This window comes from Sylvia atricapilla, chromosome 3 (genome assembly GCF_009819655.1).
Source record: "Sylvia atricapilla isolate bSylAtr1 chromosome 3, bSylAtr1.pri, whole genome shotgun sequence".
Taxonomy (NCBI): domain Eukaryota; kingdom Metazoa; phylum Chordata; class Aves; order Passeriformes; family Sylviidae; genus Sylvia; species Sylvia atricapilla.
In genome coordinates, this window is record NC_089142.1 from 19,834,253 (window position 1) to 19,906,341 (window position 72,089).

The 72,089-nt window shown below is 38.4% G+C and overlaps 2 protein-coding genes and 1 long non-coding RNA gene across 15 annotated transcripts in view; 1 reads left to right on the forward strand and 2 right to left on the reverse strand.

Moving 5' to 3' along the window:
* Window positions 1-4,996: 4,996 nt before the first annotated feature.
* Window positions 4,997-17,936, reverse strand: LOC136358827 (uncharacterized). Of its 3 annotated transcripts, none has more exons than XR_010743168.1 (3): window positions 13,058-17,936; window positions 7,523-9,988; window positions 4,997-5,015 (listed from the first exon to the last, which is right to left on the reverse strand). It is a non-coding gene; the product is annotated as an uncharacterized lncRNA (long non-coding RNA). The 3 variants fall into 3 exon arrangements; XR_010743169.1 differs by lacking the exon at window positions 4,997-5,015 and having other exon boundaries at window positions 6,419-7,655; window positions 9,893-9,988; XR_010743167.1 differs by lacking the exon at window positions 4,997-5,015 and having other exon boundaries at window positions 6,419-9,988.
* Window positions 17,937-18,561: 625 nt separating this feature from the next.
* On the forward strand, window positions 18,562-48,152 carry FBXO25 (F-box protein 25). 10 transcript variants are annotated; one of them, XM_066314878.1, is made up of 11 exons: window positions 18,562-18,712; window positions 21,535-21,678; window positions 27,786-27,895; window positions 29,207-29,256; window positions 32,753-32,866; window positions 36,292-36,385; window positions 37,147-37,331; window positions 39,257-39,439; window positions 41,205-41,348; window positions 45,363-45,389; window positions 47,858-48,152. In XM_066314878.1, the coding sequence occupies exons 2-11, from the start codon at window positions 21,542-21,544 to the stop codon at window positions 47,945-47,947; spliced, it is 1,134 nt and encodes a 377-aa protein (XP_066170975.1). In that variant the 5' UTR covers window positions 18,562-18,712; window positions 21,535-21,541; the 3' UTR covers window positions 47,948-48,152. The 10 variants fall into 10 exon arrangements, with proteins under 10 accessions (XP_066170975.1, XP_066170980.1, XP_066170981.1 ...); XM_066314880.1 differs by lacking the exon at window positions 18,562-18,712 and adding an exon at window positions 18,739-18,763; XM_066314879.1 differs by lacking the exon at window positions 18,562-18,712 and adding an exon at window positions 18,744-18,767.
* Window positions 48,153-57,107: 8,955 nt separating this feature from the next.
* Window positions 57,108-72,089, reverse strand: part of TDRP (testis development related protein) — a 26,116-nt gene continuing 11,134 nt past the window's right edge. The window contains exons 2-4 of one of the 2 annotated variants that reach the window (XM_066314896.1): window positions 70,675-70,734; window positions 60,370-60,473; window positions 57,108-58,131 (exon numbers count right to left, since the gene is read on the reverse strand). In XM_066314896.1, coding sequence (XP_066170993.1) covers window positions 57,786-58,131; window positions 60,370-60,473; window positions 70,675-70,734 — 510 coding nt within the window. In that variant the 3' untranslated portion in view covers window positions 57,108-57,785. The remainder of the gene's footprint in view (window positions 58,132-60,369; window positions 60,474-70,674; window positions 70,735-72,089) is intronic. The other variant, XM_066314897.1, reaches the window with a different exon arrangement.

Sequence of the window (72,089 nt, forward strand, 5' to 3'; positions counted from 1 at the left end):
AGTTTAAGTAACTTAAGCAAGGACAATCAGTGAAATAACAGCTAAATGAAGAAGGAAATATGATGTTTTATATATAATAAATGCAAACAGTGATAGATTCGAAGTGGCTAGTTATGCAGGTGGCTAAATACTATTAACTGATTAAAGTAAAACAGTTTTACATCTCTCTGTTGTGAAAATAGACCTTGAATGCAGCATTTAATTTTACTTATAAATCTGGTACTGTATTTATGAACTAAAAAATCATTATTAATTAAAAGCTACTTTCTGAGGACGTCAAGTCAATGATACTTGAATGTAAAGATGCACAGATTTTTTTGCTAAGCATCTGCACGAGCTCATGTCTGCAAGTCAAGCAAAAACCCATTAAAGCTCGTTTTTGTTTCAAGATGAGAGAACATGGTGGGATGTTTGAGACATCAGACACCACAACAATTAACAGCATCATTGCAGAGCTCACTGATGATTTCTTTTAGATCCATTTTATGCTTAATGCTTGCTTGTGAGTGAGGCTGTGTGCAACTTCGTATTGTTTCTCTCCTCAATTTAAATGCATTTATACTCAAGTAAGAAATTCTCCCCCATCACCTATAAAGCTTCAGGCCTTGCACCTTTACAGCAATAATTCTCTTCATGACTCAGGGAATACGAAATCTCAGAGCCTTTTTGTGCTAGGCCAGAGACTTAGATTTCTCCATGCCCTCTGAGCTGTCTGCTTCGACAGCTATGGAGATACGGATTATTTGGGGTTTTCCATCATGTCCCATACCTATTGGAAAACTGCCTTCTAGACTAGAATTGCAAAAATATTATTATGCTCAGAGGGAGATAGACAACCAAGTAATTCAGTAATCAGGTAAGTAACTTTGACTGCATAGGGAACCTCCCTCATGATGTTTCTGTCCTGCTTCCACCTCATTCTCCATTGTGGCACCATTAAGTGGAGTTATCCCTGATTTTCTCCAGTAAGCAACCTAAAGAAATGTGGATTTTGGTTCCAAATTCACCTGGTTTAGGAATTGTCAACCAAGTGATTAGAAAGCAACTGAAGCAAAAGGAATTTCACAGGTTGAGAGAGGTGATCCTCAGCCTCTGCTTGATGCTAGTGAGGTCACATCTGGAGTACAGTGTTCAGTTCTGGTCTACACAGTTCAAGAAAGACAAGGGGCCACTGAAGAGGAGACCACAAAGATGATTAAGAGTCTGGAGTATCTCTGTCATGAGGAGAGACTGCAGAAGCTGCCCCTGTTTTTCAGTCTGGAGAAGACTGAGAGGGGATCTCAACAATACACACGAATATCTCAAAGGCAGGTGCCAGACTTTTCAGTGGTTCCCAGCAACAGGATGAGGAGCAATGGCCATGAAGTAAAACACAAAAAGTTTCACCTCAACATGAGGAAGAACTTCTTTACACTGAGGGTGTCAGAGCCCTGAAATGGCTGCTCGGGGAGGTTGTGGAATCTTCCTCTCTGGAGACATTCAAAATTCACCTGGACGTGTTCCTGTGTATCCTGGTCTAGGCAGCCCTGCCTTGGCAGGGGGGTTGGACTGGATGATCTCCAAAGGTCCCTTCTAACTCTAACTATTCTGTGAGTCTGTGATTCCAAATCCTTAGATCCCAAAATATATTCTTGGGAAGGCAGTTATATCCTGCAAGGTTTGGAAACTGGAATATTCTCTGCAAGCTGCAGCACAACAACTCTGTATTCAGACAATTTATTCACAAGCTAGGGACAATAAAATTGCTCATATCTGAAAGAGGACAGAAGATAATCAAGTACTATCATTCAGAATCAAATGAAGATATGTCCTGAAATACAGAGGCTCACATTTGGATTTTTTTTCTCTCTGTGCACTGCTGCCACCAAGGAGCTCCCAGTATCTTATAAATATCTCTTAAGGAAGAAAAATAAAGGTATTATCAGGAAGTGTATATGTTTGCAGAGTCATTTTTACAGGCTTTGGAAATGACATTTTGAAAAACAATAATAATAATAATAATAATAATAATAATAATAATAATAATAATATTTTTTAGTCCTGGGAAGGTAAGGTTGCTGGATTTAGACTGTGAAAGGTTTGAATATTTATAAATGCTTGTAAGAGTGAGGAATGATTATTGCTGCACATTGATAAAGAAGTCCCTTCTTCCTCAACAGGACTAATAGCATCTGCAGTGCTGAGAGTCATAAAGCATTACTGTTGGCTTTTAAGATGATTCATAGGCCAATTTTAACAGAAAGAGGTATCTTAGCATAGCATTGGGAGTCAGCAGTTCCTCCCTTCTGATCTGGGCTCTGATACAAGATTTTCTTTATAGCCTTGAGCTGTTCACTTAATCTTTCTGCCTCATACTCCACATCTGTGAAATATGTAGTTACCATATTCACCTAACAGTAAAGAAAGGTCATTGTTTCTCTTCTCCAAAAATATTTTCCTTAGGCCATACCTCACCTCAAAGTCACATGGGGACTGAAAGTTATCCTGTGGACCTTGAACCTTTGACACTGGGTTAAAGGTTTGTCTGTGCTTGATGACACACAATCACTGTCCACAGAATTTCTCTCCAAGAAAAAATACTGGAAAACTCAGAAGCTGAATCCTGGATACACAAGCTATCTGACCATAGCACAGGCCTGAATACAGATAATGCGGGTGCTCAGTGAGCTTCTGCTTGAAAATGGAAGGAAGAGTCCACTTAAAATACAGAATAGATGGAGCTCTTGCAGTTGTGAAGATAAATTTGTTGCCTGTGTTCCAAATATCCAAATATCTACCGCATGATTTTGTACAAAAAAAAAAAAAAAAAAAAAAAAAAGTAGGCAAATCTCACTTCGAGCCACAAAGGGATCTCTTTATATTCTTTTATTGAGGAATGAAATGTGAAGAGTGAAGCCATGAGTACTACTGTGGCTTCAGTCCTTCAGAAAACTCTGCAGGATGCTAACTCAGACAATATCCAGTTTGCTTTGCATCCATAACCTAGAAACATATTGTACAAAAGAAATAAGTTTTTCTTTTCTTTCAAAATAGTAGCAATATTTAAATGATAGCTCCACAGCCCAGAAGAGTATTCTACCAAAAACTGACATTTTCTTTCAAAATGGTAGCAGTATTAAAAGGATATATTCATGAATAGTCTAGGAACTTTTCTCTCTGTTTTTTAACCCTTTAATAGTCCATTCTATTCCTTGAAAGTCTAGAGTTCTCATTTACTGTAGATGTTGTATTATGCTATCACAGAATATTAGCTCTAGACTCCTCTTGTGGAATGTTAAACAAGACCACTGGGAAACTGTCAATGAAAAAGATATATTAGGAAAAATTGTCTAAACCAACAAACAGTGAGGAGTGGGGATGTTTCCCTGAGCAGCTGGAAAGTCCTATACAGGACTATCCATGCTATCTCCCAAACGTGGTATCTCAAGTACCTCACAAAAGGAAAAGGAATTTCCAGAAAGTCATATCTTTCTCTTCCTATGCACTAACTAATACCAACCAAACCAAAAGATTTAGACCACTATAAAAGCAGAAGTGCAGCTGGGATCTCTCCTCCCAGATTAACACCACAGTTTAATCTTGCTGCAGTGTTTCAGTATTAGGTTTTTTCCTAATTAAACGAGTCATGCAGCATGTCACCACTACTCAGTAGAAAAGCTGCAAACGAGAACTTGATTCTTATGTTCTATAAATGTGTTTCATGGTAAAAGAAAACTGCTCTCAAATTCTGTGCACACAACAATCTGTTGAGGAAGTTGAGGAGCAAAGGAGGGGGCCTGTGACTATCAGACTTTCTGTAACCATCCAGCCAGTAAAATCAACATAAAAATTTGTTTGGATTGATAAACTTTTAATAAATACTCTTTCAAGGAAGGGCAGATTCTAACTCAGAGTAAATACAAGCTTTTCTAGTAGATTTAAATTAGTTTCTCTAGGTTTTATATCTTGATAGAAGAAACATGTGGTACTTTAATATGCTTCATTTTTGTTCTAATTTAATTCAAATCTATTAAAAAATAATTTCTGGGATTCTCCTTCATTCAATTCCTTGAGTAAAGTTTACTTACACTGGTTGACAAGTCAGTATTTCTAATGTATACTGTTGCCATCTAGTGTCAAAACCCAACAGTGTATTTATTATTTCCCATTTTTTTTAGGAGAATAAGCACATATTTGTATGTCTCTACTAATCTTTAAATTAGTTTGATTTTCTTCATTTCTCCTTATCAACCACTTGTGATAAACGCCACCCAACTCAAACCATGTCTACTGCATATCTTTTCCAAGGTCAGCTAACAGGGATCTGTGCTTTAATTTCAATTCTGTTGGGCCACCTAGGCATGACACAGTACTTGGGAACTATGTTGGGAACTGAAATACTTCCCTCAAAGCTGCAAGGAATATGGGATGTCCTGCAGGAGGATGAAAGGTGATCCCAGACGGAATGAATCTCATCCAACTAGATATATTTACAATATAGACATTTACCTTTAGAGTTCCCTCTGCAATCATTGGAAAGACACTGGTACTAAAGCAGAAGACTAGAACAGATCAAATTACGGATGTGCTTTAAAATTCCCTACTTCTCTGTGCTCCCCAACTGTATAGCTAGCATCAGGTAGCAAACTCAGGCGAACACATCTAAAGTAGAGATGGCTACTTTATCTCACTCTCATAAAGTCTGGAAAGAATTTACTAACGGTCCAAAGTTGGACTTGAGCCTGTCTTTTAAATAGCCCTGTTTGAATATTCCTCACAAGTAGTAATGAGATTTTCAAGTTATGTGCTTGCTGTCACTGTTGGCAGCTAGTATCCTTTAAATCTTTTCAATCATTTCAAGAGAGGTCAACAGAACACTGGAGAAAGAAGGACAATTTGATTACATAATTGATTGAAGATACAGCAAAATTGCCAAGACAATCTCTTTAGATCTGGAAACCCAAAGCACAGTCCAACCCAGTAATTCATCATCATAGCAAGTAACTGAAGAATGGGGATCCAGTTGTGGTATTTTCCTGTAATATTTAAAAAGACAACAACATGTTTTTTTGTTTTAGTTTTGTTTTAAGGCAATAGTTTTAATAGAATTGAACCTACATTAAAAGAGAAATTTTGGCTTGTCCTGCTGGAGTCTTGCCACTGATTTCATTGACATCAGGACTGCATTTTCATCATTGCTGCTGCCTACTCTCTCAAGTAGCTAAGACCTATGGAGCACAGTAACTTGTGAAGGGGCATATGAGGTGAAAGCTTAAGTCAAAAAAGAGTCTTGGAAAGAGTAAGATTCAAGAAATGTGCAACTTTTTCCTCTCTTTTCTGTCAAGTGTTCCTGTCTGGCTATTAAATGTACACTCCCAGAACTCATAATTCCTGTGACTCTCCCCACATGTGTTTAAATTTCTGTTAATGCAGTTAGCTTTGCTTCCATATGGCACAGCAGTGGCACTTGGTTGCTGTGATTAACTCCAAGCATTGGCTGGGAAGGTAAATGAAAAGGCATGCTTTCTGCTGAAGCAATTTGCCAGTGAAGTACTGCAAGCCATATGTCTCTCTACCTTCTTCCAAATATTTGTGCTGATGTTGCTAGAAGGCGATGTCATCCAAGGAAAAGGAGATGCATGATAGATCATGCTGTGATAGATTAGAAAGCATACAGCACTTGCCTAATGCATTTTTAGCCTCTAAATTCAGTGCTTTACAACCGTTGATGCTGCTTCCACTAGAATTCATCAGATTATCCCTCCCACCAGCAGGACTGCTGCTCTGTGAGGTCAATTAATTTCTTGGTAGTGTTGGAAGCCATGAAGGATTTGCTCTCTATCTCCTGATGGACATTACGCTCAAGGCATGTACATGCTACATAACATCGTAAAAAATAATCATAAATAAATCAGGATGGTGAAATGCTGCGACCTTCTCAAAGCGTCTCCTTCCGAAGGCGCTCAGAGCAGGAACAGCCATTTCGGGGCATGCCCACACACACCACAGATAGCTCAGTGGAGGAAAGACAGGAAGGGCCTCTTGTATGATATGTTCCAGCAGAGGTTTATTCCAGCATGCTGAAGGGATCAGGGACAGAAGAGCAGGCCATGTGCTGTTCACAGGCTTAAGTAAGGGGTCAGTGGCCATTGACCTGAGGGCACAGGGGCAGTACAAAGGCAGGACAAGGGGCAGCAAACCCATAGGGGGGATGAGGGATGAACAATTGGAGTGGGCAGGGTCAAATAGGCAATGGGGAAGCAATCTAAGGTAAACTGGCAGTAGTTCTCAAAGGCACCATGAGGGAAGTCCTCTCTTTCAGTCTAGGCAGGGAAGACTCTATGGGTGATCTTTTCAGGGCAAAGGCTGGAAATTTCCCCGAGGGGATTTTAGGGTTCCCACAGTTAGCACTACATTAAATTAAATGCATGTCATCAAGTAAGGGTAAATAATTGCAAATTTGTTTTAATTCAGTATTTTTTCTGATATTAAAACAAAATTAATTCCCCAGACTGCCGCAGACTTATCTGAAAAACAACAGCATCTTAGGGCTAGTCTTCACTCTGACAAATTCCAGCCGAAGTTACTGAGCCCAGTCCACCTTACGTACATAACCTTTGCAGCACCACTTTATTACTGCCATGGCACTGATGCTCCCTAAACCAGGCAGCTTTCATAAAAAGCTTGGAAGTGGCTACCAAAGGAATAGGCATTCAGAGTGGTAGTTACATCCTGATGAAACTTCATCTGTCACTATAGTAACTCAACCTAGTCCAGCCTTTTTTCCGTGATCCTCTTACCTCTGCTATGCCAATAATATTTTGTACAGATCCCAATTCTGCAGCTGAAAGATCTAACATCAAAGTTATAAATCACTCTCATTTTTTATTTAATTAAATGAATAAAATGAACTATGCTATAAATTAGAGACACAAAAATAGTACATGCCATGAATTTACGTTTTAGAACTGGCAGCAAATTCAATCAGGAAATGATCTCCTCAATATAAATGAGCACAGGAAAGCGATTAACTGTTTTTAATTTAGCAATAACAAATTGTAGTATCTTTCAGACAGGTAAATCAGAATTATGTCCCAACTTTAATAATCTACAGGCAGCTGATCTGTCCTCCCAAAGTTGAAGAATTAATGTAAGGGTAGAGGTTAACAGCAGCAATTATAAGTACAGTCATAAATATGTTCTTTTAAGCATATTCATTCGAATGAAACAGACACCACAGAACAGAATTCTACAGGGTGCAATCTTGCTGCCATTACCTAGACAAAACTCCTTTCAGCATCAGCACTTCTCACAACTGGTGACATCACAGAACTGGATATTTATAAAAATCATAGAATACGAAGGAAGTGACTGGGCTGTCCTCAAACAAATTAGCTGCACCTTTAAACAGATTGGCTACACCTTCACTGTATTTTACAGAGTGATCTAAATTCCAGTTTATCTCACAGAACTACTGCTAGCGATGAGGAGTGACTGCTAATGTCCCCCATTTCACGGCAGTGTGGATGCAGTCATCAGGTACCAAGTTGTTTTCTCTGATCTAGAAGCCATAAAGTAGCTGAAGGAGATGGTCCCTAGCCTACAGCTCTCTCTGTGGGAGCACAAGTCCTCTGGTTTTTGCCAAGGAGCAGCGTGAGACTTCTGCTCTCTAAGACCTACAGAGTCAAAGTAGAGAGAAAGAAGCAAAAGAAATGGAAGGGAAAAAGGAGAGACACAATGAAATGTGGTTCCTGTTCTGTTCTCAGGGGTTTTAAGAGTCATACTGTGAGAAATAAAATACAAGTTTCTAAATTCAGTTTATACAAGTTTCTAAATTCAGTTAAGTATTGTTATTGTAAAGTGCCTTCTCTCTGTTGAATACTGGTTATCTCATTATCTCGTACCTATTGAAAGGTCTTCTTTGTTAAATACAGTTTACACCAAACTTACTGTTATTGTAATTGCAAACCCTGTCCTGACTGCTTTCCCTGTAAAATGCAACTTACCTCAGAAGCCCTTTCTTTATTACTGTATTATTCCCCGCAGAGCATCCCCCCTGCCCTGCTCTCCCCACATAGCAACCGAGGACACGCCCCAGCATGCAAATAAAGACTCCCAAGGACCTTAGCTCTCAGAACAAGTGAAATAGATATAAAACCCCTAAAAACGACGAGCCAGCACAAAACAAAGGATTAAAAATAACCACTCTGGGTCGGGAAAATCATAGAGAACCTCACACCCATCAGAACTGGGTTCCACTTCATCACCATAACCTAACAGCACTCGACCAGACAGAGACCACTAGCCTAAGAGCTCAACCCCACTGACTCACCCTGCAGCAAGATTGATTATTTCTTTTCCTTTTTATTTCAGCAGCGTTTTGTGAAACCCCACAAACACACCCCCTAGAGGTGATCTTAAAAAAGCATTGAAGAGGTGATCTTCTTGCTCATTGTTTTCAACCTTTATGATACGGACAGGCAATCTTAGCTGCAGTAAATGTTACACTCCTTTAACCAGGGTCCTTGCAGAAGAAAAACATCCAAGTGACTCTTGACTCTAGCTCATGGGATAACTGCACACCTAGTTATGTAATGTCAGCCTAGATAGCATTTCTAATGCTATCAGCAAGAGTATTCACATTGTTAGTTTTGGTTTTCGCTAGCATACATTTCCAACTTGAAAGGCACATTGATCACTTCCTGCTGTTTCTCTAGCCTAATATATGTGTTAATGAGGCAGTTTTATCTTACTAGGTTGCAAAAGTGATTTAATTCTTTGCATATTGCTTGTGTTCGAATAATATATTAATTAAATTTATGTGTCTTCAAGGCCTATGAGCTTCTGAAAATACCTGTTTAGTTTAATGGCAATCCTCCTTTTTCTGTAAAATGCACCATGAAAAAAAATTCCTATCTGTAAGGCCTGCAACTGTTTTGTAGAAGTTCCTATCTACATCCACAGATTTTATTTTTAAGATATTGATAAAATCATAATAAAAATTTCCAACCGGCATATGAAGAAATGTACACTCAGAAATAATAGTTCTAAACCCCTCTGAGAACTGGTTAGATGAACTGCCATGGAGTTCTCTGTGTAATAGAATGGTCTCAAAAACTATGCAGAAATCTGTGAGTGAATAAAATGCTGCTTTTATTTCTTCCTTCTCAGGGAATAAACAAAACACCATGAAAACAAACCTGAAATTTGATCAGCTTTTCTCATGACTGTTTTTTGCACTGAACTGGCATGAAATTTACCTATAAAGTTTAGAATTGTAGTTGTATAATATGCAGTTGCTTTTCTTCTGTATAAACAAGCCTGATTCATTTCCTGTGAAATAAAGGCCAAAATCCTCCTTGACTCCCTCGGGACTTGGGTGGCTCTCCAGGTTATCATACAAAATAATGCTCATATTAATAAACTAGCCAGAGATCAAATGCAGGCATTTCAACTCATAAAGCTTGCTGGACAAACTCACCAGCCCCCTCCCTACTCCCCACCCCCCTGCAATGGGAAATGTGAATTTAGGGATTATAATTACATGGTGAGCAAGGCTATGAATAATAATCATAAAAGGATATTATGCTTCTATTTTACAAAATATATTACTTCCTAAGGCTTCCTGTTTAGTGCTTCCAAAGGGAACTCTTTACTACGACAGATCTCAGTGGATTAAAAATCATGAGGACTACTAATGATGAGGTGTAAGATTATTGACCATGTACTAATCTCTGATAGATTTTGAGTAGTTAAATTAGTTGTAAATATACAATATATGAAGAATACATTATACAGTAACCTTTATAACAGTCAATCATCAGGTTTTTGTTTTGTTCATTAGCATCACCTATATTTACATTTTTCTAAGAAAAGATAAAATTATTCTGAGTCCATCACTCCAATACCTTACCAACTAAAGGTTTTGACAGCTTGCTTGCTATTTCATCTGTGGGTCAGGTTGATAGCCCATTGATGCTGCTCTCATTCAGCAGTACTGTAAATTCCTCTATTGAAAAGAAAGAGCATTATGTTATTTATAACCAAAATTTATTTCTCAAAAAAGCCTAATATGGAGGCTTACATGTACACTAAGACTAGATAAAAACGGAGGTGGTGCCTTTTAAATATGACAGTAACTCTCTTTGGCCAAAGCCATGGACAGCCTGAGCTCAAGCTCAATGTCCAAGGGCTTTGAAGAGAAAACCATCCTAATTCAGAACCTCCTGAGAAAGGGCAGTGAAAATAAGAGGTTTCAAAGTCCCTACAGAACACCTGCAAAGGATGAAAACATAGAGTGCATGCAGCCATCTGTCTGTTGCTATTGATGGCAGACATAACACACCTCAGAGAAAGTAACCATTAAAGCCCCGTCTAATCCGCAAATGTCTACAAAGGCTTGATGCCCCAAAGCTGCTAAAGCATCACTTCTTGCCACAAAGTTGCACCATGAGGTAATAAGCGTGGTACTAACTACATTTGTCATAAAAGATGAGCATGAGAGTAAAACCTGCATCCCACAGAAGTAAACACACATGCCAACAGAATTTACAATGCTCCGGAGTTCATCATGTGATTACCCCAAGCCCCTTATTCTACTACCTGCATCTACAGAAGTAATTGGGGTTTTATTTTAGAAATTTCTGTGGAGTCTGCTATGCCAGTGGAAAGACACTTTGACTTTAAGGGACTTTATTCACCATTTTTATTGTACAAGACTTTTGGTTTTCCTGTTTTTCCTATGCATTTGCAGTTCGCTTCAAAGGCAAACCTGAAACAGGAATTTTTTTGTAAGCCAGAACCTCAGTTCTTTGACACCACTGAGCTAAAGTGCAGTAGCTGAGTGTAACTCGAATTACTAAAGTTGAGATTCTGCATCCCATGTAATGATTTCAAGCCCATCTGGAGGTGAAACACCATGCAGCCGCTCACTCAAGCCTACTTCCCTTCACTCCCACCCTAGCTGAAACCAGGACAAGATTAAAATGTGCTTGTTACCTTCTATTAAAATTTTGATAAATCAGACAGCCAATTCTGTTCTCCCACTTCCATATACCACAATATAAATCGACTAACACAATTATTATTTATAGGTGTTTCATTCAGTATAAGCAAAATGTAATTAAACTTCAGGATTTTTTTTTTTAATTTCAACATGCTTTCTTTTTTATTTCCTCACTAGTCAGCTTTATCACAATAACATTGCTGTTCTATCAGATACAACTTCTGCTGCTGAGATAAAGACAGTTACTGATAGCACTGGTAATTTTGTTTGGGTTTATGCTATTCCATTAAACCATGTGTATCATAGGCATAACTAAATGGGAGCAAAGCATCCTATGGACAGATGTTTTAATTATGAGTAGATATACAAAAGAAGGTCTGTAGGGAATTTCATTCTGTTTCAGACCGCTTTTCCAATGTAGTTTTAAATTCTTAGCATATCTTTCCACATTCTTAGAGATCCAGCCAATTTCCTACCAACTACCAATTTAACATTAATACGCTTAATTCTGTATTCCAGCTCACTACAGAGGTCATATTAATATTGGATTTTTCCACCAGAAGTTAAATTTTAAAATTATAATTCATAGGGTTTATTTTTCTTTTTTTTTTTTAAGAATAGACACAGAATTTGCTCTTTTGCAGTTCTGTCACACTTCTCCAGTCCTCTACATATTTTCTAAATAAATGCTCATATCTTTAAGATTGCTTACTGGCTATCTAACTCAATTTATCAGGTCCAGCAAAACTAATCAACATCTAATGTCTCTAAACATTCTAGCTATCCATCTCTTTCAAGCCTTATTTTTCTCTGTCTTTGTCTTTGAAAACTCATCCTTTTCAGCTAGCAGTTTTGTTAGCCATCTCCTTCAGCTGAGCATTTTAGCAAACACCATTGCATATAATTTTGTAGAATAGCAGACTAATAGTTAGTTCTTCTCTTACCCTTCTAGGTACATCTACTAGCTTGCATTCAGTTCCCTGCTGTCAGATTCAACTATATCATAGTATACTGATTAAGCTTCCCTTCCTATACTAATCAAACTTCTCTGTAAAATTGGATTTCTTTGTTCCAGTCCTTCCTATGAAAAACGCTGACAGAAACAAGAGAGAAAAAGAACCTCTCCTTCAACAGTTAGATATCTTCTCATTTACACATTAATTGTATATCTATCTTAATTATTACAACACTATCTTCAGTTTTGATCCATTTTTTTCCATGAGTTCTATGTCCCCAGCTTTTGCTGCAGAAATCACTTTCTCGTAGGAACATATTTGAAATCACTAATCCAAACTAATTTACAAGTTCTATGGATGATGCATACAAATACAGTGAAAACACATGGTAACTTACCAATAAAGAAAGTATGTTTCTAAAAATTTGTTGGCTTTTTCTGATTAAAGGTTTCATGAAGGTTAGAAACCTCTCACCATCCTTCATTACCATAAAAGAAATGAACCTTATTTTGATGAGCATTGAAGTTTCTTATCAATCTCTATACCTTGGACTGCCATGAAATTCCACCCCACAGTGCAAATTCCTAAACTAATTAACTTTCTTAGTTATCTTTCTCTAAAATAGGCAAAGCATATATTTCATGATAAACAGATATTTCTCTTCCAAACCTTATTTTTTGACCTCACATTTCCCCCAACACAAATGAGTTAGTTGCAGTATCCAACCTGCCATTGATTGAATGGTGTAATTTCTGTTCATGTCCCAGGGCTTTCAATTGAAGATTTGTCTCAAGATATGGTACATGCTCTTTTTCAGATTGTTTCTCTGGAGTATCTAAAATCATGGTTTTTACTGCCTCACTGAAAGTTCTTCTGTTGCTCCCTAATGTTATTTCCCAGCAAAGTGTTACCAATTTTTTCCACAGAGTAATTATTAGTTTTCAAAATTCTTTTCCCTCTGCTATATAACGTTTATTCCAACCAAAGTAAATCTGTTTTTACATTCAACAGTGAATTATTATAAAATACATCTTCCATATAAAAATTCTGCAAACAACATTGATTTTCAAATCTGCTGAAGAAATTATTTTTCTGGGTGTAATCATTAATAACCTACTGTATATCTGTGAATCCTTTTTCCCCCACAAAGCTGTTATAAGATGTTTCTGTTCATCAGTTGTTTCCATTCCCCATGCTCTTTGGAGAGCAATTTGTCTGATGATATCACCTCCCTGCGGACTGGGGAGTCGAGAGGGGTGCTGGGGTGACAAGGCAGGGCCTTGTCAGTCAGAGTCTCTCTGCAGAAGGCAAGTAGATGGTGGCCAGGTTCGACCAAGAGTCCAGATCAGAGGGTAAGGCAGGTTCAGGCAGCTCCAGGGTCAAGCTGGGAAGCCAATCTGCGGGTCTAGGTAGGAGCCCAGCTCAGCAGGCTGCACAGACAGGCCAGTCTGGGTTCCCTGGCACTGTCAGCAGCCTCTCTGACGTGCCCAGAAGAAAGGAGCTGCTCTGGGCTGCACCACTGCTGAGCTGGACCTGGTCCTCAGCAGCCAAACCTGTGGGAAGGGAGATGTTGTCTTATGCATCTATAGTTTCCCTAATACACTTAATTATTTATCCTCCCACACTGAGGAGAGTAATAAACCTATTGAATGAAGAGTGGTAGCAATACCTCTTGTTTCGGCGGTATCCAAATAAGTAGTTAAAAAAATATCCCAGGCACAAAAGAAATTTCTGAAAAACTGTGTAATACACTGAAAAACACACACTAAGTAGTATCTGTGATAATGAGGCTTTTCTCCAAGTTGTGATTTTTTTTTTTTTCAGGATGGTAGTTTTTTCTTGAAAGATGAAACTATATAGGCAACTGACTCCTTGGAAGAAGGCTAACTGCTTGGATTATATGTTCTTTTTCATTTTTGTTTTACTTATGAGTTTTGTCTTCGTTATTGTCATGAGTTTTCTTCTGCTTTCTAATGATTTTATTCCTCCTGCATCACTTTTCTGTTTCTTTTTTTTTAGCATTAAATGTTGCTAAGTAACTGAATCAGGCTGCAGTATTATTTGGCAGAACTATTCTATTTTTTTAAATATGTATAGAGATTACTCAGCAAAATGAAAACTACTCTCCCAAAGGAAAGAAGGCCATTTGCATCTACCACAACCTTAATTTTCAGATGATTTTTTTTAGAAAAAATTGGAAGTGATTCCTATAAACATATTATATATAGACATGAACACATATAAACATTCCTACAATGCATATTTCCAGACTAAGCAGTTCAGGAAATCTGAATCTTAATGAAAAGATGCTTTACCTGCTCCATGAGGTTATTCTAAGCCACACCAAATAACATTCATTTTGCTTTTAATAATGTGTCTCAGATCTTACAAGCAATTGCAATTTTAAAGTAAAATAGCTTGGCTTTCTTTCTGTGTAAGCTCATTTTAAAAATTCACCTTTGCTGTGGATTATTAAAAAGAAATCATAATTTAAGTAATTTAATAGCAAAAAATGGAAAAGGTGGAATTCACCATTTTATTGAGGTGTCCTAATTTCATGTTAATGTGGCAATGATCTAGTATCTCATCTACATGGACCTGCAATCAGCAGTAAGGGTAGCTATCCCAATTGCAAAACCCATCTGGGTTTAATGAAATTTTCACTTTAAAATCTCTCTGAAACAATCAAAAGCACCAAGAGCCACATTTCAGATCTGTTTGTTCAATTCCACTGTGAAGGTTTAAACTGCTTTAGTATTAAAACATAATAGAAGGCTATGACACCATAATAAGAAAATTACCATAGAACTTTATAAAGAATGTCTGAAATGGAATAGTGTTAATCAATATTAAATTATTCAAGAACTGCTCGAGCTGCTCCATGTTGATCAGAATAGTCTTAAAGGCTTCCACATTCCATTGAGTTATTTTACATCTTTAAACCCCCCTAAACTGAACAACATGCTTTCTTTTGTATACTTTTGACACAGACATGCACGACACACAAAAAAAATTAAAATTAATTTCTCGGTGTTCGATGAAATTTTTATAGGTCAGAGCATGGATCCTCAAGCTAGCAAACAATACTTAACATGGGAAATATCTCTAAATTTCTTTATTTGAAAATTTATCATACTTTGTTACAAAAAAGGCAGATGGAAAGGAATCATAAACATTAAACAGTAGAATTACTTCACAAGCACTATACAGAAAAATGATTTTGGTTTTGAAGCATGGAGTGAGAAAATTACACTTGCAAGAGAGGATGGCTCAGTAGTAACTCTGTGCAATAACCACTTTGCATCTGCTTGCTGAAAAATCACAAGATTTTTAGACACTTGGAATGAAACCACATATACATAAAGTCTTGTAATAAGTGGCTCTTTACTAAAAAATAAATTAAAAATCACGTTCTCCCAGCTCCCTCTATTGTATAATTAATATAAATATGCTGAAGTCAGCAGGTGAAGTATTCTAATAGCTGGGCATGAGTAGTAAGAAATATGTAGGAAAGAGAGTTGTCACAGAAACCCAACTTACTTATGCACCTCAGCTGTTAATAACTTTATTACATTTGAAGCACAAGTCAAGAGTGTGGCTGCCTAAGCTGGGAAGATACACTTGTCCTTGTCCTTCTAGGACCTGTACCAGAAAAAAGGAAAAAAGCTAGAAGCATAGGGCCTCCTCTGTTTCTTTCTTCCCTATTGTATCCTCGCTAAAGTGTGAGGTATTCATGCAGGGTAACATCCCCCAGCTGGGCTGGATACCAGCAGGTGCCTTTTTACAAGGGCTTGTACTGATAGGAAAAGGGGGAACGGCTTCAAACTGAGAGAGAGCAGGTTTGGATTAGATATTGGGAAGCCATTCTTCCCTGTGAGGCTGGAGGGACACTGTCACAGGCTGCCCAGAGGGGCTGTGGATCCTCCATTCCTGGAAGTGTTCAAGGCCAGGCTGGATGGAGCTTTAAGCAGCCTGGTCTAGTGGAAGGTGTCCCTGCCCATGGCAGGGGGATTGGAAGTAGATGACCTTCAAAGGTCCTTTCCAACTCAAATCATTCTATGATATTAGGAAGTGTGATACTCACTCTGCTGCTCTCACACTCCCCCTCTTCAGCAGGACAGGGGAAAAAAAACGAAAAATCTCATGGGTCCAGAAAAGAGCAGGGAGATTATCCACCAATTACCATCATAGATAAAGCAGAATCAAGCTGGGGAAGATTAAATTAATTTGCTGCAAATTAAAAATTGGGTATTTTTAGAATAGCACTGTGAGAAACAGAAACAACAACAAAAAAAAGCATCTTTTTGTCTCCCTTTTTTCCCCAGACTTGACTCCACTCTTTGTTCTTGACTTTTCTGCCACCTCCTCTCCTCCACAATTGTCACAGGGAGATAGGAAACTTGGGCTGGGATCCATTCATAAGGCTTTCATTCTGTGCCACTCCTTCCTTCTCATGCTGCTCCCCTGCTCCAGCACAGAATTCCTCTCACTGGACAGAGTCCTCCACAAACTGCTCCAATGTGAGTCCTTCCCAAAACGCTGCACTTTTTCAAGAAGTAATTTCCTGCTTACAGTCCTTCAGGGTTATAATGCTGCTTACTCCTCAGGTAAACACGAGAGAGCTACAGCATATTTTCTGAACTGCATCACTTTTGAATTAGATGTTTCCCTAATGAAGCTCTGCTAGTAAAATCCAGCCTGCCCTAAAGGAACAACCCTACCAGAGCAATAACATAACTGAGTACTCATTGTATGTCCACACACCACAGGGTACCTCAAAGACAGAAAATATAGAAGGCTCCTAGAGACAAAAAAATTTTTGCCACATTATGAAGGAATTTTGTTGATCTAGATGCCAAAGAGAAAAAAACCAAAAAAAAACCAAAAAAAAAAAAACCAAAACAAAAAACCCCAAAAAAACCAAAAAAAAAACCAAAAAAAAAAAAAAAAAAACCAAAAAACCAAAAAAACAAAAAAACCATAACAACACAACAAAAACAACAACAAAAAAACCCAAGCCCTTCATGGGCTGGACAAGGAGATTGATGTGTTCCTGGCAGAGTACTGGTGTAGAATTTTTAATATTGACTCACATCATTTTCCACTGCAGGACTGGGAAACTTCAATCAGGCAATGGCAAAGAGCAGCCTACAGCCTCTGGCTGTGCGAAGGCAGCACCTTTGCCTCGGCTGTATTTGTGTCAGGATAATGGGGTCTTGAAAAAGATTTGGGTATTCACTTTTTTTTTTTTTTTTTTTTTTTTTTTTTTTTTTTTTTTTGTCTTCAAGAAAAGAAAGGTATATTATCTCTAGTTTAATTATTAAAAGTAACACCTTGAGAACACAATGAATCCCGGATGAAAAATAACTACACATGTAAGTTTTTCAAGACCAAAGACAGAAAAGGAGCCCTTCCAGTCTGAGTCTTTGCTGAATTCTGTCCTGTTATGACACTGAAATTGTTTTACAAGCTCATAAACTCCATTTTCTTATGGGAAAGACTAGCAAAAAGATTAAGGATTGCTTCCAGGTAGGGATAAGTTGCAGTAATTGTAGTATTGTCAATCCCAAGCATTCAAATAATCAAAAAAAATAAAGCCTTTTTCTACAGCAAAAAAATTTAAGATGTTTGAAAATACTACTATAATTTTACTATTAATGCCTCGAGTCTTTTTTTTTTTCTAGTTTTCTCCACATTCAAACAGGTGAAAATAACTGATTTTAAGTGAAATGTTCATACAATCATATATAAATGATTTAAAGCTGTAAGAAACAAGGCGCTCCGTAAACTTGGTTTCCCGGGCACAGCGGCACAGCGAGAGTCACACCGGGGCACACCGGGGCACACCGGGCGGGTCACACGGAGGGAGTGTCACACCAGGGCACACGGGTACACCGTGGGGCACACCGGGAGGCCACACCACGGTGCTCCGGGCACACCGGGGACACGGGGTCACAGCGGGACACACGGCGGGGGCCAGCACCGGGGCAGGGGGAGTCATGCCGGGGAGTGGCACTGGTCATAGCGGAGAGGGGGTCACTCCTCACATGGAGGGCGCACACCGGGTGGGTCACACGGGTCACACGGGTCACACTGCTCACACCGGGGGCGGGTCACACCGGGGAAGGGTCACACCGGGGGGTAGTCCCCAGGGGCTCACACCGGGAGGGGTCACACCGGGAGGGGGGTCACACCGGGGGAGGGTCACACCGGGGGAGGGTCACACCGGGGGAGGTCACACCGGGAGGGCTCACACCGGGGGAGGTCACACCGGGAGAGGTCACACCGGGGAGGGTCCCCAGGGGCTCACACCGGGAGGGGTCACACCGGGAGGGGTCACACCGGGGGGTAGTCCCCAGGGGCTCACACCGGGAGGGGTCACACCGGGAGGGGTCACACCGGGGAGGGTCCCCAGGGGCTCACACCGGGAGGGGTCACACTGGGGGGGGAGGTCACACCGGGGAGGGGGGGGTCACTCACGCCCCGCCCCGCGCGCGCCACTCGCCCCGCCCCCACCGACCAAAACATTGGCACGTGCGCCCCGCGGGCGCCTGTCACGTGACGCTGCCGGCGCGCGCCGGGCGGAGACGGCCCCGCCCCGCTGCTCCAATGGCGGCTCGCGCTGCCGGGTAGCAACAAGCGCCTCTGGCAGAGGCCAATCAGCGCGCTGGGGGCGTGGCCAGCGCGGCCCATGGTACTTCCGGCAACAGCCCCGGGCCCGGGCCGAGCGCCGGGCGGGGAGCGGCGGGAGTGGCGGGAGCGGCGCTGTGAGGTGAGCGCGGCCCGGCCGGCAGCGGGGTCAGGAGGACAGCTGTGGGGCCGTGTGGGTGAGCCCCGTCGGCCCGGCGAGTTGGGGCTGAGCGTGGGCAGCCGTGGCTTGAGGGAGTTGGGCTTGGCTCTTAAGGGCATGTGGAGCTGAAGGAGTGCGGGACAAGGTGTTGGAATTCAGGGTGGGCAGAGGGGTCTGGGGAAGGGCCTGGGGCGAGGCAGCACCAAGGGGTCTAGAGGGAGGCGTGTGGAGCCTGTCTGAACGAGTGTGGTGTTGGGATCTCATTCGGCTGTGTGAGGATGGGACCAGCATGGTTTCGCTAGGGGCAGATCCTGCCTCACAGATCTGGTGGCCTTCTACGGTGAGATTTCAAGGTTGGTGGACGAGGTCATATGGGGTCACCCCGTGACTGATGTAATTTGCCTGCACTTATACAAAGCATTTGACACTGTCCCACACAAATTCCTTGTCTCTAAATCGGAGATACATGGATTTGACAGATGGACTGCTGGGTAGATAAGGAACTTGGCTGGATGGTCATCCTCAAGGAGCTGCAGTCAACAGTTCTGTGTCTAAGTGGAGATGAGTGACAAGGGGTGTTTTTGAGGTGTCAGGATTGGGACTGCGTCTGTTTAACATCTTTGCTGGGGACATGGACTGTGGGATTGAGTGTATCCTCTGCAAGTTTTTGGATGGCACCAAATTGTATTGTGCAGTCAACAAGCTGGAGAGAAGGGATGCCATCCAGAGAGAGTGACAGGAGAGAAATGAGTGTGTGCAAACGTCATGAAATTCAACAAGGCCAAGGTCCTGTAGGTGGGGTGTGGCAGTCCCAAGTACAAGTACAGGATGGGTGGAGAATGGATTGAAAACAGCTTTGAGGAGAAGGATTCAGGGCTCTTGGTTGACAAGGAGCTCATCATGAGTCAGCAATGTGCACTTGTAGCCCAGAAAGCCAAAGGTGTTCTGGGCTGCACCAAAAGCAGTGTGGCCAGTGAGTCAAGGCAGGTGATTCTGCCCCTCTACTTTGCTCTCCTCGTGTACCACCTGCAGTGTTGCATCCAGCTCTGGGATCCCCACCATAGGAAGGCTGTGAATGTGTTGGAGACAGTCCGGGGAGGGCTGGAGTACCTATCCTATGAACATAGGCTGAGAGAATTGGGATTGTTTAGCAAGGTGAAGAGAAGGCTTTGGGGAGACCATTAGAGCAGTCTTCCAGTGCTTTAAAGGGGGACTGCAAGAGAGCTGGAGAAGGACTTTTTACAAGAGCATGTAGTGACAGAACAAGGCAGAATGGCATCAAACTGAAAGAAGGTAGGTTTAGGTTAGGTCTTAGTAAAATGTTCTTTACTGTGAGAGTGATGAGGCACTGGCCCAGGTTGCCCAGAGGAGTGGTGAGTATCCCATCCTTTTTAGCATTCAAGGCCAGGTTGGATGGGGCTCTCAGCAACCTGGTTTGGTGGAAGATATCACCCGGATTGGAACTGGGGGATCTTTAAGGTCCCTTCCAACCCAAACCATTCTGTGATAAAGACACCCGCATGAAGGGAATACTGAACAACTTGTTGTGGTTCATATTATTCCTAGGAAGCAGTAAAAGGATTAGAAAAGCAGACAGGCATGAAAAACTTGGTTGTGACTAGGGGAAGGGATGTTGTAAATGTTGGAAATGGTTCTTGTTAGGAGTGGAGGAAAGCTGAGTTATTAACAGGAGGGGGACTTTAGTCAATTCTGAGGCCTAGGCAATGCACTTAGTTTTGCATGCTATGCATATTTTTAGATAAAGAAAAACTGACTCACTTAACCTGCATTTCTTCTGGCTTTTTATCCTGCTCTAACAAATATATAGGGCAAATGCTAGTCAAGAGTGCAAACGTTTAAATGAATTCATAGTGATGTTTACTGATGGGCCTAATAGGTTTTCAAGTTGAAAAAACATTAGAAAATGCAATGTTAGGGCCAAAGCTCTTACTGTTATATATTAACATACGTTTCGAATTTGATAGTGCTATCTTCTGTCTATAGCTTGCATGTGAAATCTCTTGTAAAACTAAGGAGCAATATCTTTATGTGATGAATGGGAAGAAGAGAGCAAAAGCTGGCGAGGTTACAGTCTTCAAAGTGTAGAAAACTGCCTTGTTTAAATTCTTAATGTGTCAGAAGTGAATTTCACTTTTGAAAAATGGTAGCAGAACACTGTTTCAGTCATATACCTGTGATGACCTGCATCTATTTGTAGGAATTTCTGGAGGTGTGTCACAATGGACTTTGTTTTGTTCTGGTATCTGCTTTATAGGCTGGCATGGGAGGTGAACCCTCAACAGCAACCTAAAAAGATTTTTGGGAATGTTAACATTCCTTTACCGAAACATCACTACACATTGTGTCATAAACTCAGTATTTGTAATGGTTAGAAAAAACAGAAAGAGTAACATTGATTTTATAAGCTGTCAATCTCTTTAAATACATTTATTAGTCACATATAAAAATCAGTGATCTGTCATGGCAGAGCAGATTACACATGGTACACCTGATATAATTTTGCTTTTTTGGTATCATTGTGTTCTTGGACTACCAGGGTTTTTTCCCTTGTTCTCCAAAGAACAAGGAAATCTACCTTGATCTAATAAATGCTGAAAGGCAAGAAAAACATGATTAGACAATAAAAAATCTACTTAAACCACTGAATCTGTTTCTTAAAAGGATGCTCTACAGAGAATTCTCAGGATTTTTTTTAAGGCTAAAGAGAAAACTGAAATAATGACAGGAAGTTTTGAAACTTTTTCATAAATAATAGACAAAGAATCTCTTCTTGCTGCTTCTAGAGAAACCATGCCATTTTTGGGCCAAGACTGGAGATCCCCTGGATGGAGATGGGTTAAAACAGAAGATGGATGGAAAAGATGTGAACCCTTTAGTCCTGCACTTGAGGATGGGAATAATCAGCTGAATGATCTCAGCCACACCGTGTAAGTTAAAAAAAAAAAAAAAAAGGATTCTGTATGAGTTAATAGCAGGTGGGAAGGCAAAATTGACTTAATTTCCATTCAGATTGCAACTGTTTGTGGTAGCTGATGTCATCTATATACAAATGCAGTCATGTGTTTTGTTAGTTAGGCAGACAGAAGACCCCTGTAAGAGATTGTCACTGCTTTGTGAGCTGCTTATTTGAGCAGCCAGTTCCCTTCTTAGGCTATATGTCTTTTAAAGTAATAAAACAATAAATACTTCTAAAAAATCAAAAGAAGATAAAAAAAGAAAACCTGCCCCCTAATCCCTATGGAGTACTATTTAAAGGTGAAAGTGACACTTGTAAATTGCAAGTGCAACAGGCATGTTGAACTGTTACCTGAAAGTGAGTGAAGGCTTTCTGCTGAGTGGGTGTTGGATTAGTCTGTGGCAGCCATCAAATGCCTTTGCTCCAAATATAGAATCAGTGGTAGCTTAATGCAGATCCTCTAACACAATATATGACTGTATGTGCTCTTGTAGGACAGGTGAGAAAGAGATTAGATCAATAAAGTAACAGTTGTGGTAAATGCCCACAGACTGATGTGATATAAATCGCTTTGTCAAAACAAATTTCTCCACAAAGAAGTAATTCTCAGGGACAGCATTCTTGGTCATAAATTCCAGCATAATGTGCTCATACTGAGGAAAGGGAACATTCAGTGTTTTGTTGTTAGTCCAGTAAATGATAAGTCATCTGGTTTAGAGAGGGAATTTACTGGGAAGCTCAGACTTGCTGTAGTCACACACCTGTGTTTTCTAAATTTGTGACACAATCCTCAAGGGAGTTATCAAGCAGTGAAACATTATTATTGAGCTTAACCTACTGTTTTCTTCATGCATTTTTCCCTTTTGTGTTCATCTGTCACTGATCTCATTTGGCGTCTTTATCTACACAGTCTGGCCACTGTGGATACAAAACTTTGTCTGGAAGAATGTTCAGTAAGCCTCCAACATATAAGTTGCCTTAAATGCTTTTGAAAAAAAAATCTTCTCTCTTTCATATCTTTAATAATATACATGGAAAAATAGGGAAATCTAATAAGTATTTGGCAACTGTGCAAATTGCTTCAAAAGTAAGTATCATGGAGGTTGCTTAATTAATACTGTTTGATAAGTATGAAAGGAATAACCAGTCTTTGTGAATACCATTAAAACTTCTGCTCATAATTGTGTTTGTGTATAAATGTGTATATGTATCTTTTCCCCAAAGAGCAAGGTAAGGTAATTTCTTCTTTGAGCAAAAGTACCAGATTTATTGGTTGGTTTTTTTTTTTTTTCTTTTTCCTTGGTCTTGGAAGACTCTAGAATTGAACTCTTCTGGAGCCAAAAACTGTGGCTTTAATTTTTGATTCTTAATTTTGCTTCTGTCTATTCAATTAAAAATGTATGTTGTTCAAACTCAGACTAGAGAATTCAAGTTGGTATGTCTTGGCATAGTAGCACTCCTTTGGAGTAATTTCACTGCTCTTTTAATTTTGGATCTATGATTGTAACTTAAACTTTTTATATGCCAGTAAAGTTCTGTCTCCAAACTGCAATTAATAACTATTTGCACAACATTATGGGAAACTTCAGGGTGGAAATGACCTCTGGGTGTCATCTGATTGAAACACATACTCCATGCAAGGCCAGCTGAGGTTGGGTTCTGCAGGGCCAGCAGATACCCAGGCTTGGAGTTCTTCTGTGTCATGGGCAGGGCTTCATTCTGAGGTACAGCAGTGTAAGATGTATTGCTGGCTGGGTCTCTGTATCATCTTAGGCGATTTGGAAATAATTAGTGTGTATATTGAAGATAACTCAGCTTAGGAGATTTGTTGACATGTTGTAGCAGTAAAAAAAGAATGAGACTTGATAAAGTGCTTCCTTCTAGAAGAAACATGTAGTAAACAGTACAAAAATACCTATTTGTCTCTCTTTAACCTGCCCTGTGAATAGGGAAGGTGGTATATATGAGTCTGGCAGTTCTAGCAGGGTTTTGTTCATTTACATCCGTTGTAAGGAATAATCTTTTTCACTAAAATATTCTGTAGGAATCTTTTCTGAAGTTAATACTTTATTTCTTCATAAAGAAAAGCTGCTATAACTGCTCTCTTAAATACAATACTAAATTCAAGCTATCTAGTTGAATGAAACCCTTTCTAGTTTTGATTCTATTCTCTTCTGTGAGAGAAAGTGTAGATAGAGTTTCTTGCCAAACTTTGTCCTTTACCCATTGCAGATACTTTCTCTTCAGAAATTACAAAGATCTAACTAATCACAAACAGATTCAGAAATAAACCTTAAAGACACATAAGTTACTTCAATTGAAGAATGTGTTCTTATTAAAATAGAACTTCTAACTTTGCTTGATTAGTCATCCAATGCCTTGGTGAATCTAGCTGCTGAATTAGTAAAATTGGTGGACCTAATGGTAACCATGCTTGAAAAAATATAATCACTTGTGCAGGAACAGTTTTAATTATTTGGCATAATGCTTGAATAGTTGCACGTTAGATCTTTTTATGGAAACTAAGATAGGGAAAAAATGAGACCATCACTTCTGTAGGTCTTAGTTTATTTGCATAAGAATGCCTTGTGTTCGAGGTAGCTGGAAATGTGTCTTGAGCTGTGTGCATTTAAGCTCTGTGGTGTGAATACTGGCCATGATTGCCTGCAAATATCAAGCAAAGATAGATTCTTCCAGTTCTGTGGCCCTGTGTCCTTGAAGTTTGGTGGTGGAGAGAAGCTTGATGGGGGTGGAACTGCCTTACAGAATTGTATGCAAATGCCTTTCAATAGCCTGCAATTTAGGAGTAAAGCTGCCTTATGCATTCCTTTTGAGGTAAAAGAAAGAGAATTAATAAGATTTTCATGATGGTGATGTTAACTTTTTTGTCTGTTAGGTTAATATGAAATATTTGGGCTGGCAGGGTAGTCATTTTGGTCTGAGGTGTCTGTTGTCTAATTCTATGAGACACAGTGTTCACAAGAGTGATTTTGGCACTGGGTAGAAGTCCTTTGATTTGAATCTATTATATAGCGATAACATTACAATAGACTTGTCAAATCTCAGAACCATTTGGTGCGTGCACTTAGATCAGGATTTTCTATGGTCAAGCTGTGAGAGTCACTTCTAAAATACTCAGTGTGTCCCAGTATATAACTGCATGACTTGTAGGCCATGTGAAAAGAAGCAAGGAGATAAGGGAAAATAGCTGGAGCTCAGATAGCCCTGTCATATTTTCCATCACTTTAAGTGTCATACCCAAGAGGTTATTTAAATATTGCTATGAAATTACTTTTTTGGAAAAACTGAAATTGTTACATGATTTATCTAAGATATTATGATTCTAAGGACACCAGGTACTTTGCTTTTAAAAGCTTTAGAATAATTTTTTATGAAGTGTGTCATCAAGACAAGAGAGTAAGAATAGCTGTAAATTGGCAGTATTATGTATGCATTTAGATCCTGCCAGGTGCACTCAAATGTCACGTGCGGTATTATAATAAAAACCTTAAATTAGGGCTTCTGTTACACCATATGGCACGTGCAGCACTTGATTTGGTTTTTTTGTATCTTAGCTTGGTGTTTGAGGAGGCAGGGGTTGCTTTTGGTACAGTAGAGCAGCTTTATTACTTGTCAAGCAGCTCTGCAGATTTCTGGAAGGAATGCTAGCAGTCACTGAGTAACTCTGTATTTCTGTCCCATTCTTCTGGTATCTGTGGGACCCTTGCTTTCATTCATTGCTCTCAGACTAAAGGTTGGTCAAGAAGAGTCATGTTGTTTACAGATGAGTAGGGAAAGACTATGTGAAGTGGGACAGAACATGAGGAAATAAAGCCTCATATCAGAAGAGCCTCAGAGGTAACAGTCCAATTTGTCTTTTCTCTAAAGAGATTTGAGGAATGTCACAGGCAAATTTGAATGCCAGACAAAGGTGTTTGAAATAACCATCTTCATCTTCACAATTCCTTATGTTTATTGACTCCTTAAGCTGCCTTAGTTATTTACGTGATGCTTGAGGAAGTGTATATTACGGGGTGTCAGGAGTGGGCTTCAAATCACTTCAGGTATGTTACTGGCCTAAATTACTTTCTAGGGACACTTCCCTCCAGGAACAAAAGGAGGAATCTTTGCATATTAGCCTTCCTCTTCTGAGCAGGCCTTCAGGAATGTGGCCTCTCATCCTCTCTCCATTGCTTGCCCTGGGTCAAGGGGAATGAGAGAGTTTCTGTGCTGCTTGGGTTATGTTGCAGAGTATAAGACCTATCTCTCTAGTCTTGTATCTGTTGTTAGGATGATAAAGCTCTGGGAGCTTTGAGCTCAATTTCTGATTCTGTAGCAACTCTTCAGATTCTGCCATAGCTTCTCACATGGTGTGGTGATGCAGCCATTATGTTAAATCCTAATAAAATTCATTTTAGTGAGTTTAGCAATTTGCTATATGATAGATTTGGGGGGAAAAACAAACCAACCCAAACTGATGGATGGAATGTTACATAATCAAGTAGCTAGTATTGATGTTTTGCTTTTATCAGTTGTTTTGCTTTTGTCTCTTGCTGTTTTCTTCCCTCTGAACTCTTTTGCTGTTTGACCAGATGTGATATTTGGCACCGCTGCATAGAATATTAAAGATGTTAAGTCTTTATCTTCTGCTTTAAAAATATTAAGGACTGAACTAAAGCCATCACCTTGGACTGAGCACTGTCTGAATGCGGAGATATGTTAGGTTTAAATCCTGGAGAAAAAAGCTAAGATGAAACGAACTTTCTTTTCCTAAATCTTCTCAACTTGTGTATCTTTAATCTGAGCTAGCTGGCATCTACTGACTAGAACAATTCGAAAGACAAACGTTTTTTACAGTGTTGTTTAACAGATGGTTCAAACCTGAAAATTTTAACTCTGTAAGCTAGTAGCAATAGACTAAAATAATTTGATTTTTGTCACTTAATGTCCAGATACAGGTTACTTTAGAAGAAACTTCTGTCCTTCAGTTTACAGTGTTCAGTTGTTTTAATCTGAAGTTCAAACTGGCAGTGGTCAAAAGCAATTTAAATCAAAAATAGTGATGAGTGTGAGGAGTTTCATAAACAACTTTGTAATGTTGAAAAAAAAAGAAATCCCCCAGTTAAACTTCATTACAGTCCCCCAGTATCCTTCATTATTCTTATCTGTGCAAGATTGTGGCCTTCATGTGAAGTATCTTCCTTCTCTGTGCTAGAAAAAAGAACACCTATTCTTATCTTTGTGCTGGTCCTTATAGTTATCTGCAAAAATGGAAAGAAAATTTTATGAAGCTGTGTAGATTTCCTGTAGCACAGATAGTTTTTAAATGCATATGCATTTTAGAAAGGTTAGCTTCTTGAAAAAGATTTTCAGTAATTTGTATGTGTGGTTTTTTTTATATACTCATGCTATATGTTTGATATAGGTAAGCATTTGGTGTAGTCCTCAGTGCTGCATTACATTGTTAACTGTCAGAAGTGACATAGGCAGGGTGTGTGTCTCTGGCAGGGACAGACCACTTGGCTCTTGATGCTGTACAAATCATTGGTGAAACAGTGCCATGACACCTGTAGCATGTGCAGAGTTGTGAATCAAGAGTTTCTTTAAAGAAAGACTTTCTTTGCCCTAAAGGTGACAGTAGCAAGAGAGATGTCATTTTCTTTGCTGGCTTTCTGCCTATTCAAGGATATGCAATAATTCTTCAGACTTTTTATCTGTGTGCAGTAAAGGCTTGGTCCACTTCAAATAATGGATTTTTGTACACCAGAACTTTGCAGAGTTTTACAGTTGTTCCAGTAGTACTGTCTCCTTGGTAGTCCTTCCTGAATGTCAGTAATGACTTACGTGATACCTTAGGAAGATATTTCTGCATATTTAACCACTTTGGCATCAAATTCAACCCCTCTGGGAAGAAAACGGCTTCTCTCCAGATACATGTTGCTATAGACAATGAGGTAGAGCTTCTTAATTAAGAATATGATTTCTTCTTTTTTTCAGCTGGTAGACTTTAATGCAGAAACTTGTAATGCATCTTAAATATTTAATTGCTGCTATTGTAATTAGATGTTTTTATTTCAGTATCATAACTGGGGATGACGAGAATGAAGAAATGTACAATACTGAAGACTGTGAGTTTGCAGCCAAGAAAAGGAAAAAAGATCATTTTAGGAATAACACAGATTCACAATGTAAGCCTGGGTTTTTTCATTGATTTTAGAAGACTCACGTAGGTTCAGAGGTTATAAATAGCCATGTTATAGTCACCTATAGAGTAGCCTTCTGAATTATGTCTATTTCTGTACTGGCAACAAATTCTGGTGTCAAAAGTGATATGTCTTAATTGAAACTGTGTTTTCAGTCATTTGTTGTGTTGGATGTTTTTTCAAAAACCCAAAAGTAATTCATTTAAGAATAGTAATTCCTGAGAATTAGGTGTCTTCTAATACTACTGTTACATTTTCTGGACTAGTTTTAGATTAAATTTTTCTGGATACTTATGGGAGCTTCTGCTTCCCAAAGCAGATAGTTTATTTTTGTTTAATTCAAGTTCTAATTAGTCATACGACTCCAGAATCAGTTCATATACAAATTTATTTTGTCATAATAATCTTATCTCTTGATAAAGGTTTTATCTGTAATGAATTTCTTGGATTGAAGTCCCTTTTAAAAAACTAAAATATGAAGGCTATTTTATCAGTTCTCATTTGTAAAAGATCACTTGTACTTCGGGCTGCAAATGTGTATGACAGCAAGTAACTTATTGAAGCAGAGAATTTGGTAGAGTGGGTAAAAAAAGGTAAGTTGGTTAGCAACTACTTGGCATTTCTAATGCTTTGATCTTGAAATGATGTTATTTTTATAGCCCCAAAATTCATAGAGAGATGGTGTTGCAGCAAGCTTTTCCAGGCTTGTCTGAGTTTCAGGTATTTTGAAAGATTCAAGGGGCTGTATGTCTTATTTGATAAAATGTGGGACTTGTAAAAGCTGAAGATCAGCCTGGTTGCCTTTATTAATCCTGTATCCTTGACTTCTCTGCAGTCCTCTGCAGTTGAACTAAGTCATTGTAGGACAGGCACCTGTACAGAAGAAAATGGATTAGAGGGGTGGCGTGGTCAGGAACAAAAATTTATCTATATCTGCTATACTTTCAAATGCTAAGGAGCCTGTTGTATAAAAAAACCAGTCAGGAATTACGTAGAACCACTGTTATATCAGTGATTGGTCACAGCTGACAAAAGTTGTCATTCATCTGCCAATTGTGTGCCAACTTTTGTGGATTAAAAAAAAAAATTATATAACTTTCCTGTTATTTTCATGAAGTCCATAACTTGTGAAATTCTTTAGTTATCTTTTCCAGCATTTATAAATGTCCTTTGTTAAAACTGTTCTGATATCTTACAAAGCATTTTATTGAAAATTGTATGTTTAGTTGAGTTTCTTTCTGGAAGGCATTAACTAATGTGGAAGCCTAAAATGCTCATATTTTGATTTTATTTTAGGTTTTTATCGTGAAAAGTGGATTTATGTTCATAAAGAAAGCACCAAGGAAGTAAGTGTCGGTCAATTCCTACAGTCTTTGTGATTCTTAATTGACAGACAATATATTGAAAAATGTATTTTTGCCACGTGGTCTTAGGGTGTTACTTAACTCTCTTCATTTGAAACACTGGACGTGTGCACATGGTGAGGCAAAGGCAGCTGGCAAAGTGACTTCTAGGTAGGTGCTTGTGGCAGAGATGTGTGAACTTGCAAGGATAGACATACAGTTCTCCACTACTTATCCAAGGCCATCTATCTTCCTACTGTCTCTTTGAACTAAAATTGAAAGTATTTGCTAATCCAGAGAAATATCTCCAAAGAAATTGCTTGCAGGCAGCCACCTGATATTTTGGGGTCTTGGTGTAAATTTGAATGGAAGTAAGTAAGACATCAATTTCAAGCTTTACAAAGAGGATCTTTATTTTCAACAAAGTCCACATGCTTTCAGTTTGTGTCATGTAACTGTAAAGGGAATATGAAAGCTCTTGGAGTGACCTCTTGGAAAGTCAAGAGTTAAAATACATCTGTTATATGTAGAGATTAAACTGTCTTGAAGTGTGAGTTTCATTCCTGTGCTGATTGCCGTGGCTATCTGGGATGTGTGGACCTTGAACACCTATAAGGAGGGTTTAAATCCACATAGTAATGCCAGCCAGAAGAGAGGGAAGGAGGTGAGGCTGATGACTGTAGTCATGCAGGCAAAAGTAGCTTTGCATTTTAGAGCTGAGAGAGACATTTTAGAGCTTTTTCCTGAGGAAGGGCATGCTATTGAGGAGAGCTTACATAAAAGACATACTGCAAGAGTTTGCAGACCTCGCAGACCCAGGGACGACTGCCCATCTACATCTGAAGGGTACTTTAAGCCTTTCACCAGATTCACAGTCCTCTTTCTGCTTTATTTTCTAGATGAGGTTGCTTAGAGTGTTCTGCAAAAGTCTCAGGCATGCTTTTTCCCTTTGTGCCATCTCAAATTAAGGTGAAAAGGAGCAGGGGGACAACAGACTCACCAGTCAGTGTGGCGTTTGAATGATAAAGTTAAACTGAGGTTTCAAAGTACATTGAGGCCAAAGTACAAACAGCCCAAAATCATGAATTGATGTCCTTCATAACCCATAATATATAGAGATTTCCTGTATATCCTATATTTCCTATATGTTTTTTCCCCTACTTGTGCAGAAGTTGGTGTACTAGTGATATGTGAGTATTTGCTTTTGTTCTTTGTCCATTCTGAGAGCAGACAAAATATTTTGGTTATCTCCTAATTAATATATGATATTCATCTTTCAGTTTTATTTATGTTTTTTAATATAAAAACAAACCAGGAATGGTTAGAATTAAACACTAATTCTTCAAGTAATTCTTTGTATAAATTTAAAAGCTTACAGTAGAAGGTTGAAAAAGTAGCAAGAAATAAGAATACATGAACCAAAAAATTCAGAGCAAAAATTTAAGTTAATCTAAAATATAATTTAGAGGTTCTAGTTTCTCTTACAGGTTCTAGTCTTCCTTGGTTTTGAAATAGCGCTCTCACAGCTAGGAAACATTTTTTCCCAAAGTGGATACTGTGTTTTGGGGCAAAATGACAAGTTTTGATAAGAAACATGTGAAACATGCTATTGGGAGAGCATTGAAATAAAAAAAAAAAATTTAAAAAAAAAAGTGCATGTGTGTGACTGAAATGAAATTAGAGGTGGTTTTTGATTAATTATTTTCATGATAGAACACTGGGAAAGGTAGAGCTGTAGTTTCATAGAAATCTGTTCAGGGAAATGTCTCTTATGTTAATGTTTTAAGCATGACCTAATGATAACTGTTTAGCCAGAGAACAGCCACAAATATTTAAATTTCAACAAAAGTTTTGTTGACTTTATGTGTTAATTCACTGCTATTATCTAAACAAGGTGTGCATAGTGTGCTTGGGTCTGAGATGTGTCAGCTGAATGAGCAAGCAGTACAATCCTGAATTTGGTCATTAACCAACAAGCAGTAATTATCACCACTCTGCAGTGAATCCTTAACTGTCCCTTCCTGTTACAGTTCTGGTTTCTTTATCTCAGCTGAGGTCAAGATGAAAGACAGGGGAAACTAGAGTTGAGTTTAGTCTTGGTTTTTTATTATATCTTGTTTATTTACAGTCTCAAAAGGCATGAGCTCTAACTAGTAAGTTAGAGAAACAAGATAAATGGCAAGTTTCTAACTCTTTCTAGTTATTTAAGAGATAATTACCCAATAACAAGGTGACACCTATATTTTTTATACTTTTGACCAAATAATGACTACTTGAGGCCTGCAATGTGGACCTTTTTTACCCAATTACAAGAAAACTACTTAAACTTGTGAAGAAGGAAGAAGAAGGCAAAGAAGAACCACCTAGACAATGCCCTGAATCCTCTGTCTTGGTCTACACACATTATATACCAAATCCCCAAATCTAGATTTTTCACCCTGTGAGATCACACAACACCGCTCAAACTACACACTTACAACCCCCATGCTATCACACTATCTCGGCAGCCTGTTCCAAGGCTCAGGTCACATGTGGTGTCTGCCTGAGCATCAGCCCCCCTCAGCTCAGAAAGCCTGAAATTTTCAGCTTCCAGGATTCTAACACCTTCCCACTGGGGTATGTGCAGGAGAAATGTTCACTGGGTTGCAAAAAGGAACGTTATTTGTACTTTAGAATCGGTCACCATCCCATAATTTACCAAGGAAGTCTGTCTAGGAATGAGTTTTAAATAATTATTTATTCCCCTTCTTCCCTGAGTTAATAAAACCATAGTAGCACACTGCCCTGCAAGATGTTCTTTTACCAGTTAGAGATTTTCCTAGCCTCAGTATATTTGATCCTGGGCTCCAGTGTGACTTTGTGACTCTAAATGTACTGAGTTTACATAATCCTATGTCATTCTGAGCTGCTACTACCACCTTAAGTTGTTCTCAACAGCCTCTGAAACTTCAATTTTCACATTAAGATGTGAAGTACCAAAAGAAAGAGCAGCTGCTCTTGCTCTTGGTGCATAAAAAAAAAAAGTGCCTAACCTTCTAGCACCTGGCAAATAAGAATTTATTTGTTCTTCTTCATTTGTTCTTCTGCTCCCAGAAGCAACTATCTTCTTACCCTCAAGTGTGAATCAGATAATTCTCATAATTGTAGGCTCAGACAGCTGTACAAACAAGCTCTTCCTTGTGCATGGCAAATGGGGACTGTGATAGCCATGAGGGAGTGCCAGCACTGTGGCCATGCAAGAGTGGAGTAGGTTCCCAGGGAAATCAAATACCAGTGATGCCAGATTACACATTTAGTATGAATTGAAAGGCCTTGCCTACATACCTGATAGTTACAAATAGTGTATCTGGTTTCATTTAATTTCTTGTAAAACAAATAACTCTTCAGTCCAGAGGCACTATATTTCCAGGGAGCATGATATCCATTAGCATCAGCTGAACGTCAGAGTGCTTCTCTGAATGTTTCACTGAATTTTTTCTTTGTTTCTTTCCATTTAAAGTGTATTTTTTCCCCTTCTCAGAGACATGGCTATTGCACCTTGGGAGAGGCCTTCAACCGCTTAGACTTCTCAAGTGCGATTCAGGACATCAGGAGGTTCAATTACGTAGTCAAAGTAAGAGCTTTATTTTGTATGCATATTATAAAAATGCATTTGCTGATGTGCCTGTGTCTACAAAAGGAGCATTTTTGCATTGAACAGATGATTATTTGTAATTGTATAAATATCCTGATCATATGTAATTTATAATGCAAATAGCAACTTTGAGTAAATTTTCTTTGGTGAAAACTCATTATATGGCTGTCTAAAAACCTATACCCTGGGGAGGATGTTGATGTGCTGTGTTATTTAGAGGGAAACATCAATGGTAGTGTCAGTTGTTCATCAGTCTGGGTAATGAACTCTCTTTAAAGGTAAAATAATTTCTATACAACCAAAAATAGCAAAGCGTTATTAATCTTAAATATACTTTCCTGCATCTCAAATATGTTTCAAATAACAATTTCCAGAAGAGTTCTTGATGTGTAAGTATTTTGCTATTTCTGTATCTTCTGCAGCTTCTTATCAATCCTGTGATTCATTGCACAGGGGTTTTTTATCAAGGGCAAACTATCTATGCATTTATATTTGTTAACATTCCTTAAAACTTGAGGCTCTAGCCTTAATGACCTCAATGCCTCACCAGCTGCCCACTTGGAAATGTCTGTTTTGGGGATACTGATCTTCTTCTAGCCCAAGGTTTATTTTATTATCTAATTTGAGTTGTAAAGTGCTTGTCCCAACTCCTAGAGAAGCTCAAAATGTGAGTCGTATCAGGACTAGAGTTCTGTTCTGTGGTGAGGCTGTTCACAATCATTGTGTTTCTTGGAATCCATCCAGAACTTGAAAAGACACAAAAATTAAATAAACATACCAGGAGAACACTCTTACCACTAGGCTGTGGACTATTTGGAGAGAAAACACATTCTATCCATCCCTGTGAAACTGAGGCAATGTATTGTACTTTCAGAAAAACAAGAGATGTGAAACAAAGCAAAAAGCATTTGCTTCCAGGCTAGTGGTTAGGGTACTTCCCTGGTTTGTTCCCTTTGGAGGATCTGGGGTTTTTTTTGGTATATGTGTGTGTTGTGGTTTAGAACATGGCTCTTTAATGCTGTTTTGGGAGCAGAATCAAGAGCCTTGTTCCTTCCCAATACTTTTCAGCCTTGAGCAGTAGGAAGAAGAAAAACCAAAGCACTTTAAAAAGGTGATTTGGTGTAAATGGTGTCAGTCTTGAGCGCCTCACTTGAACAGCAAGCAGGTAAAAGGAATGCAGATCTAGACTTTTGCATTTGTTTTAGATGCTGCAGTGCCGAAACTGAGTTGCTCAAAACAGTTGATCCAGTCAAAGTGCAAAGTCCATAAGAAATCTGGGTGAATTTAAAATAGTAGATAGACTTGCAAAATCCTTTAAATGTTTTGGAATTTATTTTGAATTTTTAAAATTTAGAATTGTTTTACAAATACAAGACTTTACTCATGTCTTTGCATCAGTTCCCCGGTGGTGATGGCTGTTTGTTGACAGCAAGGTAGGAATCAAGAATACTATTTTTAAAGACCAAACCCTACTCTAGCTCTTTGATCCCAGACCATCAAGATGATTCTCCAACTATCTAAAAATATGCCATTCATTATTAAAAGTTAATATTGATGTCTGTCCAGGACCCTTTTAGGATGGGCAGTGAGTGAGGGAGAGGGTGGGGTTAGTTAGTTTTTAGTATTTGTTGGTGCTGTAGTGTATTGATAACTTTGTAGCTTTAAATTCTGATACATTGAATTTGATATAGATGGGTTTTGTCCAAGTGTTTCTGAGTAAACAGATGATCCATTTAAAGTTCCAGTCTCTAGTGGACAACATAAGCCATGGCTCTGCGTGTATCAGTGTGTGAGATCCTTGTATTCCCTGCTACCTTGCTTTTGCTAGAATTGTCTTAATTCTTGCATATTAACTTTCACTGAAATTGGAATCTTCATTAAGATCAGTCAGGTGGAATTTGTTTCTTTGATTTGATCTTTTGACTGAGCGACATAACTGATTTTTTTCTTAAATTAATCAAGAGAAATGTACCTACTTGCTTGAACTGGCAGACTGCCAGAGACCTCTAGGTGTGTTGCAAATTATTAATCAAGCTAATAGGCTTTGAAAAAGCCAACAAAGAGATCCTAATATCTATTTATACAGCTTTTGAGACTAGATTACTTGTATTTAAATACAACAGGACAGTAATTTCTTCCTTTCATAGTACATAATGTTTTGTCAGAGATTGTGCAGAGAAGCCAGAAGTAACATTATTAAATCAGGGACAGAACAGGTGTATTCTTTCTTCCTCCCAAGGAAAATTATTGTTGAGTGAAGTGTCAAATTGGTGTTTTATAAATGAAGATACAATATAATTTTTGGCAAGCTTAGTCTTTTTCATCCACTGTGCCAACACTTGATGCTATCCTACACCAGAGCACTCTGTAGGGAATGCTGTTTTCTGTTCCATGCTTTCCCTTTCTAGTGTGTTGAGAACAATTGTTCTGAACTCATAAAGTACAATTGCAAAGCTTAGTGCCACACCTCTAAACAGTGCAATGGTGTCACAAAGTCTCTCATAAGAGACTATTTTTTGTTGAAGAGCTAATGGTTCTTATCAGCTATGAAACTTAATCTGAAATGTAAAAGCGAATGGTGCCAGAATGGAGCAAGGGCTGCCTCTAGTAGCTATTGCTTGGCATTCGCATTCAGGAAGAACTTAAGCTGTTCTGATTGTTTTGCCCTAAATCGTTGCCACCGTTCTTGTCACTTTTTGCTCACAGTGATTTCCGGGGCAGAGGTGTGGACAGCTAGGAGGGTCTTACTATAGTTGTTAAGGGAAAGTTACTGATGTGGTTTGTACACTGCTCACTATTGCATTGCTGTGTTTTATTCTACCAGACGCATGAATGTAGGTCTAATACAGAAATTGGTTTTTTTTCCTAGTTTAGGCAAAATAGGGTATTTGCTCTCCGTGAGTAGAAAGTAGTGCACTAAATCCATCATGCTTCAGTTTGACCACTATGATACTTTCACTCAGAAGCTGTAATTCTGGTAGCTCATATCAGTTCAGAGTAATGTTCCTGGCCACCAAATCTGCCAGGGACTTCAGGACCCAGCCACATCCAAGTTCACATTTGTATTTGTGAGCCCCCAAAACAGACTCTCTATGTTGCTTCACTACAGCTCATTAAGTCCATATGTCATGTGCTTTGTCAGAGATAAGCAGCAGAGATAAGTATTTGTCGTAAGTATTTTGAAAATGTATGTCCTTCAGAAATTGTTCTTGGGATGCCTGTGGGAATGCTTAAAGCTTTCCACGTCTTACTGTCTTACTGTCTTACTTTGTCTTCTGAACTCTGTAGTTATATTTTCACAAAATGCCAATGCAGACTATTGTAGGTGAGTGTATGCACTAAGTGTGCGTTTAAAACCATCCTTTACTTCTGTCATTCTTCTGAATTCTTTTTTTTTGTCATAGCTTTTGCAGTTAATTGCAAAATCCCAGTTAACTTCACTGAGTGGTGCAGCACAGAAGAACTACTTTAACATTTTGGACAAAATTGTGCAGAAGGGTAAGACCTAAGGATTTGAAATCTGACTGTTCAGATTTAATTGCTGTAACTAAGCTCTCAACTGATTTTTTTTTTCATTAGTTTTATTACCATTTTTACATTGTAAAAAAGACATAGGAATAGCGTAATTAATTAGTGCCAGGTTTCATACTTCCCAACCTATAACTGTAATAAGTTATTTTCTCTTAGTTATTAAGTCTTATTCTCTTAGAATAAAGTCTATTGAAACAGGTTGGTGAAATTAAGTGACATTTAGGTTCTATTCAAAAACTATTGGTTACTGCTAAATTATACTTTTTATCAAATTATACTCTTGCAAGAGCTTTTAGGTTAATAAAATGTTTGAGTTTTAAGTTTGCATGATGTACTGAGACTCAAAAAACATAGGTTTTGATTATTTTAAGAAATAGCCATTGCATTATATTGATTTCTGTTTTTTTCTGGCAACCACACTAAATGGAGATATCATACTGTCTGCTTTGAACTGAAGAAATTAGATTTATAACTACCTGTTTAGCATTAAGTTTATTAAATGAATAGTATGAATTTGTGCATCCAATTTGCCTGTGAAATTGTTTATTATTGATCTTGAACATAAGAAACAGCACCAATGAATGTTATGATGGGAATTAGGGCAGTTAGTTGTACACAAACAACTGAGTTGTAAGTAATTAATCTAAAAAAATGTGTTGATTAGCTTGAGCTATCAGCTTGGTTAACTCTGTCAACCAAAATTGTATTTGGCTTGTTTTGTTTCCCAGTTATGGAAGACCAATATAATCCACGACTGATCAAAGATCTTCTACAGGATCTGAGTTCTACTCTCTGTATACTCATTAGGGGAGTAGGAAAATCTGTGTTGGTAGGCAACATCAATATTTGGATTTGCCGATTAGAAACTATCCTTCTCTGGCAACAACAATTAAAAAATCTTCAGATGAACAAGGTATGTTATTACGTCATATTAATTAATACATTGGGGAGGGGAATTATGTTGAATATTGCATTAGGATTTGTAAGTGAACTAAGTTTCAAATACATTTTAAACAGTTTTACTTGTTTACTTGTTTACTTCTTTAAAGAAGTAATGTGAAATTAACACATTGTCATCAGCTTAATTTTCTGATGTTTTAATAGCTTTTCTCTAATGAAAACTGCTACAGTGTCTGTACTGCTGCTTTGTAATAGAGATGTATAAATAGAATTTGTTTTCCCACTCAAATAAGATTTTAAAAATTATCTCTAGTATGTCAGATAGACATGAGGAAAAATCCCCAATTTTTAGTTCCAAAATAAATTTTCTACAACTGAAGAAATAAAAATCTAAAAGACATTTTGGAGGTGTATCAAGAAAACAGAAAGAAAGAGAGAGAATACTCAAGTAGAAATTTTATGGATTTATTCATTAGCACAGTTATTTTTGTAAAAAAAAAAAAAAAAGTTAATTACTTCAGCATCTGGGTTCTCCTCATGTGACTGTGTTGAAAGCATGTGTGATGCACTCTTCCACGGTTTTATAGTGGAAACTTCTGATGATAAGCAGACAATATTTTTTTTTTTTTTAATCTGTCTGGATTACTCCTGGAAGAAATGCTGTAAAGTATTGCTCACTGTAAAGCCATACAAATGTTTTATCTATTGATTTTTAACTATGAAATTGTCCTTCTTGTGTGAGCTGGTTATCTGAATAAGCCAGCTAGTTTTGGAATAGAAAGGAGAAATGAGAAACCTGGTCTCGGCAGTTTTCATGTGCCAGGCAGCCACAGCACAGACACTTCTGAGACAGTGCAGTTACTGCTGCGCTTGTTTCCTTCCAGCGTGACACTTCCCTTGGAGCTGTCTTACACTGGCTGAAGTAGCCCATGAGAATTTTTGGATCTATACTGCTCACATATTCATTCCTCAGCAGAGACAGCCCCAGCAATGTTTGTACCAGATGACTCTGTGGAAAGTCTGGTCTCTAAGCAAGATGACTGGCTGGGAAGAAAACAGCAGTGTGAGCCCACGGGTGCAGCGCTGCTGTGCTGCCACCACCTTGTGACAGGGCAGCTCTGCTCCCTGGGGCTGGCAGCTGCCCATGGTCCCTCCCTGCCAGCTGGTACACTGTCTCCAGCCTGCTGGGCCTCTGCCACGTGGCACTGTGGGCTCCAGCTTTAGTCCTGTAGGAGCTTTGCTGTAGCTTACCCCACTGCAGTTCACAGAGGTGTATAGTCTTAACAAAAGCTTTCTCAGTGCTCTCATCTGTCAGCTCTGCAGATCTTTTCATTCATAAATGAGGGGAAACTTTCTCTAGACTTCAGTTATCCTGCCCTTCTCTGCCTCTGACTTCCAAAATGCTTTCATTTTTGTGACTGGTCTACAGTCCTGTATTATGTATTCTATTCTGTACTCTAGTTGTCTAAAGGCAAGTCAACATGTGTTTTGTTTGTTAATAAAAATTGAGAAACTGTAGTGATCCAACAAGTTAGAAATAATTGGTTCATGCTTTTCTTATAGTTAAGGCTTTAGCACATAGAGGTGGAATTGACTATAATATACTTCATATAAGACTTCATAATATTACTTTGAGAGAACAGAAGTGTTTCAAAAATTATTTGAAATTTAAATAATGAATTCAGGATATGTTTGTTTTAACAGTAGGAAAGCTATGAGTTACAAAGCTTACAGTTTGTTGCTTCTTCTGTACGATTAGTAATTTAAATTTTCAACAGTAGTTAGAGAATAACTGTAGGCAAGCATTAACCATAGATTTTACTCAATGATTTGAAAAAAACAAAACCAGGACCTAATATGTCACTAAAGTAAAAAATCTTATTTGTACTTTGCACTGTCATGTTTTTGTAGCTAAAACTCTTCAACTCTTATTTCCAGCAAGTCAACAATGGACTTACACTTAGCGATCTCCCTCTCCATATGCTGAATAACATCTTATACAGGTTCTCTGATGGCTGGGACATTATTACTCTGGGTCAAGTGACCCCAACTTTGTACATGCTTAGTGAAGACAGACAGTTGTGGAAAAAACTCTGCCAGTACCACTTTGCAGAAAAGCAGGTAATAAACTCTGTTATTTGTATAAATGTAGACTTTCTGATATCATGTACTAATGACATAGCATGAACTTGCCCTTTTTAAGATAAAAGTCTGTCATTGAGCAGTAATCATGATTATTCTCTGTATTTGGAGCTTGATTCCTCCTAAATATTGCATTCAGTATGTCTGAGTTTAGGATAACTACGAGGCTGTTTCCTTGCACTATTTAAATATGAATGCAAGAACCATCTTCATTTTCTGACATTATTAAATGCTGGGAAAAATCAGACTAGGTGAAAATAAACCTAAGAAAGTACAAAGAATCTCATCAGAGCTGGAGGAGGAACTTTTGAAACCTAGTACATTCTGTACTGGAGGAAGCCAAAGTGCTCATTCTTAAATCTGGCAGTTTGGAATTGCTTGGTGACTACCAGATTACGTATTACTGTAATGGGGAAGACAAAACTGAAGCTCAATTAACTCATGCACCATTGACCCAAATAAGATGACTTTTTTTTTGCTGAGATGAAAGATTTTAGAATTAACTGTGGAAAAACTAGACAGACAAAAGCAAACTGAAAACCCATCTTCAGAAGCAGCCCAGAAGAATTCATGGTGAAGTTACAAGGATAACAAAGCAGATGAGTGGATTTTGAGGGTAGATGAGGTAAGCTCTATTGAACAGTGACAAAACTGGTTAGAGAGGAACTCCTTATACTAGAATAATGCAGGGAAAAAGATTTTTAAGGATTTCAGAGAAATTAGCTGTCCCTGTGCTCCATAAAGTACTCTTGTACCCAGTGTTTCCAGTGTGTTACTGAATGTTCACATTCCATTTTTTACTAATTTATTATCTCATGATATTCCCATATCAAATTCTGCTTCTTCTCTTTAAAAGTGTACTGGCTTAATAAGCCACAGAACTGGCTTTTTAGGTTGGCTTTTTCTGTCCTCTGCAGTGTGTTTGTTGAGCCATTGAAACAACCATGGAAAGATAATCAGTATCTGAAGAGCACTTTTGGAAAAAATGAGAGCCGTTACGAAACAAAGTGAAGTGTAGCTGAAATCAGAAAGGTGGTGCTATTCTCTCCCGATTCAGGAATTGTCTTCTGAATGAAGAAAGCCCTCAATGTATTAGCATTAATCCACACTGAGTGGAACAGAAGGCTTTTATAATACATACTTAATAAACCTTGTCTGTCTCTCAAGCTGGAGAGAAATAGCTGTTGTGCAGCAGCTAATCTTTACATGCAGATTAGTAGGTCCTCAAGAAGTACATCAATCACTAATTATTGCTATCCTTCTAGAAACATCCAAATGTAAAACATGCAAATGCTTTTAAAATTGAAGGAAGAGCTTTATTTAAATCCATAATGCTTTAACAGAAAAGTACTATCTGTAATGCACAATCATATTTTTAAATCTCATTCCTGAGTGGTTTGGGTTTTTTTTAAAGGATAAAATTAATTGCTTACAGCTCTAAATACTGTTTCGTTAAACACTTCTTGACTATAATTAGAATAATTTTGAGACAGTAGAATTAGATCAGCTGTGTATGGCCTCGTTTTTCTTGGCGAATATGCCCTCTCCTATTTTTAGTCTTTGCCTTCCTCTTTTTGTGGCCAGATCCTCTCACTGCTTTGCAGAGATATATGATGTCATAACACTGACTTCAAAGAATTCTAGTTACAAAACTTCAGTTTAACTACCTTCCCCCCACCTTCCCCTGTCCTTTGCCTGAATTGACTGCAACAATTTTAAAGGAAGATACTAATTTTATGTCTAGTTTTGTAGGCATTTGATTCTATCAGAGAAAGGTCACATTGACTGGAAGCTGATGTACTTTGCACTTCAGAAATATTACCCAATAAAGGAACAGTATGGGGACACCTTGCATTTCTGTCGACACTGTAGTATTCTGTTTTGGAAGGTAAGAGCTTTGAAACAGATAATCAGAAATAAATTCAAATAGTTAATGGTGATCATCTGCAAGGAAAAATAGTAAGGTCATCTTATCAACTTTCTCATGTGAAAGGAGAATGGATAACTAATATCTAACTTTGAAATAATATATAAAACTTCCATATAAAATCTGTGTTAAATTTGAAAGTTGTTCTTGTTCTTGCCTTCTTATTTCTTGATATCTGATAACCTCAATACTTAGAATTGCAATGAAAAGTGCCATGTGGAAAGAGTTACTCTGTCTACTTTTATTAATTTGATCTTATGGAAAGTTGTAAGAGATTAGTCTGAAGTTGGTGTTCTTAATGATGCCATGGTAATCAATACCTGTCTAATGAGAAATAATTACTACATTTTTTCCTACCACATTGGTCTAGAGCTCAGTATTTTTATATTTTTGCTTCTGTCCCATATAAGGCTTGATGTTTAAAACTTCATCCAGAGTGTGTTCTATCCTGATTTTGAGGTTTACCGTGAAACATACAGTGTGTTACGGGATGATTTTAATTTCAGTAAGGCATTCTCTTCTTTAACGTGTGTGATTACATAATCCTGCTTTTACTCGGTGTTGCACTGTAACAGAGCCTTCTAGTTAGTAAAACTTCTTTAATTACACAGCTGAATGATCAGATATGGGTAGCATGGACAGCAAATAGCAAGAAATGTATGAGAAATCTTGGAAAATACTCATATTACTCATATTCTAATTAACATAAATTATCTGCTCTTGTGTCATCTTTCTGTAATTTTTTTGAGAAATTGTATGTCAGTGTGAGGGTTTTTAATTTTCCTTCAAAAAATCTAGGCCATTTAGCAGGATAAGCTAAATCCTGCTAGAAATAGCACGTTCCTTAATGATATTGTCTTGAACTTGATATCATAGCACAGGAGCCCTTCCAGGTAGTAATGTTTGCAAAATTAATAATAGGAAAGCAGGTAGCCAGAGTTGGCTTGTACTGGGAAAAGCCTGTGCATTTAGTGAAAGATCTGTGTCAAGAATGACTAAGAACTTGCATTACAATGGAATAAGTCTTTAGCATGTAGCTCAATATGCAGGGTAAAGCCTCTCTTTGAAAGGGGAAATTTCAAAGGTAAGTACACAGGTGCATTTAGATGGGCATTTTTGGTATCAGATTTCTCTGGGTTGTCTGCCTTCACTATGTAGAGCTAATGCTTTTGACACTAAATTTCTGTCATTTTGATCTTCTTATAATTGAAATTAGAAATTACTTTAAATGTGTTTGGAATTAAATGTTTAACTTTGGAGATGGTGTGAACAGGCAATGAACTTGTGCAGGTTGCAATAGTATTCCAGTAAGTAGATTCTAGTAGTCAAGGTGACAAGACACCCTGTTCCAATTGCCTGCTGGAATAATAGGGTTCGTTTTGGACTTTTAAATTCTTTGAAACACAGCACAGAAAGTTCTAAAGGTACTTTGGATTGATGAGCAGTGCCTCCTAGATCGCCATTCCAGTGCTGTCTGCCTCATCCTAGGGATTTGGGCAGGTCTTAAAATGACAGTGCAGTTGTAGATTGGTTGTATGCTTCTGCACAAAAACACTGGAGCAGGTGTTTGGGAGCAGCTGTTTTAACAAGGGCACAATCAGCAGGCTGAGGAAAGCCATGATCCCTTTTCATGCAGCACTCATTAGACCATGTGGGATACTGCAGCCAGTGAGGCTCCCAGCACAAGGAAGGTACTGATACACTCAATGAAGTTCAGGTCATATAATCAGGGAAGCTGGAGGACTTGCCCTGTGAAGAGTGGCTGGAGAAGACTGCTTCAGGGGGACATAAGAGCCTTCCATGAGGACAGCCAAGCAAGGGAACAGTTTGACTGTAGAGCTGAGGCAGTTTCCATCTTTTGGATGTGATCAGGAGGTGACTGAATAAAGCTCAGAGCAGCCTGGTCTGATCTCACAGATTGGCCTGCTCTGAGCAGGAGACTGGGCTAGAGACCTCCTGAAGTCTCCAGCTTGATAATTCTGTGAGCCTACACTGCAGTTTCCTTCTCTAGTCTTGGCATCTAAGCCTTGCCTCTGTCTTAAAATAAATGATGATGAGGCTGAAATAGATTGTTAAATGAATTGATTTGTGCATAATTGGCACCCTTATTGGCAGGGACAAGTTAATTGTTCATCTGAAATACTGTCCCTCTTTTAACATTGCAATGTGGGTCAGGTAGTGATGGTCACTCAGTTATATGGGGAAAAAAATAGTACTTTTTTTTTTTTTCAGACTCTTGTTTCTGTATCCTTTCCCAAGCTTGCTAAAGAGAAGTGAGAAGTGAAGCAGGGATGAGGAACAAAAGGGCAGGAGGTGCTTTATTAATTCTAGATAAATCCTATGCTAGGTGAAAATATTCCTAAATCAGAACCTTTTTCAGGCTTTGACAATTTATTCAAGCTTCAGTATCATACTTGATTAGAAAGATTGTTAATTAAATATGTATGTGAGTGCTTGACATACAATTATATCTGTAATTCATAGCAAGGAAACCCCAAAATAAACAAAGCAAAAAACCAACAAAAACACTGCCACCAAATCCAGATTTTAAGAGAAATCACAGTTACTTTACAGAGAAAAAGTAGCAAGTGTTTGAATCTTGAAACAAACAGAAGCACTGTATTCTTCAGATAGCTGATAATATGTAAAAATTTGTTTCTTCTTTTAATGGTATAATTCAGAAGTCAGGCAACTTTTATTTCCAAGATCATTCAGAAGAACTTCAGGAAGAGCTGAACACTTCTTCATAAGGCATCTATTTTTATTTTTCTTCCTTCATTAAAGAGCAAAGGAAAGCACTGGAATAGTTGCAGAGAAAAAATTGCTAAAGTGATCAGGGCATGAAGAAGATTAGGAGTTACTAATTTCTCTTAAACTATTCTAAAGCTAGCAACTAATGTGACTGCTGTCCATAAATTGTTTTTGGAGAGAGAGAAGTGGTGCATAAGCATGAGACTACTTATGGAAATTATTTACATACACTAAGGGACATCCTTGATACAAGTAAATTGTAGTTTTGAGTAACTGTGCTGAGAGGGGTTTTTAAGAACCGAAGGCACAAGTGTCTGAAATAGCCCAAAAGCTTAGCTAATGATGAGAAAAAAATTCAGCAATATATGATATTGTGATATCACTTATGAAAATTTATAATATAATGTAATTGCTGACAACCTGAGAGGGCTACACAGGAAATCCTTGTAGCCCTCTATTCTGTGTTCTTTTCAAAGAAGGCCTTGCAAAAGAAGGGACTGATGGCCACTGAATTGACGTACCTGCTCTTTCAGTATGCTATAATAATCACAGTGGTTTTAACAAGTCTTTAGGAGTTTTTCAGGAAGAGGCATTTGTATTCCTGTACTTGTCTAAAATCTGTAACTAAAGTAAATTTATATATAGCACGTAGGAGTCTCCAAAGTTCTTTGTTGGGAGTACAGTGACTTTGTACTCTTCTCTGTTAATAGGGAGTCAGAAGAAAATTTTCATATTGAATGTCTGTTTTCAAAATGACTTCTTGCTAAAGGATTTGTCCATGATGAAACTGAAAAAGCACATAATATCAGTAATGCAGAAGTAGTGACTAATTATTGTGGGATGCTTTTGTGAGTGCTTTCATTTGTACTATTTATTCTGTTCCACTAGGCACCTTTGCAATTGTGGCAGGTTCTTTTATTTCCCTAAGCTTACTTAGTGGCATTTTCAAGTTATCTCAGACATGGCCACAGAAGCTGAAATACCTTTTCCTCTTTCAGTTTCCAGGGCTTTATGAAAACAAAAGTTTAATCACTTTGCATAACACTTGGTTTTAGTCTTCTTGCAACTTGTGCTGATTTTGTTTCTCACAAAGCTGCTTGTGATTTGCCACAAGAATAAAAGACTTTTTCTAAATGGCTTATGAACCTTTCCTTAAATTAACCTTAACTCTGCTTCTTTTACTTTATGGCTCTCCTTCCTGCTTCCTTCTTCACGATCTCAAAGGACTACCACCTTGCTCTGTTACTCCAGGTATTTCCTGTGTCTCATCTGTTTTCATTGCTGACTGTTCTGTAATGTCAAAGTGAATAATGTGTTCCTTTCTAATTGTCTGATGCTCTTCGTTTTGATTTTTGTTTCTGCACATCAGTTTAGCAGCAGGAATAGTTTGTTTTTTATTCCCTTTTAGATAAAGGTAGTGATGACTTCCCATCTCAGCTTTTCGTAATTTTGTCTTTTATTATTGCCATCTTCCCTCTTAATGCCATTTAAACTAGGAGCCATAATTCAATTTCTAATAAGCGTAGCTGTCAGTGAGATCAGACAGATTTTGCTAAGAAATAGGTTTCTCTGCACTGTTATTATAAACTTTTTTCTGCATTCCCTGATGTATTTAATTCAGTACTTAAATCTGAAGAGTAACATGTACCTCAGATAGCTTTCATACAAAGATACTAAAATTGATTTTATTGCACTTGGAATGCTGTAGTTGTATTTACTTTTATGGAGAATTTCTCTGAAAAGAAATTCCCCAAAACAGGCTGCATGTGTCTAGGGATAGTCAAGGGAAGCAATTATATTGTTGCCTTCTGAATGAAGACATGGTGAAAATACTTATACAGAGCTTCTTAATGTCTAGATATGCTAAATTTTGAGGAAAACAACTACATTTGCCAGTAAACACTCTTCCTGGGGAATTCTCTTCTTACTTTGAAAGAAGTCTGTTTTGAAACATTGAAATCAAATAATTTTAACATTTTATTAAATGTAATTCTAATGAAAATGTATTTCTCTTGAAATGAGGAATACTCATAATTTGAGTTGAGATTTTTCTTTTCAGTCCTCATCACTTTTTTCACTGTAAAATTATGTTGTTTTCAATAACTAAAAACACCAATAACTGATCTCTGAGATTTTTATTGCACCTGTAATTCCCCACTGGGTAGAACTTTCAAAAGTGGTTTGATAATGATGTGCAGAGAAAGCAGCATGTTACAAACTCAGTCTAAAATATTGAGAAGTATAAATAAGTATGAAAAGAGGAAAAACCGTACTTTGTTTCCCAGAATTATAATTCTGATGGTGTTTGTTTCTGGAAACTAGGAAAGGAATGACGTGACAATGGGTAGAGAATATAAAAGCCCATTAGTAGCTACTTTTAAGAGTGTTTTCTGCTGTGGTGCGCCTCTTCCTTGCAGATATCATCTCAAGATGAAGGTGTTAAGTTTGGCACTTCTGATTTTGGTCTTGGTCATCTGTTCTTTCTCTTCTGCAAATCCCCCAGTAGGCAGTTCTACCTGGGTCTTTTTTTGTATGTTTGTCTTTCCCTCTGTGTCATGAATCTAACCACTGTTTCTCATGTGATGTTAAATTATTAAAAAGAGTGGGAGGATGAGGAGGAAATTGCACCTGGTGTTTTCTTGTAGTCCCCCATAGACTTAATGGAAAAACAGAGATAATAAATCTATTGAGTAACAATTTTCACTGGAAAAGCTGAGCAGTATTTAGAATGTGTTTCACCTAGTTCACTTTGGTGCTGCAAAGACTTTGGATGGGAATGTGGCAGTGAGAAAAAAAAGTCACTTAGAGATTCTTTCCTTCTGTTAACTTAATTGCGTGTCATTTCACTTCTTATGGAAACAAAAAGCAATGAAGACCATAGTAGTCTGTTATCTATTTGTCATGTATTTATCTAGTTTTCTTGCCTCATATGGTGCATTCACCAACATTAGTGGAAAAGGGACAGAAATTCCTTAAAGCCTGATGAGGGCACTTCTCAGCTTTACAACAACACTGACAAGTTATTTAACTTCTCCATTGAACTCTCTGGGAACTTTTCATTACACCTCTGCATTCCCCTCGTTTAGGGGGTTTAAGTAAGACGCAAAACAGAATTTTTTTGTTCAAAGAGGAATTTGAATCTTAAATAATCAGACAGTTCTGCTGAGGTCAAATTTCTGTAAGAGGAAAGACAGCACTTCAGGTTTAGTGAATTTATAATGACAAAGCCTTTCTACCCCAACTTCTCTATCCCTAGCTTGCCTAGGTGCCAACTTCTGTTTTAAGGCAGTGCTTTCATTTCACTTGGAGAAAAGGTAGGAGTGAATGACAAAAGGAAGGTTGGGGGAAAGTGTAGCAAGGTGGGAAAGCTTTTAAGACTGGGAATTCATACACACTGTTCAGTTTTTTTGAGGAAGTATCTGCTGCCCATCATTTTCAAAGCAAGGGACTAATTTTCCCCCAAAGCACTAGATGGCTTCAGATATTTAAGCAGATAATTTAGGTTCTACAAAGAAGGTGCCTTTTTGCCTTTTTGTTATGCCTTTCGAAAAATAACATATAAGGAAGATGATACTTTTTCAGGGACTCCAACTCAGGTTCTGGTTTTGGTAAAAAGAGAGAATTGTTCTTGGGTTTGCTTTTCTTTCCCCCTAAACTGGGGATGAAGGGAGACTGAATATGGAAAGAGAACTTACTTATTTTTCTCCTTCATTTTTCAGGATACAGGACACCCCTGCACAGCCAGTGATCCAAACACCTGTCTCATGCCAGTATCTCCTCAGCATTTCATTGATCTCTTCAAATTTTGAGATGTTCAGTAGCTGTTCTCCTGTGTTTGTGGCCATTTTTGTGAAGAGTCAGGCAGGATATGTTATGCTTTTTTGTGCAATATATTTAAGTGTAATGTTTTATTGTATTTTAAAAAAAATATATGGGGGAGATTATCAGAGAGGTTCATTTGGCATATTGCTTTTGTGCAGAGTAGAGAGAAGGAAAGGAGAAACATTAAGAAAATTTCGTTGTCAGGAAATCTCTAGTGGACTTTTTTTTCAAGTCCAAGAAAGACCACTTTAATCTCAACTTTAAATCCATGCTTTTGACGCCTTAATAGTTGGTTAAAATTATGTAGGGGAGTTTTGAAAATTTCATGGAATAATTAAATACTCTTGCAGGGACCAAAGGAGGGGTTTTTTTTGGTTAATCCTTCTTTCTATAAGCCATGGTTTTCAAAACACTTCCATATAATTTGCACTATTATAAAGAATAGGCCAGTATTCTCTTAGACTCTTACTACATCATTATGAAGGTGGCATTAATAATTATGAGCTAGTGAGTAAAATATAACTGTGGTTATATCTGCTGTTGAACCTATATGGATGAAGGAAATCAACCATTTTTTTACATACATTATGCAAAAATATTTATTTTTCCTAAGGACTTTATTAAACATTTAACCTATCTTAGCACATCTTGCAGAACTCATGAGACCAATCTGGGGCTACTGGAAATCTTTCTGATGGTAGCTACAGCCTTCATTTATACTGTTTGGAATGTCTACAAGTGTAACTGCTTTCATTCATCTTCTAAGAAGAAGACATTATTGACATTTAATGAGGATGGAGTTGCTTGTTTCTAGACTGGTACAGTGGCAGAACACTATGCTACCAACTGAAGTTCTAACCTGACAAGCTATAAGAAACACTGAAAATCACTCTGAGCTGGAGCACCTTCTGCCAAGTTAATCAGATGATAAATTCTCCAGAAAGCTATTTTGTTCTATCCTGTAGAACAATATAAATTGCTTGGCTTAAGCAGGTAAAGGAAAAATTATGAAAGTTTTGGATTTTTCAATTAAATTTAACAATATGTAATGTACAGAAATAATAAATCATGTACCATATTCTGCACTTGCTGTTCTGAATCCAGTTTTGTACAGTGTAATAAATCATGGTTTTTATCTGTTATTCCTGGAAGCCTCTGGTGCATAGAGATGAATCAATTAGAGTTTTGTAATATCTTTCTGTAACCTGTTGTCTATAGTAATTGGTAATGGAATGAGAAGCATACAAGCAGTCTTAGTGCTATTGCTTTACAGTAGCTTATTGTATTAGCCCTTTTGGTAGTAGCAGAGCTGGGCTGTTAATAGGCTGCACAAGAAGAGGAGAATATTTATGTCCTCAAGAAATAGTTTCATGTTAACTCAAATCTTGGTGACTGAATTGCTGAATTTCGTGGATTTTTCAATACAGGGGTTTGTGGATTTTTTTTTTCTTTCAATCCAGGTGTTGGCTGTGGTGATAGTAATGGTCAGGTGTGGATCCAAGGACCACTCTTCTTACTCCTGTTCATTCAGAGCATTGCTGCAAGCCTTGCTTTCCCAGCCAAGCAATGCTGTAGCTACTGGATTTGTTAAGGACCCAGCAGCCCTTCTTTAACAACAATTTGTACCCCATTATTTAATTCCTGTAACAGCTCAGATGCTTTCCTGTCTCTGTGACCTCAGTAACCCTGAGAGTGGTTGCTGGTGGCTGACAACCACTAATCATTCCTTTGCCATGGTTACAGCTTTGCTACCCTGCATAAAACTTTCTTTAAATATATGGATGCTTTCTCTGAGAGCTTGAAAGGAAGGTTTTAAAGCCAGCATTTGATCTAATGCTGCTGTGAGCTCTTCCCCCTCGTGCTGAAGGCCTCTGCTGAGGGACTGTGCAGAGCCATCTCTCCTGCAGACAGAGGGCAAAGCTCTTACACTGTGACCAGAGAGCTGCTCAGTGCTGAAAAGACAAAAAAAGTGACAGCTGGGGAAAGGTATTAAGAGAGCTGAGAGGAAACCTCTCTCCTAGCCACTGAATTGAGGAGGGAGAGAAAGGACTTTATGGTCTTATAAGCGATTTAAAGACAGGTTTGGAAAAAATCAGTATCTGTAATAACTAATTTGCTGTTCTCTTAGAAATGTCAGGTGACAGCAGTCAGGCTTGCTCTCTCTTTCACTACTTGTCTTGCTCTTTCTTCAGTAGCAAAAAAAGCCTTTGACAGGCTGAAGGTTAAGTTCTGAGAGATGTTCTTGTGTGTGGACATGCATTTAGGATTACTAGGCTGTCCCATTGGGCTGAGGTGGCAGGAGCTAAGATGACAAGTAGGTCTCTGCCTTGTATTTAAGAGGCTTCATTCTACTCTCACAGGTTGGTTGAGGTGGAAGGCACCCAGCTGAAGCAGGGTTAGCCAGAGCTGGTTGTCTAGGACTTTGTTCAGAACTGTGTCCAAATGGCTTTTGACTATCTCCAAGGAAGAAGACTCTGCAGCCTCTCTGGGCAGCCTCTCTGGGCAACCTCTGCCAATGTTTGGTTACCCTTGCAGTAACAGCATTCCCTGCTGTTCAGATACCACCTCCTCTGTTCCAATTTGTGCCTCTTGCCTCTGGTCCTTTCAGTGCCCACTGACAAGAGCCTGGCTCCCTTCTCCTTCCACTCTCCCTTCAGGTATTGCTAGATGATGAGAGCCCCCTCAGCCTTACCTTCTCCACGTTGAACAGTTCCAGCTCAGCTTTTTCTCACTGAACAGATGCTCCAGTCATCTCCTTTTCTTTACACCTTTATCATCTTTATGATCCTTCACTTGACTCCCTGCAGTAGGTCCATGTAGCCCACTAACATTATTTGTGTCAAGGGCACATTGCTTGGCTCGTGTTCAACTTGGACTCTCAGGCCCCAAAGCCAGGACAGTGTATTTTTAAACATTTCTTCTGGATTAAAAAAAGGAAAAAAAAATAGGCAGGAGAAGAGATGTGCACAGATGGGCTGAGAAGCATTTCAGTTCAGGACTCTTTTTAAAAAAAATCTGAAACTCGAGTGCAGAATCACATTGGCATTAGCACAGTTACAAGCTTTTAACACTGGCAAAACTGTGGGAACAGTTCCACAAACTTGTTAAATATTTAGTGAATACATCACTTAGACAAGGCAAATAAGAGCTTGATTAAGAATAACTATGTGATGTGAAGTCATCAGATGCATAAGGAGATAACTTTCAATTGTTTTACTTAAGCAAAAAAAGCCAAGGCAGTGATGTTGGTAATAGAGCTGGTGGTGTTGGTTTTTTGTGTTGGGCTGTTGAGGTGTTTTGGTTTTTTTTTTTGCTCTTTCTTTCCCCCTGTTCCCCAATGCTGACAAATGCATGAAGTTGCTTTAGGAGAAGGAAGAAGATGAACTTCAAGAAAACACTAAGCTCAAACCAAGTTCTCCACTAAGACTAGCATTACAACTTGAATAGGACCACCATGAAAAAACACAAGAGAAAAGAACTAGACATGTGTTAGTTCTGACTCTCTAAGACCAAAACCCTGGCCTAACAGTAAATATTGGTACTAACAGCTGTAGGAACATTCCCAGATGTTCTGGACTTCTTACTTCTCTTTATAGTGGGCTTCATTCCTCAATGCCAGAACATAGCTCCTTCCCCAGTCTCGCAAACCCTCCCCTGTGCCCAGTGCATCCAGTCCTCAGTGCCCAGCTCAGGAGCTCAGATCCTGCCCTGTGGCCTCAGCTGCTGCTCACCCTGGCCACAATGGCTTGGTCAGGTCACTCCTGCTCTCGGGCAGGGAGCACTGAGGCAGCCATGCTGTGCAGAGGGGTACTGCACTTCAGGGTTAGTTTATAAACTGAAAAAAAAGGAGCATGTATCTTTTTCATTATGTGTCTAACTTCCAAAATAACCCTGTGCAGATTTACTCTATCTGTAGTATGACTTCTGGGAATCTTGTGCTTCATCTCATCAAACAATGGTTTACTTCCTAATGGGAAGTGATGCTTGACTTGTTTTCCTTTTTTTGTCCTATCAAATGTTGGTTGCCAAGCTTCTGTCCAAATGTTCAAAAGATAAACTGTTTACAGGCACTACCTAAACTGAAGGCATTTCAGCCTAAAAGGGTAGGTCATGAGAGAAACACCAAAGAGTGGGTCTTCATGGAATCAGGATGTCTTTGCATGTGTGACCACTCCTCCTAAAAAGCTAATGGACTTCAAGTACAAAAATCAAAGAATAATTAATGTTAATCATCTTGTCTATTAGAAAGTTTTAGCAGGAAAAAAAAAAAAAAAAAAAGCCAAGTACAGTACTTGGTGTCAGGATACATTAGTCTCCCCGCCCTTCTCCAGCACAAACACACACACCAGTGTTTCCTCCATCCCTCAAATACCACAAGAATTCAGCAGTGTGACCTTGTAGAGAATCCAAGGCTCCTAGACAAACAAAATGGCCAACGTCACAGCATTTGGGGGTTTCAAGGAAAAAGGTGCAAGATAAAAAGCCAAAAGACATTGTATAGTAAAATGGATTTGATACAGAAATATTCTTATAAATTCGCAATCTTAAATAATTAAATCAGCCAATTCTCTGAAAAATTATTTAAACTCAATTGTTCAGTCTCCTCAGTATAAGGGGCTGGACCAACTAGAAAGCAAAATATAACATGATTATTTTCAGATGTGGACAAACCAATCTCAGAAAACACAGCTGTGCACTCTTCTGTGCAAAGAATACTATTTTTTCTTCTCCAACAGCAAACTCACAGTTCAAAATTAAGCTTCTTGTAGCATTATTTGGGTCTCAAAAGCATAAAAATTTAAATGCCAGCCAAGCTTTTACCAGATTTTTATGGCCTCGAATATAGTATTCTCACTTTCTTACATCTTTTAGTAATTGCTAGACACAGAACAGGAAAAACTTCTTCCCAAGTACAGAACAGGTATTTCTTTTTTCATGACCAATGATAACAGTCAGTAGATACCACGTGAAAAACCATTTCCCTACACTTTGTTTACTATTATATATTTCATATAAATTTCTATTATATCTATTCCTATTTTTATTATTTTCATACTCTATTTCTTTGCAACTATAGAAGCAGCATTATTTTCGGCTATGATACTGGTGGCACTTAAATATAATTCTCTCCTTTTGATTTCTGAACTGGCTTTTTTTGCCTGTCTGTTTGATTTCCTGTCTTGTATGGTACAAACCAGTCATGCTACAAGAGATTTTTGAGACTGCCAGTATTTAATGATATATGCTTTTGACAACTGTCACTGGTGATAAGCCTTTTAGGAAATTACTTTTCTTCTTCACAGTACTGGTTTCATTTCCCAGATACATCAGAAACAAAGTAGCAGGCACTCAGAGGAAAAGAATCAAACAAACCAACAAAATTAGCACAAAAAGTCTGGATATGAAAGAAACAGCTAAATGACATGCACATTCATGTTTTCAGATTGCACATGACCTACAGTTTTGTCATCCACGATTCCCATACAATAATGAGCATTTTGAAAAGTTTCAGAAATTGAGACAGATGCCAAGCTGAATTCACCTGGGCTATAGGAACACCTATGCTCAAAATTCAGCAAGGTCCTTGTCTGCTCAGGGTCTGGAAGTGCAGGTCCTTCCACTTCCTTTCACCTGCCTAGCTGTGCATCTGACCCACCTGTGCCTAGTCAGAGGTGTTTCAATACAGCCTTTTTTTCTTTTCTTCTCTAAGAATATAAGTTGTATGCATATAATTTTCTGGTTCAGCTGATCCATGCACTATGGCAAGAAGCGTCTTGCCGAAATGCTCCCTGCTAAGTCTATGCAGACTGGAGTGGAAGAATGAGAGACTGAATAAACTTCCTTCTGTAGCTGCTCCACTGGAAGCAGTGGCTGCTCTTCACGTGTCACAGGCCAGGTTGTGCAGGTCTCACCTTGTTATTGGGGCCAGTGTGTGCAAAAGTATTTCAGCTCCTCCACTCTAGAAGTAGCTGTTGAAATCTTCAGGGAAAGAATGCTGCTTTTACAACAGCCAATAAGTTAGGGAAAAAAAAACAACAAAACCCACAACATTTGAAACAAATAAATACCAATAAAGCAAAATACTTCAGTTGTTGAAACCAATGAATTCTTGCCACTGTAAAAGCAGTCTGTGATGCTTTAAATCTCGGATGCTTCAAGTTCCAAGATGACACAATTCACGGAGTTTGGGCAAACATTGCCATCACTTCGTTGACCATGCTCTACAATGATGCAAGTAATGTCACAGAATCACAGAATCAGCTGAGTTGGAAGGGACCCACAAGGATCACTGAGTCCAACTCCTGTCCCTGAACAGCACCATCTCTGAGAGTCACACCATGTGCCCAAGAGCACTGTCCAAATGCTTCTTGAGCTCTGTCAGGCTGGTGCTGTGACCACTGCCCTGGGGAGCCTGTTCAGTGCCCAACCACCCTCTGAGTGAAGAACCTTTTCCTGATACCCAACCTAAACCTCCCCTGACACAGTTTCAGGCCATTCTCTCAGGTCCTGTCACTGGTCACCACAGAGAAGAGATCAGGGTCTGCCCCTCCTCTTCCCCTCACAAGAAGCTGTAACTGCAGTGAGGTCTCCCCTCAGTCTCCTCCAGGCTGAACAGACCAAGTGACCTCAGCCACTCCTCATACAGCTTCCCCTCAAGGCTCTTCACCATCTTTGTGGCCCTCCTTTGGACACTTTCTAATAGTTTAATTATCTTTCTTATATTGTGGTAGTCAAAACTGTCCAAGCAAATATAAACATATTCACATGACAAATAAAATGGGACCAAAAAAAGTCAAAGAATAAGGTGTTTCAGTTCAAACTAAATCTTTATTCATATGGAAAATACTACTTTTCTTTTTGCAAATGATGCTAATAAATAAAAATACTCAGAAAGAACTTTGCTCAGAGCTAAGTGACTAGTAACAGCCACGCAAAGCTTTTAATTCCCGTTAAAACCACGCCAACAACCATGCAGATTGGCTACGAGAAAGCAATATAAACTATATTTTATTTTGTGCAATCTTATCATACAATCTTAATGCTACCTTTTTCTAAAACATTTCACATAGATTGAAATGCAATTTCAAAACAAATATTAAATGACATTTTCTACACTTATTCCACATATGGAGCTGTATATAGCTTAAGCTTATAACATTTAATGTAGTTAAGCATCTAACAAAGGTAAAAGATGAAAGGACTCCATCCTGAAAATTCAGACACATTTATAAACATGAGAAGGAAAGCTCACACCAGTGAGTTCTCAACAGACAAATACATTATTAAAGCATAACAATAAATTATATTAAATTTAACAATGTTGATCCTTAAAATGGTTATTTCTGAGGAAATATCACTTAAAAAGCACACCAAAACTTTCATCACTAGGAGTGAAACTGGAATTTTACATATCTCAATTTCCCACTTTTATAATAGGCTTCAGACTTGTGAGCATATTCTTTATCATACATCTAAAAACAAATTGAAAAAGGTTGCAGTTAAGCTGTGCATCAAACACATCATCAAGGTGAGAAACAGGCACTTGACAGTAAAATGTGCAAGGCAAAACCCTTACTGGTCACAGTATAAATAGTTTCTTCAGGAGTGAAATTAAAAGTTCTCAGTCCATCTTTGAGAGCAAAATATTAAGGGCTGCTAACAGAGCTTTTTCTGTTCTTTCAGATCAGCACCAACAACCAAATTAAATACTAGCTCATGCCTTAGAGGGTATTCCACGAACTGTAAAATGCAGCATACTTTACCCAAGAATACTAATTCTTTCCTATAATTAACCTCAGCATACATACCTGCCCAAGGCAAAAAGAGAGGTTATTCACAGACTAAACAAAGCTATATAAATGCTAACCTTTTCTCCCCTATTAATACTTTTTAATCTCTAATGAAAATTTTACAAGTATGTTTGCCAGTTGCAAGATTCTGTTTTGTGGCACAAAACATCACCGTCCTGTTTTGTAAACTTAAGAGCAATGTCTTATAGCATCCAATCAGAATTAGGAAAAAAAAAAACAAAAAACCCAACCAACTAAAACCATTTTGCTACAGTTTCCCTCCAGGCACATCTCAGCAGGAATCTCCAAAAAATAGCTATGCAGGAACTGTAAGCCAGAAAACTATACATGAATTGGAGGAGAGAGGAGAAAGAGAGAGCCAAGAGAGGAATAATGTGGCAGTAACAGAAACAAGCTTAGAAAAAAATTGCACGCATCCCTTTTCATCAGCATAAGCTTCTTGCAAAAATATGTTTACAAGACATCTGCTATATAAAGGTCCATACTTTCTTGTAAAAATGCTGATTTTCTCTAACATGCTAGCTTCATCTTCTGACTGTATTGGCCATATTGCTAGACAGTTAAATTTCAGTTCTGTTACACCAGCTTAACAATCAGGAGAGAAAAGGCCTAATGTTCATTTCTTATGAAACTTTTGGGTTGATTTTCATTCATAAAAGTTAAAGTAGTCTTTGTGTGGGTCATATCAACACAACCGAAATTAACATTGGATCTGACATCAGCTGCACCGCTAGTGAGAGACAATATGCTAAAAAGAGGCACTTTTATTAGTCATATATACATTTCAAATCTCAAGTTTAACATTTCACCTTCTTTTACCAAAAAAAATCAAAGTATCAGTAGCTAATAAGATGGAACTTTTCAATGAAAATGCTTCAGAAATTGTGTGCATGCACATACTTGCAATGGCTCAGTTACTCAGCTACCCTGAAAATGCCAGAGTAAATTCAATCATTGCTTATGCAGTGGAAAGAAAGGCAAAACATAGTCAAAACCAAAAAGAGTTGTTTGTAGAACAAGGATTGCTATTGTAAAAAAATGAAAACATATGCCCTTCCATAAGAAGCAACTTATTCCTATATCCAGATTCAATATTCCCCCAGAATACTGAGGTCACCTTACACTTTAATCAATGCTGTTTTCCAAATTTTCAGTAATTTCTATTTTTGGCATAACATGCATCTTAAAAATTGAGAAACTTGTCTTTGTCAAAAGAAGTTCAATATTAAAAAAACCCAAACAACCAAACAAAACCAAAATAAAACAAAAAACAACAACAACAAAAAAAACCCCCAAAACCCAAACCAACCAACCAACCAACAACAACAACAAAAAAAACATAGGAGAAAAAAAAAGTCCGAAACACAAGAAGACCTCAACTCTGGAAGACCCATTTGACCCAACTGTTGGTGACAATCTTGTAATGGAAGAAATTACATCAGAACAGGATTTTCCCATGTCACACAGAGTACAGCACAACGTGGCAATAAGCATCTCATATGCACAAGCTGAAGCATATGCTGAGGCTGAAGACTTGGAAAACAGTACTAAGTACAAGGACTCTCCCTGCAAGTGACAGATCAGTATTCTTAGTTTAAAAGGGACAGCATCAAAACTAAAATTTTGAATGGCCCTCAAATACCAGAAAATAAGCAAGACCTCAAGCTAGTGGAAGCTCCTCCATAAGGCAGTCAAATTTACAACCAGTGTATACATTCACTAAGGAATTACATTTTGTTTTTGGTAAAACCAACAATCTGACATACTGCAGAGTCTGAATGTGAAATATAGGCACAAAATAGATTCTCTACTTATTTTTCAGTGTGGAAAACATAGCTATTAACAATGTAATAAGAAAATTTATTATCAGGTGAGCAAAAATTTGTAACAATCTGAATAAAACAAAGTACTGTATAAAGGTGCAATATTGAGCAGATTTGATTTTGGTTTAAACATGTGAGTAAATCATGGAACTGTTCTCTTCTTACGTATAAAATATTTCACATTACCAGTATCATTCTAGTTCTTCCCAGTTGTCAGTAAGGTTACCTTTGCTTTGACGTCTAATACTAACCAGCTTGCCAGCTGATTTGATACTCCACCTGGAACTGTTTCCTGAGCTGGCCAGGTTTGTGTATTTTGTGGAACCTTTGGTTTCATCTTCCCAGCCTGACCAGGCTGTATAGTCACTTAAAGGAGTTGCTGCATCACTGGTAGAGTCAGCAGTGGTAATCTGTGGTGGTTCCCAGCCCTCAATCTCATCTGGTTTCCTAGATGGAACATTCTGCTTTATCACCAAACTGTCCCAAAAACCTGGCTTCTTTTCAGACTTCATCTCTTCCTTTAATTTTAGGTTTGTTCTAGAAAGTAACAATGATGTGGTGATTAATTCATTCATTTAATGATGTATGTAGTAGTTATTAATAAACATTCAAATAAATTATGTTTTACAGTAAGGAGTGCTAATCATTGTCAGCCTCTGGCGGCTCATCCATTGCTGTTAGCTTCAGGAAAACCACCCTCACACACACATAAACCTAAACACAGCAGACTCTTGCAGGGATAAATCAGAAGAGGACTGAGTATGGTCCTTTTCTATTACAAGAGAATTGACACACCACCATCCCTACCTGATTTCTGTGGAGTGAATTTTACAGAGCTGCCTTTGGAAATGTACAAATAAGTATTTTAGGATGCATTTGAACAATTTAGGCCTTAAACCAAACAAAACAAAAAAACCAAAAAATTTTAAAAACCCTAGGAGTATGATAGTAGAAGGAATATGACAATGTTCTAACACCAGCTTTAACACTCACTGTGTTATTCAGTTTCATATATGTTACCACCTTGCCAGTTAAACCTTATATCCTAAAATAGTTAATGTACACAGTATTAGGACTTTAAAGATACCAGGCTTTTTATTAATACTTTCATAAAGATCCACACAATAAGGTGAAAACAGCTGTTTTGTATTTCTGGTAAGAACTCTCAAAATCTCCTTCCCAAACCCAAAAATTAACTGTAACTTCTCTTTCAGACACTTGAAAGGCTACTCTTATTATTACTTCCCTTATCCCATTAAGAATCTTCAACCTGAACAATTTTGCAGCATGAAATATTTAAATCACAGAATGTCAAATGTTTATGCACACCTATATATTACGTATATAATGAAATAATGGGCCACAAGGAAAGGCTGAACACCAGGGGTGAAAGACACAACCTTTAGGGTTCGGTGAGCCAAAAAGCAAATTGAAAACATTATCTGTAGTAGCATATCAATTCCTTAGCCACAACTAAACCACAAACTGAACCTCTTTTAAGCATTTATATTAAAAAAAGCTTTGTTCCATTAATGTTCTATTATTGTTCCATTAATGAAAGCTTAGCTCTAATACATTTAAACAAAAGCAACTCAACCAATAAATTTAAAAATCCCTTTTCCTTTACTGGATTTTGAATTTATGATTTCTCAGAATTTTTGGCTTGCTAAAACCAGCCATGGACTCCAAACACTTCTCTTGTATTTTGTAAACAGCACACTTAAAAGCTGTATGTGTCTTTAAAAGTAAAGTAAAAACTGTGGTATATAATTAAAGGAAAATATCCCAAACTTAAAAAAAACAGGCAGTTCTTCTAGTAATACCAAAATAATTTTCTACATTGGTGATACCTCTGTTAACACACTTCACTGTATTACTTGATTTTTATATTCAGCATCAATTGCAAAGCATTATTACAGGAGCCTTATGGTAGCTTAATAATATAAAATTGCACAGGGAGAGTAGCTGGGAACTTTTGGGAAGTTTTATGGAACAGGCTCAAATGGAAATAAAATATACGGATTTATATTCTAAATTGTTTGTTTATACACATACACGTCCTACATGCATATATATATACACACCTGCATTCTGAAACACGTTTATTTCAAAGTAAACTGGAGCCAAAGCCTGCTACAGCAAGTCTTATCAAAGCTAATATTTGGCAGGAATGGATCTACTGCTATGTAGTATATCTGGTTTGTAACCAAGGCAGTGAGGTAGCACATGTAGGTAACAGGAAGATGGTCTGCCCTGTCCAGGGAGCTGCTCTCACCATACCAGCACACAACTGTGCCAAAACACACCTCAGTGCCAGCAGGGAAGACCTGCAGATCCTAGTACAGCTACTCCATTTAACCTCTCTAGGTGTAGTAAGACTTCAAAAAAGAGAGTAAGGCATGTAAAAAAGGGAACTTATAAACTCAACCATAATTAATCCCTAAGAGGAAAATGAAAGTGTGAGAATGACCCTTTTACTCACCAGCTTTTACTACTTTTCTACAGTAAAAAAAAATATTATACAGCTGAATTTGTTTTTCTTCCTGACAAACCTAAAAATGTTAAAAACATCATCTCTCCTTTACTAATACAGCATGCCTTATTCATTGTAAACTTAATGTACATATAGCTTTGCTCATAAACCTTTCTGTGTCGATGTGACTTTCAGCATTTGGACACTGCTGCTTTTCAGCATCCAGCTCCATTACTTTGCACAGCTATTTCCATTCCAGTGAGTGTATTTTAATAGCAGATAGACCAAATGGTTTTACTCACCCTTTGGATTTGGGAGACTTGCATCCTGCTAGCAACTGCTGTTCATCATCTTTATTGAACATAGACGTCACTTCCTTCCAACCCCGGAAACTTGCACCTTGAACCTACAGAGAGAAGTAAATACTCATCAGTGTGAGGGACAGATTCACAAGCACAGAGTGGGACTGCCACTGACTGTGTCTGTGTGGCAGCAGTGGCTGTGTCTCCTGCATGTGGGGCTGCTGGCAGTGAGCCAGTCCACAGAGCTGCAGAGGATGGCCACGCTCGGGAAAAGAGCTGGCCCAGTTACTGCAGCAAGAGCTCTTCCTTGTGAGCAAACAATACAAATCCTTGGTGCTTTTGTGATGTCCTTGAGTACAGCTGGGCTCCATTTTAATGTAGCACAGAAACAAGGGAATCTGGGCAGCTTTAAGGACAGTCTAAAGGGCCTCAGTAGACAAGAAATGAAACAAACTGTCATGTCTAGAAAGAGTCACAACAGACAGGAGAGTCAATTGCATTATGAAACTCTTTAGATTTAACCCGCTTTACACATCTGTGTCCCTCTTTGTAACCACTAAACTACAACTTCTAGCCCTGCAAGCAAGAAGGGTAAGAGCACTGGCTCACCAGTGCAATGTAAGATGTGGCACTGGTGCACTACAGTGTGTTCTCTAAATTTACGCTGATCATTAAGCATACAGCAGAAATTACTTTTTTAACTTTATTGAAGGTTTGATTCTCCCTCCTTCAAGGAGAAGTAACTAGGTTATTTTTACTTTGATAGCATGCTCACAAAAACACACATGCATGTGCCAAGCACAGAACATGAAAGTTGCTGCTCTTCTTCATAGGATCCAGTAAGAATGGCAGTGATAGTTTGTCAGTGTTACTTGACTATATTAAAAAATATGATACATCATGAAGTATAATAATCAAAACAAAACCACAGCTGTCAAGACAAGCAGGAGTTTTTGACAAGGGCATGTAGGAATAGGACAAGGGGGAATGGCCTTAAGATGAAGGAGGGTAGGTTTAGATTAAATATTAGAAAGAAATTCTTTACTCTGAGGGTGATGAGGCACAGCTTGCCCAAAGAAGTTGTGGATGCCTCATCCATGGAACTGTTCAAGGCCAGGCTGGATGGGACTTTGAGCTATCAGGTCTAGTAGAAGGTGTCCCTGCCCATGCCAAGAGGTGGAACTAGGTGATTTTTAAGATCTTGCCCAACCCAAACCATTCCATTACTCTATCATCTGTTATCTTACTAAAATTCTATTATTTCAGGCCTTTCTGGGATACGTTTGCTACCATAGGAAAAAACACAGCTACAAGCTACACTTAAAAACTCTTTTTCCCTTTAAACTGGATGATGCAATTCACAGATAAGCTGTCTTCTTTCATAAATGATGCTTCATCAAGTAGTTTCCACCTAATAGATTTGCTGATTATGAAAAAATAGAACAACCTTATCATTAGTTTTCAGATAGCAATTCAAGACATAGAACATGCTTAATTTAAAGTATATGTGCCTTTAAAGAACAATACTGATGAAATGCTTGGAGAGAAGCATTTATACACATTCAAAGTAACAAAAAGGATATACCTGTACATACACCTTCTTTAAACTAGAACTTCACGCATACTTTGCCAATGCAATCCCAACGTTTGCTGTGCTCTCTGCATACCCAAGCAATCCTCCAACCAAAAAACTCCAAATGTACCTATATGTAGCCAGAAGCTTCCTATATTTTCTAATATCAGATTTTTTAAAATTTCATTTGTCCAATTCTGATTCACAGATATCTTAAAGAACAATAGTGAGAAAATTTCTATTCACTGGCAAGTAGATAGCATGTGCAGGTTTTCAGATAAATCTTTACAAGCTCTGCATTTTTTTAACCTCTACGTAAACCACTATCTGTACACATTGTACCATTCCTGACATATTTTCATGTCCACAGCATTTGGTGGGCACATATAAAGCTAATAACCAAATTGTAACTGATTTATTCTTCTCTCAACTAGTCCTTAAGAGAAATGTATACCAAACATCTAAGATACACTTCCACTACTTGTTTATTTGGGGTTTCCAAAGGAAACACTGTCAGGATGACCTACATAAGAACACCAATGTCCAAGTAAATCACATTTTGCCAATATGTGACATAACTCATTGCGCAAAGCCTACTACATATTAAACAGACTAGGCTGAAAGAAACAAGGAAGTGCAAGAGTAAAACCAGAATCTCTGCCTACCATGCCTAAGCCTCCTCCTCTCCACCTGCCTGCACCACCACCAATCTCCTGAAACATCTTTTCACTCTACTGACCAGGAGAGAACAGGTCACTCTTGATTGTCTTCTCAGTGGTAGCATACTCCAGAATTTAAACCTCAGTGAAGGAGGAGGTCCAATACACATTTCACACTTCCAGAAGATTTTTTGTAACTACTGAACTGTGTTTAAGACAACAATCTTGTTTTTTGACTACTGACATCATGTAGCTGACAAATAATAATGAAATTCCTCAGAACAGCCTGCTGCATTTCCATGTTTCTTTTCAGAGTTCTTTAAACACTTTTAACCAACTGACAAGTGCAGCTGGAACAGTTACAACTATATCAGCTGGTAGGTACAGCTCAGGAAGGAGATCTTGAAGTCACCATCCCCTGGAACCATGAGTTTGACGCACAGTAGCTGTATAGCCAAAAAGTTCTGGGAACCATCACAAGAAGAACTAGATAAATTCAGACAGGAGATCCATAAATGAATACCCCCTATTTTTAGGGGTGCACCCTCTAGTACCTTAAAACAATGATTCTTGATGTTAGAGGAAGAGGCCCTAGACACCAGCCATGTTGTGCTCTCCCTGAACACCATCTCCTGTTACCACAGTCACAGATTCCCAGAATCTAAATCAGCTGGGAATCACTTACAATCTTACAGAGCACCTGGAGAAAGACCCAATTGTTCATATCCCAGAACAATTAGCTTCCTTGTAATGGATGTCAAAGGAAGGTCAGTTAGCTCAGCAAGCTGACTCCTCACCACACTGGAGACTTGTTTTATTAACAAGTTTTATTAAAACTACTAAAGCTATGCAAAGTATGAAAACACAGTACTGATATGGTCTTAAAGCATCAATCCACCGGCAGGAGCTCTGTATTTCATTTTTATGATGTAACTTGCTACACAGAAGTACTAGTAAAATTTTCTAGGTTTATAAATGTAACTGACCTGATTATATTCTAAAATCTTTAAACTACTTTTCCCTGTGCCATTAGAAAAAGAAATAATTTAACATCCAGAATTCACAGAATTATACAGCCTGTACAGCTGGAAAGGACCTCTGGAGACCCTCAAGTCCAACCCCACCACTCAAAGCAGGGTCACCCTCAGCAGATTGCTAAGGATCATGGACAGCCAGATTTTTAATATCTCCACAGCTGGAGAATCCACAGCTCTCCAGAAACCTGTTCCAGGGCTTGACCATCCTCATGGTGAAAACAATTTTTCTTATTTTTACATTATATTTCTTCTATTTCAGTTTGTGCCCATTGCCTCTTGCGCATTCACTGAGCACCATGAGAAGAGTCAGGCTCCATCTTCTTCACTCTCTCTGCTGCTGGTGTGCAAGCAGAAGCCTTTTTGGTGCTCACCAGATTTCACTCCAGGTGGGTTTAATCCTTCCTAACCCCATCCCTGCATACTCAAAGAGTGTATCTATACTCCCCTCAGGTCACTTGACCCTGCTTCCATCTTTAGAATGCCTCCCTTTAATGCTCAAGGTTTTTCAGGAGTATCACGTTCATCATGCCTCCTGCCACCTTTGCTTCTTTCTCTGCCTGATTTGATGGGTTGGGCTTGAGCTTGGAGTAGATGATCTTTGAAAATCAAAGTTGACTGATAGAACCAGGTGTGCACTCAAAACCAGGTTAAAAAGAATTTCAGTGAAATGTTCACGGGACAGCTAAAAGAACAAAAGGGAGACCACTATTAAGGAAGAGAGAACTATTACTGACTATAGCTGTAACATCAGATGTTAGAATTAGAGGACCACGTTGGATGCTGCAGTCTACTATTTTTCAAAAATGTCAATGAGAAACAAAGCAGAAATTAAATTCTCAAGATGCCATTTCAGTATTCTTTGAAGCAGAAATACAGACTGGTCTCATAGCAGACAATGACAGCAAAGAGTATGCCTATCAGAACAGCAATTAATAAAATTTCTCCTGTATCTCCCACTTCAGGTTGTGAAAACCTGTGCAGCAATGCCTTGTGCAATCACCTAAAAGAATCAGCAAAAAGTGAAATTAAACATATGTATTAATCCATCAACTGGCAAACTACTGAAAAGCCATCAAGGTCTGTTTCAACTGGTATATTAAGAGCTCAAGCCCAGAGCACAGATTCTTTTCCTTCTGCTCCTTCTGGTTTATGAAGTACTTTTTCCCCACCATGACAAAGCTGCCATTTAATTAGTGAATCTTGTGAAACTGGGCGTATGAGCAGTCCCTCCTAGAACACCATGTGAAGGATGTGCACTGTACCCCTGGTCCAGCTGTCTGCCGTTTCTCCTCCTCGCTCCTCTCTCCTCTTTGCCCGTGCTTCAGTATCGGTGCCCATCTGTCAGACAGATCCTCAGAGAGAGGGGATCACAAGGTGGCAGATCTGGTTCATCAGACACTGCTGCTGAAAGGGTGAACCCAGTCCACTGCCTGCTCACTGATTCTGCCTTCCTTATGCTGTGGTTTTGTACCTGTGTGAAGCTGTGGAAAACTGGTTCATCTACTGTCTAAGGCTGCAATGCAAGACGCAACCAAAACTATGTATTCTATTACCATCTGTTAAAATCAGGTGGGGCAGTGATCTTTATCTCTTCCACAGCCCACCCTCCCTTGAGGGGGATATCTTCTGTTAACGGGCCACAGAGTCATACACACTGCATGACTGATAAAATTACATCATCCCATTGTGAGATGCTCCATCTAGGGGGAGGAGCCAACCATTCCTACCTGGATAAAATCTGAGATTCAGAACACCAGGGCAGCCTGTTTCCACTGGATTCCCAGAGGAAGACCAGACCCATCTACACAACCAGTGGACCTTCAAGGAAAACTACACCCTTCTACAGGATCATTGCTTCAACAGAACCACATCTGTCACCCCAGGAGGACTGCAGCCACGACTTAATTGGACTGCTACCAACATCCTGAACAACAGAGTGGCAGGTTGTATTCTGACTCTGCCACTGTTGGGTGTTTTGGGGTTTTTTTGTACTTTTTTATTTTAATTTTTCCAGTAAAGAACTGTTATTCCTATTCCCATATCTTTGCCTGAGAGCCCCTTAATTTCAAAATTATAATAATTTGGAGGGAGGGGGTTTACATCTTCCATTTCAAGGGAGGCTCCTGCTTTCCCTTGCCAACACCTGTCTTTCCAAATCAAGACAACTACTTAAAGCCAGCAGAAACCTAACTCCCTCATTTTTTTTGCATTCTTTTAGGTTAGTGCTAAGAACCAATTCATTACAGATAAAGCATGTGGGATTTAGGGGAAACAGCACCTTTTTTGTAGCACAAACTATTATAACATCTGAAGTAGCCTCTAAAAAATTACAGTAATCTATCAGCTTTCTTCCATAATTGGAGTTTTTAACAGACAATATGGCTCCCTCAAACCCCTAAGCTTCACTCTAATCTCAACCTTCATAGTAAGACTTCAGCTGTTACCTGTATTGATTCAAGTGAATTAACTATACACAAATTGTATATGTTGACTGGAATTTTTCTTTCTTTAGATAAAACAGGGAACAAATGTCTACTGATAGTTAACTTTATAAAATGTCCCAGAATGGGTCAGGACCCCTTGAATTGGAATTCTCCAACAAAATTGATAGGTATTATTACAAAAAATTACTTTATGGGCACCATTTTTCATCACATTAACAAACTCTGATGTTTACATGACTCCTATCTTCCCATAAGAGGTAAACAGGCAAAGACTAATAAATGAACAACCAAGGAGTCAACTAGGAAACTGCAAAGCATCACTATGAAGACTTTTCAGTTAATTTTACTATCAAAGGTAAACAGCTGGCAATTAGGACTCTGCTAGGAGGCAAGAAGGTTCATTAAATATTAGTGTAAAAGGCAAAGCAGGAATACTAACAGCTGGGTATAAACTAAAGTAAGCAGTCCCAAAAGCAAATTTCAAGTTTATTGTGCCCAAAAAGTACACAAATGAATATACACTAAAAAAGAAGATGGTGTAAATTTAACTGAAAACAGGTAAGCTTGGGCATCAGATGGATTGTGGTTAATACAGATTATCTTATAATGGGAGAGGTAAAAAAGCACAGAATTCAATCAAGTCAATGAATCATAACAAGGTTTGGGTCACCAAGTCATAGGCACAAGACAAGCAGTTTACAAAACAAGAGATTCAAGTATGTTTGAACTTTATGCTGACTGTATTAGAAGTGGGTACCAGTACTTTCAGTATATTCCTGTTAGACTCTTCTGCCTCCTGACTGCCAGGCCAGCAGGCCTGTGGAGAAAAGAAATCACTCTTTGCCAGCTAAAACAAGCCACATGACAGAGTCTTAGCAAGCAAAATGAGAAATTACAGGGCATTCTTGCCGTATACCTGCAGTGAGAACGAGCATGTTCAATACCATTGTGTAGTTAAGCAGCTAAACCCTAAAAAGTCCCTGCTCAGCATGTATGAAATGAGATTTCCAGAAATTTATATTTGGACCATGTTTCAGCAGACCTTCACAAGTATTTTCATGGAGGATTGACAACTGGTGAATCAAAATTCTCCAGCTAAGTAGAGGCACTACACAAAACACCTGCAGAATTTTTTTATAAACATAAACAAAAAGAATAGATTTCCCCTTTGACTGAGAAAAAACAATTGTTAATTTCCACCACTCCTCACCTAAAAAAAAATGAAGCTAAAACAAAAAGCTAGAGATAGAATTTTCATATAAGTACCTTACAGTTCAATAAGGTTACAATTAAGTGTTTAACAGTTAAAAATGCCAATCAGCTTTAATTAAAGAAGTATTCTTCCCACATGACAGGAAACCTCTTCAAAATAAGCAAGACAGACAACTGAAATTTAAAAACCAGCTCCCTCCCAAATTTGTCTTACAGATATTAAAGCATTGGTGGTGGGGGGATTTTCTCAATCAGCCAGCCTCTGATGTGCAGACCAATGGTTCTGGTCATGTACCAACACCCTCGAATTCTTCTCAGCAGGGCTGTTCTCAATCCATTCTCCACCTATCCTCTACTTGTGCTTGGGACTACCACGATCCAGCTGCAGGATATGGCATGTTGAACTTGTTGAACATGTTTGCCTTGTTGAACTTCATGAGGTTCACACAGGCCCCCGCCTCTGTTCTGTCAAGGTCCCTCTGGATGGCATCCCTTCCCTCCAGCTTGTTGACAGTATCACACAGTCTAGTCCATCCACAAACTTGCAGAGGGTGGACACAATCCCACTGTCCATGTCCCCAGCAATGACAGTAAACAGGCCTGGTCCCCAAGTCCTCAGGAACATCACTTGTCACTGGTGTCTACTTGGACATCAATCCACTGACTAATTCCTTGCATGTCACACATGGCAGGGCATATAGCCAATTTCTTATCTACTGAATGAGCCATCAGTCAAATCCACACCTCTCCAGTTTAAATGCATGGATATCATGCAAATTCTTTGCACAAGTCCACATACAGACACCAGTTGCTCTTCCCTCATTCACCAATGCCATAAAACTGTCATAGAAGTTTTGTCATCAAATTTGTCAGGCATGATTTGCCCTTAATGAAGCCATGCCGGCTGTCACCAATTCCCTCCTTATTTTTCATTGGCCTTGGTATAGTTTCCAATATGCCTGGCATAGAGATAAGACTGACCGGTCTGCAGTTCCCTGGTCTTCTTTATTTCCTTTTTTGAAAATACAGGTCATGTTTTCCATTTGCCAGTCAGTGGGAGCTCCACCAGAATGCCATAACTTCTCAGGTAGGCTGGAACTGGCTTAGCTACTTCATCCACCAGCTCCCTCAGGACGTACAAATGTGGTTCCATCAGGTTCCATGGATTTGCATGCATTAAGGTTCTTGATCTATTTTGTTTCTCAAAACTTTGTCTCTTTTCAAGATCTGACGTAAAAACAACTGCAGATGAAGTTTCTACTGTACTTCAGAAGCTGAGCGTGGTGGTGACACGCCCAAAGACTGAGCTTTTCAGAGGCCAAATCATAGAATCATTTAGGCTGGAAAAGACCTCTGAGATCATCGAGTCCAACCTGTGACTGAACACCAAATGGTTAACCAGACCATGGCACTGAGTGCCACATTCAGTCATTCCTTGAACACCTACAGGAATAGTGATTCCATGACCTCTCTGGCCAGCCCATTTCAATGCTTAACCACACATTCAGTGAAGAAATTCCTCTTGATGTCCAACGTGAACCTCCTCTGGTGCAGTCTCTTGTCCTGTTGCTGGCTAATTGGGAGAAGAGGCCGACCATCACCTGGCCACAACCTCCATCCAAGTAGCTGTAAAGGTCTCTCCTGAGCCTCCTTTTCTCCAAGCTAAACACCCCCAGCTCCCTCAGTCACCCCTCATAGGACTTACTGTCTAATTCACATGTCCAGGCAGAGTATGAACACATGTTCCAGATTTCAGCATTTTGGAGAGCACCACTGGAGCATCCACGGTTCCTCACTTTGAGATGGCATGAGGCTTTTTAACCACCTATACCTGCCTTTCAAGAGAGCTGTGAGGAGAGAACTAGAACAATTCAGCACTGCTTGTCCTCAATGCCCAATAGGCAGCTTCCTGCTAAAGCAGGATCTAAGACCATTTTCCAAGCTCCACCTGCAGCCTTTAGGATTAGCTCCCACTTTCAGACCTCCAAACCTAAGTCAAAGGCTTTCCTCTGCAAACGGGCATCAACACTGTCTTAAAACTCAGGCTTTAAGGGACCAGGGAGGCTGTCTCCCCAAGGTGGACACACACAATTCATCCACTACCATCTTCAAGAGCTTTGTTGCTCTTCACCATATTGTTTCAACATGGAGACTACTTTATTCATGACATGTGAGTACTGGAAAGGCCACACATGCAATTCATCAGCCTTTTATTAACATTAATGTTTTAGAACTTCTGGAATATCACTGTACTGACAGCTTCTAAGACAACAGAACAACCAAATAAAATACAGAATTGCTTTTAGAAAGAGAAGATGAGAAGGATAAGGTGCTTTCTTGAGAATGCATTTTTAAGACAAGAGGGTTTTACTTTAAAAGACAAAAATACTGCAGCTCAGTGGTGACATTTTTCATTTTTTAAGTCAGAACACACACTTAGCAAGCCTTCCTCGGAATGAATAAGAAAGAGGCAAAAGAAGTTTCAATAGAAAAAAGATTCATTTTAAAATTCTTTCCCTAAACATTTATCATCTGGTATAAAATATATGGTAATTTATGTTTTCATAAAAAAGAATATGCTTCTTCAAAAAGGTATAGCACAATCTGACTTCTATTTTCAATGAAAGTCATGCTGCATCTGAAGAAGAACATAAAGAAGTAACAGAGACAGATGCTCAGTTTATACATATTAATGTAAAGTATCCTATTACACTAATGAACCTATTTTAAAATACTTTTCTTTATACCTATGGAATTTCAAAACAAGTTCTAGCTTATCATAATAATTTCCACTTCTTTCATCTTCTACTAATGTATTTCAGGAACATTAAAGAAGATTCTTGGACACATATCAAGGTAAAAAAAATTAACTTGCATGCCTACTTCTCCTTCCTGAAAGAAATACAAAATAAAATCCTTAACCTCTTGTGGTCAGAGAGCCAGTAGTATTCCATTCCATACAATGGAATAAACAACCCCAAATTCTTCTACTTTTCATGGTTTTATTGCCAGTTGCAGCTAGAATTTAGAATTGCTTCTTTAGACTTTAGTTATTCCTGTAGCTTATTTTCATCTTGTGTTTTAATAGCCATCATTGGGAGGAAGAAAAAGAATCAGGATACCTTCCCTTCCCCATTAATGAAAGCAAATAAGGGAGCTTTCCAATTAGTCCTGCACTACTAATATTACTTCAATGAGAACCCCATGACCAAGGATATAAAAAATATGAATTATAAAATAATAATAATAAAATCATCAGTGAACTATACAAATTCCTTAATCATCTATCCATGAAAGCCTGGCAAGTTTCTAACACACATGGAGTGAAATAAATATATATATGATATTAAATGTTACATTTTCAAAGAACAGGTATTTACCTTTGTTGCAAGATGTGACACTGAAGATGAAACTTCATCATGAAGAAACTGGTCTTTATTCTCAAAAGAAGGATAAAGATAAAAAAAGGCCCATAGTCAGTTTTGGTTTGACAATTAGCACTGACACATTTTAGACTATTCAAAAATGCTTTTATTCTATTTGGCACATCAGGAAAGAAAACTGACAAAACATGATTACAACAAAACTAAGTGAATACCACTACTAAAATACAAATCTACATTTAGAATGATGAAAAATCAAACCCTTAAAGAACCAAAAACCCCATACCACAAAGAGAGAAATACTCTTGCATCATAAAAAATTTAGTACAATTAGTCTGATTTTATCTTAGCGGTAGTATCTTAATTTTTTGGATGTGCACTGATTTTCTAAGTACTGTACTAGATGATGGTTTATGCATTGTCTGTGGGCTGGGAGGAGAGGAATGTCCTGGGATTTTTTCCTCCTTCACATTAAAAGGCTCTACATTTCTTTAACTCAAAGAAAGACTTTCCTCCACATTCCTTTCCCCTCCATGCACAACTATAAATTTCAGAAGAAAACTAGTGTACTAAAGATGCCTGTGAAGGTTATTCAGTAGGGAAGCCTTTCTGTCCATCTCTGAATTAAACTGCTATGTTGTTTGTATTGTCAGGCCCTCCTGTTACTATCAGTGCTCTCTCCAAGACATGGCAAGTAAGATCATGGCTGGGAGTACTTTAGAAGCCAAAGATAAAGGAAGTGGGACATAGAATTCAGGAAATCTGCAATTTTCAATGTTTTCACTCAGAGTGAAAACATTTTTAACATTTCTCATCATTTTTAATGAGAAAAAATAGTATTCCTTTTGTTTGGTTTTTTTTTTTTTTCTCCTCTACATATGACCCCAAATACAAACAGTCTCAAGTACTAAACCAGAACAGCTACATATTATCAAAAATATTTAACCCCAGTTTCAGGAAAAAAAGAATTAAAACAGGAAAGTGGGAAGTGTCTTTGAAGCCCTAGTTCATAAAATCTCCAGTATTCACTCTGGTCCATATTTTGATTACATCAGTCACTTACTGTTTCAAAACCCAAATTTATCAACTCCTTCCTTTTCAACTAAAGTAAATGCTAAGGAGTTGATATGCACTCCACATGCACATATCCCAAGACACCTAAACCACTCATTATCCTGGCTCCTACGCATTGCCAAAGGCCTCCTTCACTTTGCTAACAGCATCAGAAAGAGGCAAGAAAACCAGCACAAAAGTGTTATGTATTTCTAGTCATGTGGGGGCCCAGATGTATCGCTTCATTTTAACAGACTAGCTTCAAATCCCATGCATTTTTTTAGATATATTTACTTATTTATATTTCTTTATATATGTTTGTTTATATACTAATGTTTCCACTTACTTTACAGACACTA

What these genes read in the sequence shown, in the direction of transcription:
- FBXO25 (XM_066314878.1), top strand. Translation starts at nt 21,542, where the DNA reads ATGCCATTTTTGGGCCAAGACTGGAGATCCCCTGGATGGAGATGGGTT. An exon ending in GAATAACACAGATTCACAAT is followed by an intron (nt 27,896 to 29,206) that starts GTAAGCCTGGGT and finishes ATTTTATTTTAG; the next exon opens with GTTTTTATCGTGAAAAGTGG. An exon ending in ACCTTGCTCTGTTACTCCAG is followed by an intron (nt 45,390 to 47,857) that starts GTATTTCCTGTG and finishes TTCATTTTTCAG; the next exon opens with GATACAGGACACCCCTGCAC.